Source organism: Nuphar pumila, chromosome 8 (genome assembly GCF_984573655.1).
Source record: "Nuphar pumila chromosome 8, dmNupPumi1.hap1.1, whole genome shotgun sequence".
NCBI lineage: Eukaryota > Viridiplantae > Streptophyta > Magnoliopsida > Nymphaeales > Nymphaeaceae > Nuphar > Nuphar pumila.
The window spans coordinates 112,601,884-112,665,337 of NC_143256.1; the positions used below are offsets into that span (position 1 = coordinate 112,601,884).

Here is a 63,454-nt window from a genome sequence, read left to right on the forward strand (position 1 = left end):
TCACAGAGATGAGAGGTCTAAACATGATAGAGAGAGAGAAGAAGAAGAAAAAAGGGAAGAAAGAGGGAAAAAAACAAAGGTTTGAGAAAACTTCAATATTATTTCATTGTATAAAAGGAAAACTCAGACCTCCATTTATAGATGAGAGGCTTAGGATAGAGTCTCTACTTAATCACATAAGTCATAAAGAGTCATATTGTGAAACAAGAACTACACTAGAGAAAGGATTCTCGAGTCCTACCTCTGTCATAACTCCTACACTGATTAAGGTCCTAATTAAAACTAACTTGAGAACTGATTCAACTCTCCCTAATTACCTTTCTAAAAGGTGAAAGAATCCTCTAGAGAGGTGGGGACATTTGTTCCTGGACTTCTTAATTAATGCCCTCTCTTGTGGGCCCCTTCGACTACCTCTCCCTGGTTTTGACATGAACAAGTGTCATGCTCTTTTTTTTTTGGTATGAACATGTGTTCATTGACTTTTTCATATGTGAAGAGGTTGTCACATAACCCTTATGAGTCTCACATAGGCCTAGACCACCCTCACTACTTGTAGGGAAATGCATGTGGATCATGGAGCTTGAATATGTGCCATCATATAAAATTTAGGTAACAGATCACCACTATTCGCACCACTTTGCCCCCAAAGCAGAGACCACGACCCTCTAAATTGTTGTGCCTTTGATATCAAACACGAGGTTTTTATCGTCCCCATGCATTGAGACGATTTGAAAGTTACTTGATCACGACTTCCTACTTATTGTTGATCTTCCAATCAAAATTGAGTCTCAATGAAGGAGTTGAGAACATGGCTCGTGAGTGCATATGCTAGTGAGGAGCATGCAGCTGGGCTCATAACGATGACAGGGTTACATGTTATGGACCCTTTCCTGCTATGTGTTTGACCAACCAGATCTGCCCCAACCTAGACCTACCCAGTTGGGATTATGCAGAGGAAGTTTTCCTTTATCCCAGGACATTCAAAGAAACCCGCCCCCAGAGTCCTCTCTAGGATAGAAATTGTGTGTGTCCCTTTTGTCCTCTTGTAAATGTATAAATAGATGTACATAGCTCATTTATTTTTAATAAAGTTTATTTAGAGATTGCTCTAAGATTCGTTTTTAGTTATTGTTCTTGTTCTTGTTCTTGTTCTTTGAGGGAACATATTTCTCGCTCGCATCTCTTTTATGCCATCATCGACTTAGAGGAAACACCTTTTCTCCCTTTCTTGTCATCGACCCCCCATCTACCTCACGCTTCCATGTGTATCCGACCAGGAGAGATGACTCTCTTTTGCTCAACGTTGTATGCCCTTCTTGCTTGTTGTGTGTGCCTCTCTATGGAGTCGTGTCTTACATTCAACTCGTCAAAATCTGGAGAATCATTCTTTGTGGGAGTTTGGGTCCTAACAATGGTATCAGAGCATTATTCCTAGGAGTCACGTTGTTCAGTCGATTGCCTTGAACAATGCAACAAGGGCCTACTTCCTTCATTGTTTTCATTCAGGTTTGATGCGATGCCCGTATTTATTTTTCAAAACATATTCTATTTAGTTGCATTGGATTTTTATTGTGAGTGGAGTTAGATCAGACCCAACACTAATCTACCTCGAATTCAGAGGACTCGACTTGATTCACGTCTGTCAGGACATTTTTGTCTATCACTAAGAGGCGGAGGATAGTCTCGGTGGCTTGGTAGTTGTTTGGTTGAATTTTTTTTCTTAAGTCTGCATTCGAGTTCAGTTTAAAAAAAAAATCATTGCTGTAGTTTGACAACCCTAAAAATCACAAAAAAATCACTATAGTTTCAAACTCAATTTTTAGATCGAAAAAATCAGATCTTGATCTGTAGATATTGTCATTTTATCGAAACCTATCAGATCCAGCATTAGGATGTTAGGATTCTGATCTTTAGGCTTGTTCCTAGATTCATAAATCCTAAAAATTTTATTCTACGAATGTACATTTGTTATCTTTCAAACCCAATTTATAGATCCCAAAAATTCATCTCGATCATTGAGATCTGGTCTGATCTTTGAAACCTATCAAAACCCAAAAAACGGAATTGAACTTATAATACATTGGTTTATCTCAAAAACAAATTAGGTCTAACCTTTTAAAAACCATGAAAAATCCAAAAAAAAATTATATACCTAATACCTCAGACCAGATAACCAAACTTAGATTCAACCTTAAACCCTAGCCTGCCCCTCTGCACCATCTGAACCTCCTACGGTATTGTAGCATGGCTCTGTAGTCCAACACCTAGTCTAGCACAACAGAATTGTGATTCCCACCAATCCGTATAGAATTTTGAGGTTTGAATTCTTGCATTGGATTCAAAATTAAATTTTCTAGTCAACCACGTGAGCATCGGCCTTAAATTTGGCATGTATTGAGTGCAAAATGAAAAATACTTAAAACTTAACCTCTGAGCATAGATGCCAAAAGGCTCCAACTCATTAATTACATAAAGGAGTATTGTGAATGCTTCAAGAAGGAACATGAATGGTGCAAGATAAACAATGCCTTGTGGCAGTGTGAATTCGTTGAATGAATGAAAATAATGAATATGGACTGGATCAATTATTTTGCAAATCTTCCATCATTCTTTAAGGGACCATGTGAAGATTGTCAGAAAATGGATTTAGTTTTCTATGATACGAATCTTGCATCATTCTTCAAAGAAGGCATGGCTAAAGTACAACCCCCAATGCCCATTGTAGGTACACCTAAAAGCAAGAGCTTGATCAGTTATGGGCAGAATGAGTGTTGATCTAACATTACCAATTGTTGCCTCTATCGAGCATCCAGATCAGTTAGTGAAGGGCATCACCCGTTCAACGTGTGACTCACAAATCTCATCTTTGTTCTTATTCATATGTATCAGTGCTTGTAAGAAGGTTGTGACGATCGTGTCTAGATTTTCATAGAGCAAGCACACAGCCAACACAACCCCGTGTTGTAGTATCATCTTGCACTCATGCACTCCTACATTGCCATAATTCTCTATGGCATGCACATCCTTGCATTGTCACTATACCCTATGCTCATGCATTCTTGTTACCAATTCTCACCCTACTGTAGCGGTGGGTCATCACTGCAGTATGTCGCTGATGAGGCTACAACAACTCGATGCACACGATGTGTTCAAGGTGATGTTTGGTACAATTGACTGGCAATTACTTAAGAACCATATGAGTTACTACTTAGATGGTTGGCTCACGACGAAGGAGGAATATCCTACCTTGGTGTTTGATTCAAGAGGAGAGGTTGATTATGAAGATGCTTAGGAGGAAGAGAAAGAACAACTAGCAGCTCGGTATCAAGAGATCTCAATTTGAGGGCAAGGCGAGTTTGAGAGGGGTGGTTTGTTATGAACCCTTTACTGCTCCAAGTCCGACCAACCAGATCTGACCCAACCAAGACCTGACAAGCTAGAGTCTCACCCAGTTGGGACTGTGCAGAGGGAGTTTTTTTTATCCCAGTACTTCCAAAGAAACCTGCCCAGCTTGAAGTCCTATTTAGGCTGGGACTTTGGTGGTATGCCCCCCTAGAGTCCTCTCTAGGGTAGGAACTGTGTATATTTTTACCCTTTTGCCACCTTAAAATTCTATAAATAGATCTACCTAGCTTAGTTTATTTTCAATAAAGTTTATTCAGAGATTTCTCTAAGCTTCAATCTTGATTCTTGTTCTTATTCTCTGATAGAACGTATTTCTCTCTCGCATCTCTTCAATGCCCGTTATAGACTTGGAGGGAATGTGTTTTCTCCCTCTTTTGTCATCGACCCCCATCCACCTCACGCTTCCCTTTGCAAACGATCAAGAGAGACGATTCTCTCTCTCTCCAAATGCTGCATGCCCCTCTTGCTCATGGTGCACACCTCTCTCTAGAGTCGTGCCTCACATCCAGCCCAGCAGAATTCGTAAAACTGTCCTTCATGGATCTTTGGGTTTTAAGATTGCACTTTCAGGAAATTATGAAAATCTTGCGACTACATGAGAACGACCACAACCAATTGACAACAATCGCATCCTTCATGTGACCCTATTGGTTTGTCACCTCAATTGAGAACTCTTCTACCTATTCGGTTGTGTTGTTCACCAACTGCAGTTCATTGTCAACTGTAGATGCAAGTCGTATCTTGTTTTTGCTTGTCTCATTGGGTTATTGATGAGCATAGACAAGGAGAAGCTCGACTTGTGCCTTAGGATCTACACTGCCCTTTACAGGGCGCTTGTGGTTCCATGTTGTGCATAGGGTCATATACTTGCCACATTTAGGGATGTACTCGATTAGTAGAGAGCTCAGTTCCTCAACTTCGCAGAATGGCACTTCCTCACTATACACATGGATATTCTACTCTGCAGGCACGATATTGTAAGAATCTTGGTTGTTGTCCTCAGGTTAGCATCCATGTGATGCGCGATGGTTAAGCTGCCAGCCTGGTTAAACTGCCAGCCTGGTTAAACCTGCACCTAATCTATGGTGCATTGTTGGTGCATTAGTGATGACGATGCCAAAAAAGGAATCACCTCTGGTAGTTGTTTTGCTGGTAAGATAGTAAACTCCCGAACACAATGATATAAGGACCAAGGCCTCCAAAGGTCGCTTCCGTATGTGGCCTGCAGTAAAGTTGTATGTGCAGGGACTATAAACACACACAGTATTGAGTATGCATTGCTCATGCGTATATACCCTGTTGGTGCATTGGTCGATTCCTGCAAAGGTATTACACCATATAAAGGAGTGCAAAGATCTACGATTACTCACCTCCATTCAGACATGTACCATTTGAACACACACAGTTGTGATTCAAAACTCATCCAAGGGATTTCTTCTCATAATATTAACTGCAAGCATTCTAAGGACTGACACATGTTATATATGCATTGTTCATCGACAGTGTTAGTTGCTACTGCATCACATTATTCTACACATCGCAAGAATCTTGCAACAAGTGCTTCTAACTCCAAGCACATCTTTAAATTCGAACTACAACTTGCCATGTATATTTGGTCTATAGTTGCAATTAGGTTCATGCATAGTTTTAACATGCCAATCGCTATATTCGGGGTTGCAATGTACTTTGGTGATTCCTTGCTCTGATACCACTTATTACAGTCACTACCCACAACTATATCTTAGCAGTTTGAGAGGTATAAAAAAATATGGTCAAACGACTAAATCAAATAAGTTAAAATTGAGCATGGTATATGAATCAGAAAGGAATTCATATCTAGAACTGAAACGACCTGGTCCAGTGCTTCTAAAGAGACTTAGGGACATGTGTTGAGGTCTAATATAAGCGCTAGAGGTCAGAGAGGACAGACTGGATTGTTGGAGAGACTAATGAAGTCAAACGAGCAAAACTACATAGTTGAATCAACAGTATGCAGTTTTGGTATTTCGGATCCCAAACATAAGTAGGGTCTTAGCTAAGAGTGAGATCAATTTTAAGAGTTGTATAGAAGGTCTATGGAGGTCCTAAAAGATTCTATACCTTCATATGTGCATGAGATTAGAAAAAGAAAAACAACCTGCAGAACAAGACTGCAATGATCTTTTGGATGTGGTCACAATCATATGATATCACTAGATGCTTAAGTTCACTTTTGTGAAAACAAGACCTTATTAAAAGTGAAACTTGGACATCAATCTATTTGCAACCAGAAAGAAATTAGATATAGACCAAAGCGCTGATGGGAAATGAGTTTGTAAGATATTGTTGAACGCTTCACACTTTGGCAAGATCATTAACTCTATAAACTGAAACAAACTAATTAAGTTTATAGTGTAACCAATCATTCAACTATTGTACCTTATGATGACTGCAATGGGGGGGAAGAGAGCAGATTAAAGTGTAGTCATTCCTAGACTAATACTAGGTATTGATCACGTTGATAGCATTAACACAATAGACTAATATATTTGTCATAGCATACATACATGTATAGTATCTAGGATTGGTAAACATACCAAACAAACTAAACAATGGGCTTTCAAGATCGCCTCAAACATGATCAGCACAAGCTATACGAGCTGAGCTCGAGGTAGCTCATTAAAATAAAAAATTTTATTTTCTGAAGTGGATCTCTCTGAAACTTAATGGACTCACCATTACCAACCATCCACATAATCTTGGGGGTTAATTACAAAACACCATCCCCATACAGTACCTTTCCAGGACCATGATCCACTCTCTACTTGACTAAGGGACCAAAGACTATCAATCAGCAAATATTTGTCCTTCATGAAATTAGCCCAAAGAAACTACTTTATCATAATAAAGGAACCAAGAAAAGAAATATTAACCTTGTTGATATCCTGTAGAAGACGTAGACCTACTCTCCCCTCTAGTTTAGACAAACAAAGTAATTGCCACCGTATGATATAAAGATGATGTCTCATATTACTGTCATGAAAGCTACACAATATCCTCTCTATATCATAAAGAACTAAAGTAAAAATTTTGAAGGCCAACAACCAATGAAGAGTTAAACTGGCAAGAACATGTTTAATGAGACATATGTGACTTGCATAAGACAATACTTGAGATTTCAACCGGCAAGTTTCTGATCAACCTTTTAATAAATTGTTGATAGCGGTCCTTGGAACAACGGTAAACCTAAATAGAAGACAGGGAAATTACCTCTACTCCAACCCAGCAAATCATTCAAATGATCAACCTGTCCTTGGGAGATGTCTATAGGAATGAACTGAGACTTCAAATAATTAACTTTCCTTCCTGCAACCTTCTCAAACTCAGAGAATGGCTCAGAGAGTCAGTATAGACTTAACATGTGCTTTACATGCAAATAAGGCATCATCAGCAAAAAAGAACGCTATATGAATAAAAAAATATGGAATAATAATATCACCCATATCAACTGCAATGAGGATACACCTCTGTAGAGTTTCATCACCACCACAAAGGGATATGGTGAAAGGGGATCACCTTGCCGGAAACCACGGGAAGAATGGAACTAGTCACCAAGGGAACCATTTAACATAACAAAAAATAAAGTCGAGGTAATATTCAACATAATTAGGTCCACCCAGAAAAGATGAAATTCCAGTAAAAGCAAGCTTTTTTTTTTAAATCTCAGTCCACAAAGTCATAAGCTTTTGAGATATCTAATTTCAAACACACTGAGGGGATATGATGAGAGACCAAAGAATTCATGTGCTAAGAGCATACTCTCTTGAATGGTTCTCCCACTTAGAAAGGCCCTTTGGTTATGAGAAATAATGTGAGATAAAATGTCTCCCATATAAAGAACCATAATTTTGGAGATGATTTTATATAAAAAATTACACAAGAAAATGGGCCTAAAATCAGAGAAAGATGATGCACTTAGGGATTTTGGAATAAGAACCAAGTGTGTGCCATTAGCACCATGAATAATTTTGTATTTCTTTAAAAAATCTTGAAGGGCATGGGTAATGTTTAATTGTAACGCCCCCAAAATTTTAACCTTATTTATTTTTTCAATATTAAAATTTTGAAACCAATTTTTTTTATAAGTAAATTAGATCTTACAATGCAGAAACACTTTTTATAAAAGCAACCAAGAGAACCATCTGGCCCAGGAGCTTTATCCCCATTAGATGAGAAACAACAAATTTAACCTCTTCGGTTGTTATCGGTTTTAAAAGGAGCTCATTTTCTTCATGTGAGACCACCATGCCTGGAGCAAGCAAACTAAACATACCATCACCCTAATTCTCCTTCAACAAGCTACAAGCTAGAAAGTTAAGTTTTGTTGCAGCTTGTATAGTAGAGAAATTTGACAACACAATACCCTCATAGCCAATAGTGGAAATATTGTTCCCATGTTTGTGTTCTTTCACCAATGCATGGAAGAAAGAAGTATTCAAATCACCAACGGGGGCTTCGCTTGTGTGGCAGGAGCAGTTAGTGAATGTCACTAACTGTAACGCCCTGAAATTTTAACCCAAATTTTGAGAATTTTTTTTTGTAACAGCGAAAACAACTGATACTATGAGGTTAAGCAGTCTGAAACATTACAGTAGAGAGCAAGCAACACCATTTCTTTTATTTCAAATATCAAGTAGAGAATGACATCAGAGTTTCAATGACATGAACTAATAAATCAAGAGGAAATCAAACTATCTCAGGAATAGTAAATAAAATCTTGATCGAAGCCTTATCTCGCAGCCACTCATAAACTCTAATCTTCACCTGAAAATGGTAAATTTATAGGAATTAGACTACAACTGTCTAAGTAGGAAATACTGTAATTTTCTTGCAGGTACATTATGTGCCAAGTATGTGATGTGGGTGCCGTGTGTGATTTTCAATATATATAAGAAAAAAGTAAAGATCTACGCCATGACAATCAACAATTTATAAGAAGCTAAGTAGCAAGTAACATCATTAACAGAATTTAAATATCTCATAGACACAAATTTCATTGCATGCTGAAATTAAATGTTCACATGTCACAAGTAATTGTATATGTATAAAATTGTAAATCTATCACTACCTACTCAGATGTGATACCTAAGATGATCTAATTCAAATATTTATCTTTAATTATCTCATGGGTACACGCGGGCCAAGGCAACCATTTCAGAAGAAAACATTCAGGGGTTTATTATTCATTGGTGTTTTATTAACCCGAATATTCTAGCTGAAACTGTAAATCCTAAGGGAGTGGTCATTGGCCGAGAGAACCTCTCAAAGGCCCAAAACCAAAACAGGATGCATCCCTAACTTCTGCAGAACAACAAAGAGCTACCACCTAAAACACATTGGTAGTCTGGGTCCCCCAACTCTGAGAATTGGGGACTAACGAGCCATTGTCGTTCGAAACAATGAAAACATGTTCTCAGAGTTTTGTATCACCTACTCTCTCCAAGGTAAGTCTGAAAACTGAGTGAGTTGATCTTTTCATTTATTTAAATTTTCCAACGTACAGGGGCATTTTCCCAAAATTTTACTACAATATTAGTAGATCCCTACCCTTTGTGATCTCACAAGGGTATACAAACCAATTTTGTTCTATTTGATTACACAGACCCACTCAGAGTGCTCTGGTACGTTTAAACCATCAAGCACACAAGCCCCAGTACCTTTAAACCAGTCAGGCAAAAATATTAAGTTTAAGTTTCATATTTGTATGAGGTCTACAAATTCAAGAGATCCACTCGAGATTCTCAAGCACCGAACTTGGTATTTTCATGCCAATGTTAACCCAAAACTTTAACCATTCAATTATGCAGACCCACCCATGGTGCTCTGGTACCTTTAAACCATCAAGCACGGATGCCCCAGTGCCTTTAAATCAGTCGGGCAAATTTATATATATATATATATACGTTTCAAATTTTCACATGTATTCCTCTTATGATCTCAAGGCTAGTGTGTGACCCAACACATGGTGTTGTGCACTATCAACTTTTACCAAGGCAAGTAGAGTCCCAAATTTGTTCATTTAGAGGGCACACAATGCAGGCTCAAAGATTCAGAATTGCAACAATATATACACCTTTTTTCAACACATTAGCAATTAACATCTCGAAAAGTATGCAACTTAATCAACCTTGGAATGTTAGCTGAATAGGTAGAAAACCTCACATGCTCGGTTAATGTTTCATAGTCAAAGGTTGATCAAGCTCAAGTAAGTATGAAGATGTAAAAAATGTAAGCATACTGACGTGGGCAAATATATGTTTTGAACCCAGCTATACATATATCAACAACTATAGTTATCGACACATATTAACATGTGATAACATGAACATTCCAAATACGAGAAATCCATTATAGTTTAAAAAAGAAAAATTATTCAGGACATACTTAATGCTTTATATTTAGTCAATCTGAGTGTCAAAATTCTGGAAGATGCGAATGGGTTATAGGACAACTGTTCACACATATTTTTTTCTAAATTAAACATGCTAAATGTCCATATTTTAAAACAAAGGAAAACACTGAGTCACTAAGTATATATATATATATACATATACATGGGTAGTTACATTTCCCAAACTGAATTTACGTTGTCCTACAATATTGTGTTAGCATATACATTGCTCAAATTGTACACATATACTTAAACCATTCAATCACGTAACCAAAATTGCACCTGGGTGTGGCTATAAAATAACACATTCATGTGGCTCAAAGCAACACAGTTATGTGGGTAAAAACAACACAGTGGCGTCTCAAGGACAATATGGATATGTGGTTTAAAAACGTGGTTCAAAATAACATAGCGACGGGGTTCAAAAACAACACAGTTGACAATTATGTGCCTAATGAAACATGGAATCCTTCAGATGCATACTCGTACAAATATTGGAATACCATTAGGCATGTTCCTGGCACAATACACACTCAGTGATGCATGTAAACAATGAACCTTATGCTTGTACAGGTTCAGTGAAGTACAAATCTATGAGAACGGTGAAAATATATATTCGGTACAACATAAAAGCATGGATCATGACAAAAAAATAAGTTGTAATCCCATATAACAAAAACAATCCATGCTCATCATGACTTTAGTTTTTGTTCATTGCTCACAGAATTCAGAAATATAAGTTTAGACAAAAAAAATAGACATGCTTCCATCCACAACATTCCATGGACCTACACCTCCAATTCATATTAACAACATTCACAAGTATCATCAATGCATCTACATGTATGTAATCACCTACTGCGTATTCAACTATATGCAATATTGAATATATGCATGCCAACACTGCTTCATCAGGCGAAATTAAAAATTTTACACGATAACATAAGCAGGTACTACCACTGCTACCAACAATATCTCACTTTGCAATATAGTAAAATGTCGGACCAAGCAAATGCCTCCTGTATTGATATGCAAGAAACAATCATTTCTAAGTATATAAAAATTTGCAAAACACAACCCCTGAAGTTGTTGTATTCTTATGCCGAAAATAAAAATTCCAAATATATGTCAAATTTTCTGGGTGACTCACCCATACACACCGGCCGGACAATTTCCAAGTAGGTAACTTTCAATGTTTGAAACTTTGATGTCCATTAACAGGGTTGATCAAAACAAGATTTTCCAAAACCTCACAAAAAGGAACTTTGAAGATCAGAATAACACAATTCCTCTCTAGCTGTCACATAACACTGTAGCTAAAATGAACATTTTCACAAATTAGTAATATGAAAAAATTTACATTTCATGACACCCTACTCTCGCAGGCATTACTTAAATCAAAGTACCAACAAAACCGACTGAACAAAGGCATCATGTATCAATTTTTATCAGAAACAAATACCCACCAAATAGGGGTTTCCACATAAAAATCAAGGCCAAACCCTCATCTAAATATTTAACCTGCTACAAATTCTTTTTCAAGATTGCCCCTCCATATTTGATAATATTTCAAGTATTGCTGACATATTCTATAAACAATGAAAACCACACTATAGGAGTCTCAACCTATTATTCAACATATAAACATACATTGACTTTTGAACTTGCAACATCCCACTACAAAAGACGTGCGCTGGCAACTACTATGAGCAATCTTTATATATATATATTTTTTCTAACAAGAACTACAAAGAAGTAATTACAAATTTTTCTTTGTTGTATTTAAGTTAACATGGCATCATGATATTGAGGGGATTGTGCAACCCCTTTCTAGACACAAACAACAATAGACGTTGATTATGAATCTTACATGAACAGTAAAAGAATGAAACATCACTTTTGTACTAACATTAAACCCTTTTTTTTTATTTGGGCCTCACGGCAAGCCCACACACCACGCTCGACCCACAATACACTCTAAAGAATAAAAAACAGAAAAACCTTCCTTATTCGCAGCTTTTCCCCCTATTGTCGAGTTCCCTTGCCGTTGTGCGCTCTTCCTCAAGTCGTGTGACAGAGAGAGGAGGAAGGTAATGAGTGTGAGAGGAGGAATGAGAGAGTGGAGGATTTAAAGACGTGAAGGAGTGAGAGTTGGAGGAGAAGAGGGAAACCGAGGAAATCATGGGGGGGAGAGAGAAGGGGTCTGTTCTCCAGCAGCTGCGTGAAAATACGCAGTCCCTTTCTTATTTAACTCATGAGCAAACTTTTTTTTAGGGTTTGCATAATCCTCTCTTTTAACCTTACATTTTTTTAACTAAACTTATTGTTTTTAACACACGTTATTATCCCTTCCTCATTGCATTTTTAACGCACATACGTGTGCATGTTTGGGTTGACCAAACTCGTGACCCGACCCACCAACAGTTGCATCCACCTTTGGCTTATCCGGATCCATCTGCGGATTCGGTTCTTTTTAGTTTTTTAAGGTAAAAATGTTTTTCTTAAATACAAACTCAACTAAATTACTTTTGGATTCAAATTCATTATCATGGATTTGAATCTAAGATCCGAATGGAAAATTAAAGTTCTGAACAGGGTATTAAGGATTCAACATTGAAGATCCAAATAGAATATCTGAGATCCAATTACGAATAAACAATTAAATAATAAAAATAACCTTGTACCAGCTTAACGACCCAAATTTTAAGTTTATTTATCTGATAAAAAATCATGAGTATTACATCTTTTTTCCCTAAAAAAAAAATTGTCCTCGAAATTTATATATAAGGAATAGTCGAAAAGACTAGGGTACTTTTCTCTCATACTGGCCTCCAGTTCTTATATAGTTCCGTCGGTACCATAATATTAGCATCTAACCTTGACGGTATATAACATTGGTGTGATATTCAAATAACTCGTCCATATCTAATATGTCCTCCTACTTAGTCATATCTAGTAGGATCGGGTCAACAGTAATTTCTTCACATCCAATAATATTTGTGTCTAGTATATAGTTTACCCATATAGAATTATATCTGTTAGGGTTATATACGTCTAATACATGCTTCATTGGTTCAAAGTTCACACCTAGTAAAAATCCACGGATAAAAGAATATGGCACCATAATACAAAGAACATGCAAGTAACATAACCAATTAAAATGAAATATACTCACAGAGCGCTTGCAGGGTGTGGCACAACCGTGATCTTTGATTTATTGTTCCCAGACTCTGATACCATAACTGTAACACCTCAAAATTGTAATCCAAATTTTGAGGATTTTTTTTTGTAACAGCAGAAACAACTAATACTATGAGGTTAAGCATTCCAGAACATTACATTAGAGACCAAGCAACACCATTTCTTTTATTTCAAATATCATATAGATAATGACATCAGAGTTTCAATGACATAAACTAATAAATCAAGAGAAAATCAAACTATCTCGAGAACAATAAATCAAATCTTGATTGAAGCCTCATCTCGTAGTCGCTCATAAACTCTAATCTTCACCTGAAAAATAGTAAATTTATAGGAATTAGACTATAACTGTCTAAGTAGGAAATATTTTAATTTTTCTTACAGGTACATCATGTGTCAAGTATGTGATGTGGACTGTGTGTGATTTTCAACATATACAAGGAAAAAGTAAAGATCTACGTCATGACAGTCAACAATTTAGAAGAAGTTAACTAGCAGGTAACATCATTAGCAAAATTTAAATATCCCATGGACACAACTTTCATTGCATGCTGAAATTAATTAATGTTCACATGTCACAAGTAACTGTATATGTATAAAATTGTAAATCTATCACTACCTACTCATATGTGATACATAAGATAATCTAATTCAAATGTTTATCTTTAATTATCTTGTAGGTACACGCGGGTCAAGGCAACCATTTCAGAAGAGAATATTCGAGGATTTATTATTCATTGGTGTTTTATTAACCTGAATATTTTTACTGAAACAGTAAATCTTAAAGGAACGGCCAGTGACCGATAGAACCTCTCAAAGGCCCAAAACCAAAATAGGATGCATCCTTAACTTCTACAGAAGAACAAAGAGCTACCACCTAAAACACATTGGTAGTCCGAATGCCAAAACTCTGAGCACTAGGTACTAACGAGCCATTGTTGATCGAAGTAATAAACACATATCCCCGAAGTTTTGTATCACCTACCATCTCCAAGGTAAGCCTGAAAACTAAGTGGGTTGATCTTTTCTTTTATTTAAATTTCCCAATGTACAAAGGCATTTCTCCAAAATTTTACTACCATAGTAGTAGATCCCTACCCTTTGTGATCTCACAAGGGTATACAAACCAATTTTGTTCTATTTGATTGCACAAACCCACTCAAAGTGCTCTGGTACCTTTAAATCGTTAAGCACACAAGCCTCGATACCTTTAAACCAGTCAGGTAAAAATATTAAGTTTATGTTTCATATTTGTATGAGGTCTGCAAATTCAAAAGTTCCATTCGAGATTCTCAAGCACCGAACTTGGTATTTTCATGCCAATGCTAACCCAAAACTTTAACCATTCAATTATGCAAACCCACCCATGGTGCTCCGGTACCTTTAAACTATCAAGCACGGATGCCCGGTGCCTTTAAACCAGTCAAGTAATTTATATATATATATATATATATATATATATATATATATATATATATACGTTTCAAATTTTCACATGTATTCCTCTTATGATCTCAAGGCTAGTGTGTGACCCAACACATGGTGTCGTGCACTATCAACTTCTACCAAGGCAAGTAGAGTCCCAATCTATTCATTTAGCGAGTACACAATGCAGGCTCAGAGATTCAGAATTGCAACAATATATACACCTTTTTCCAACACATTAGCAACTAACATCTCAAAAAGCATGCAACTTAATCAACCTTGGAATGTTAGTTGAATAGGTAGAAAACCTCACAGGCTCTGTTAATGTTTCATAGTCAAAGGCAGATCAAGCTCAAGTAAGTATAAAGATGTAGAAAATGTAAGCATACTGACGTGGGCAAATATATGTTCTGAACCCAGCTATACATATATCAACAACTAGATTTTTTTTGGGCCTCACGGCAATCCCACACACCACGCTCGACCCACAATACACCCTAAAGAAAAAAAAAACAATAAAACCTACCTTATTCATAGCTTTTTCCCCTATTGTCGAGTTCCCCTATCACTGTGCGCTCTTCCTCAAGTCGTGCGACGGAGAGAGGAGGAAGGTAATGAGTGAGAGAGGAGGAACGAGAGAGTGGGGGATTTATAGAGGTGAAGGAGCAAGAGTTGGAAGAGAAGGAGGAAACTGAGGAAATCTTGGGGGAGAGAGAGAAGGGGTCAGTTACCCATTTTCTCCAGCGGCTGCGTGAAAACACGCAGCCCCTTTCTTATTTAACTCATGAGCAAACCCCTTTTAGGGTTTGCATAATCCTCTCTTTTAACCTTACATTTTTTTAACTTATTATTTTTAACACACATTATTATCCCTTCCTCATTGCATTTTTAACGCACATACGTGTGCGGGTTTGGGTTGACCAAACTCGTGACCCGCAACCCACCAACAGTTGGGTCCACCTTTGGCCTATCCGGATCCATCCGCGGATCCGATTCTTTTTAGATTTTTAAGGTAAAAATGTTTTTCTGAAATATAAACCCAACTAAATTGCTTTTGGATTCAAATTCATTATCATCGATTTCCACTAAACTACTATAGCTCCAGGATTCGTTGTTTCCATACAACTCTTAAAAAAAATCGGATCTAACGATCCAAAGTTTTCTTCATATTAGGATTTGGACCCATGGATCCACGTAAATTATTCATGGATCCAAACTACACTATCGTAGATTCTAAGTGACTTATAATGGATCCAAGTAAATTTTAATTGGATCCCTACCCTTTTTATCTCTCAGATCTTCAGGATCCAAATGCAGTAATGTGGATCCACCCATCACATATGCTATTACGGACCCCTCTAAAGTGTTATAGGTACAAAAATACAATTTTTTTCATTAACATTTAATTTAAACTTCGTGGATCTCCTGAATTCTTCCTGGATCCAGTGTCCAATATGACCCTGATATTGAGGTTCCAATATTAGAGATCTGATCCATTTGCCTAAAATCCCTTATTTGTTATTAAATTAAAATGTTTGTGATCCGCTATCTAAGATCCGAATGGAAAATTGAAGTTCTGAATAGGGTATTAAGGATCCAACATTGAAGATCCGAATAGGATATCCGAGATCCAATTATGAATAAACAATTAAAACAATAAAAATAAACTTGTACCAGCTTAACGACCTAAATTTCAAGTTTATTTATCTGATAAAAAATCATGGGTATTACATCTTTTTCCCCTAAAAAGAATTTTGTCCTCGAAATTCACATATAAGGAATAGTCGAAAAGACTGGGGTACTTTTCTCTCATACTAGCCTCCAGTTCTTATGTAGTTTCGTTGGTACTATAATATTAGCATCTAACATTGACGGTATATAACATTGGTGTGATATTCAAATAACCCATCCATATCTAATATGTCCTCCTACTTAGTCATATCTAGTAGGATCAGGTCAACAGTAATTTCTTCACATCCAATAATATTTGTGTCTAGTATATAGTTTACCCATATAGAACTATATTTGTTAGGGTTATATACGTTTAATACATGCTTCATTAGTTCAAAGTTCACACCTAGTAAAAATCTCTAGATAAAAGAATATGGCATCATAATACAAAGAACATGCAAGTAACATAACCAAATAAAATGAAATATACTCATAGAGCGCTTGCAGGGTGTGGCACAACCATGATCTTTGATTTATTATTCTCATACTCTAATGCCATAACTATAATGCCTTAAAATTTTAACCCAAATTTTTGAGATTTTTTTTTTGTAATAACAGAAACAACTAATACTATGAGGTTAAGCATTCTGGAACACTACAGTAGAGAGCAAGCAACACCATTTCTTTTATTTCAAATATCAAGTAGATAATGACATCAGAGTTTCAATGACATAGACTAATAAATCAAGAGGAAATCAATCTATCCCGGGAACAATAAATCAAATCTCGGTCGAAATCTCATCCTGCAGTCGCTCATAAACTTTAATCTTCACCTAAAAAATTATAAATTTATAGGAATTAGACTACAACTGTCTAAGTAGGAAATGCTGTAATTTTTCTTGCAGATACATCATGTGTCAAGTATGTGATGTGAGTGTCGTGTGTGATTTTCAACATATAAAAGAAAAAAGTAAAGATCTATGCCATGACAGTCAACAATTTATAAGAAGCTAACTAGCAGGTAACATCATTAGCAGAATTTAAATATCTCATAGACAAAAAATTTATTGCATGCTGAAATTAAATGTTCACATGTCACAAGTAACTGTATATGTATAAAATTGTAAATCTATCACTACCTACTTAGATGTGATACCTAAGATGATCTAATTCAAATGTTTATCTTTAATTATCCCGCAGGTACACGCGGGTCAAGGCAACTATTTCAGAAGACAACATTCAAGGATTTATTATTCATTGGTGTTTTATTAATCCGAATATTCTAACTAAAATTGTAAATCCTAAGGGAGCGGCCATTGACCGATAGATACTTCCAAAAGCCCAAAACCAAAACAGGATGCATCCCTAACTTCTATAGAAGAACAAAGGGCTACCACCTAAAACGCATTGGTGGTCTGGGTCCCCCAACTCCGAGCACTGGGGACTAACAAGCCATTGTCGCTCGAAGCAATAAACACATGTTCTCAGAGTTTTGTACCACCTACCCTCTCTAAGGTAAGCCCAAAAATTGAGTGGGTTGATCTTTTTATTTATTTAAATTTCTCAATGTACAAGGGCATTTCCCCAAAATTTTACTATCATAGTAGTAAATCCCCACCCTTTGTGATCTCACAAGGGTATACAAGTCAATTTTGTTCTATTTGATTGCATAGACCCACTCAGAGTGCTCCAGTACCTTTAAACTGTCAAGCACACAAGCCTCGGTACCTTTAAACCAGTCAGGCAGGAATATTAAGTTTAAGTTTCATATTTGTATGAGGTCTATAAATTCAAGAGATTCACTCAAGATTCTCAAGCACCAAACTTGGTATTTTCATGCCAATGTTAACCCAAAACTTTAACTATTCAATTATGCAGACCCACCCAGGGTGCTTCGGTACCTTTAAACCGTCAAGCACGGATGCCCCGGTGCCTTTAAACCAGCCAGGCAAAATTTCTTTTATATATATACGTTTCAAATTTTCACATGTATTCCTCTTATGATCTCAAGGCTAGTGTGTGACCCAACACATGGTGCCGTGCACTATCAACTTCTACCAAGGCAAGTAGAGTCTCAATCTGCTCATTTAGAGGGTACACAATGTCGGCTCAAAGATTCAGAATTGCAACAATATATACATCTTTTTCCAACACGTTAGCAATTAACATCTTGAAAAGTATGCAGCTTAATCAATCTTGGAATGTTAGCTGAATAGGTAGAAAACCTCACAGGCTCGGTTAATGTTTCATAGTCAAATGCAGATCAAGCTCAAGTAAGTATGAAGATGTAGAAAATGTAAGCATACTGACGTGGGCAAATATATGTTCTGAACCCAGCTATACATATATCAACAACTAGAGTTATTGACACATATTAACATGTCATAACATGAACATTCCAAATACGAGAAATCCATTATAGTTTCACAAAGAAAAAATATTCAGGACATACATAATGCTTTATATTTAGTCAATCTGAGTATCAAAATTCTGGAACATGCGAATGGGTTATAGGACAACTGTTCACACTTTTTTTTTAAAAATTTAACATGCTAAATGTCCATATTTTAAAACAAAGGAAAACACTGAGTCACTAAGTATATATATATATATATATATATATATATATATATATATATATATATATATATATATATATATATATATACATGGGTAGTCACATTTCCCAAACTGAATGTACGTTGTCCTACAATATTGTGTAAGCATATACATTGCTCGAATTGCACACATATACCTAAACCATTCAATCACGTAACCAAAATTGCACTTGGGTGTGGCTACAAAATAGCACATTCATGTGGCTCAAAGCAGCACGGTTATGTGGGTAAAAACAACACAATGGTGTCTCAAGGACAATATGGATATGTGGTTCAAAAATGTGGTTCGAAATAACATAGCGACGGGGTTCAAAAACAACACAGTTGACAATTATGTGCCTAATAAAACATGGAATCCTTTAGATGCATACTGGTACAAATATTGGAATACCATTAGGCATGATCCTGGCACAAATCACACTCAGTGATGCATTTAAACGGTGAACCTTATGCTTGTACTAGTTCAGTGAAGTACAGATCTATGAGAACGGTGAAAATATATATTCGGTACAACATAAATGCATGGATCATGACAAAAAAACAAGTTGTAATCACATATAACCAAAAAAATCCATGCTCATCATGACTTTAGTTTTTGTTCAATGCTCACAGAATTCAGAAATATAAGTTTAGACAAAAAAAATAGGCATGCTTCGATCCACAACATTCCATGGACCTAGACTTCCAATTCATATTAACAACATTCACAAGTATCCTCAATGCATCTACATGTATGTAATCACCTACTGCGTATTCAACTATATGCAACATTCAATATATGCATGCCAACATTGCTTTATCAGGCGAAATAAAAAATTTTACACGCTAACATAAGCAGGTTGTTATCATCGCAAATTTTTTCCCCTCCCTCTAGGAGAAAGAGAAAACGATTCTGCGAGTCAAACTCAAACGAAGTTTTGAAAATGGTTTTGAAAATTACTCGCCTCTGTTTTAAAAATTTGCGGGAAAATTCCATGGAATGGGATCCACCTGTCGGTACGAGGTTGAACTGTTCTAATGCCTTTACCAAGGGTAATTGAACAAAGGATCAAATGTGAGGTTTGACTAAGTTCAACTTTCTAAATTATGCTCTATCTTTCGAAAATGCACAAAGAATCAGGCATGTGCTATAGAATTTTGAAAAGATGCAAGTTTGAGAAATATGATGTTTGCCTTGTAAAATTGAGATGTACTTGGAGAATGCTTGAGAAATGCTTGGGAAAATCATTGAATTTCATTGAAAATTAGGAATTGCATTGGAAAATGAATCTTGAATGAAAAATGGATTCTCAGGAAAACTTGAACTTTGAGAAAATCGATTTTGAGATTTGGATTGCTTTTCTGAGGAAATCGATTTCTAAAATGGATTTGAGAATTCTGGAAAAAATCAATTTCATAAGTAATTCAGGGACTTTAGAAAAATCGATTTTGGGATTTGAAAATGAAATTGAGAATGTGAAAACCTTGTGAAATCATGATTTGAACTTGGGAAATACTTTGAAATACCATTTGAAAACTCAGAGTTTTTGATAAAATCAAATCCTGAGAAAGACTTAAAAAGTTCTGAGAAAATCGATTTCTCTGAATTGAAATTGGAAAATGAGTTTGAAAACAATGCAAATTAAATAAATGAATATGAATTTGAAAGATATTTCTTTAAGGAATTGGGAAAATCCTTTTGAAATTTTGAGAAATGTAGTGCAATTTTGAAGTTAGCCTAAGAGTGTAGGCTGAATGTGGCTAATATGAAGATCACAAATCTGGGTTTCCTTCGTATTCTCACTATGACCAAAAATACGAATTCCACCGATTTTGTCAACTTTTTAAGAGCTTGTGCACGTGCCATTCATGTCAACCGTAATGATTTTGGAAAATGTGCATATGCATCATATATCAGATATTGAAATTTGCAGAATTAAACTATATGCAATGCAGTCCTATTCTACGCAGAAAATGTAAATCTTATTCCAAATTATTACATCTGATATTACATTGAATTGAATAAAGGAAAAAGAATAAAATAACTAAATCTTTTTCTTGAATATTTTTGCAAAACTAGAAAACATGTTAGCACAGAAATGTAGGTTTATCTAGATTTATCAAAAAATATTGAAAATTATCAGATATTATTCAGATATAAACCCAAATTCATACCCTCTTTGATATAAACATGAAAAATAAGTAATCAAATTCATAAATAAACTTGAAAATTCAAAATTGGGGTAAAAATAACCAAAATACCCCCAATAACAAGACTATGGTCTTGAAATTAGGGTTTTTCAGAAAAATATCTTGTAGAATGAGATTTTGGAATTCAAATGAAAAAAAATCAAACATAATATGAGATGATATGATTGAAAATGTGAAAATCAAAGTTTGGAAATTCGAAATTAAGATAAAATAACCAAAATGCCCCGGATGACCTTGAAATTAGGGTTTTCTAAAAGAATTTTTATAAAATTTAAAAATTTGAAAATCAAATGAAATAAAATAAAATACAATATGATGCAATATAATGATATGCATGAAAATTTAGAGAATTAAAGATTGGAATTTCGAAATTGAGGTCAAAATGACCAAAATACCCCTAATAACAAGACTATGGCCTTGAAATCAGGGTTTTCTGAAATTAATTTAGCAATAATTTGAATATGAAATGCAAATGATATTGAAATTAATCCTAATATGATACTATATGCTTATTCACATGATAAAAACCCTAAAATGGCAAAAATATCACAAAATATTGAATTTAACTTGATTTTCGCCTAAGTTACGCCTTTGATTTTAAAAATGATCTAACACAAAAGGCAAATGAACTTGAAATTGAGCCAAATTTATCATGAACACCTAGACTAATTCTAAAACCAAAAATAAAACTCAAAAAATTATTTTTTTGATATTTTTTTAATATTTTTTTAATATAGAAAATAACTAAAATTCCTAAAAATTAAGATTTTGCCTAAAACTCTCAATCTAAACTGAATTTAGGGTACTAACCTACCATAAAAATTTCTTAAATTTATGGGGTAATAGAGGACAATTAGACAAAGATTTTTGCCTTTTACAGATTCTGGTTTTGACCTATGGTCGAAGCTTGACATCTCTGGCAAGTCGGATCGGAATCCGGCGACTCTAGAACTTAAGGCAGACTGACAGGTTTCGGGAAAAATTATGAGAAAAATAGCAAACAGTGGAGAAAATGACTAAAATTTTGGGAGAATGGCTCTAACAAACAGAATAGAAGTTCCTACTTTGACTATTTTGGGATTAGATGAACGGTTTGGATGGACATAGAGGTTTATCAGACCTCTAATTCTGATAAAATCTATCTAACAGGGATTTGGCTACTGAATTTGTAAAATCTAGAAAACTAAGAATCTGAACTCTAAAAATTCTGAAAATCTAAAAAATGACAGATGAGTTCACTAAGAACAACTCCACTGTTGGATGTTTTGACATCTGACCTACGGATTGAAATGTCACAACCGATTAGGGTCGGTCTAGACCCTAACAAGCAGAAATCGAGATTTTCATAGGGGTCTGGAAAATCTAATTTTTGAAGGGTAGTAGATCTTTTTAGAAAAATCCAGGAAAATACATGAAAATAGTAGATCTTGCTCTGAATCTACTGTATGTTTTTTGGAATGAATTGGATCTCCCATGGGAGAGATCTTGAGTCCACAAGTCTGCTATAAGTGTGTCCAAAATTTTCACAGGGTTTAAAACCCAGTTCAGTATTTGATTTTTAAAGAGGGGCTCTAGAACCCAAATCCATCCGGATTTTTTGCAGGGAATTATGAACAAAAAATGGTGCCTAAGATAAAATTCCCAGAATTTATTAACAAAAATTGATACATGCAATAATGGCTGGACCACACGTCTAACATAAAGATCAATAAAATAATCATGAAACCCTAATATGGCTAACCTAAACACATGAATTAAATGTGGAACTATAAACATCATGGAAATAAGATTCTTGAAAACGTAAACTTAATCATTAAAACGACAATAAACAAAAAATAAAGAACAAGAAAAAAAAAAGAAATATTAGGAAGGCATGATCTATATTTGATGTTGCTGTGCGGAAGGAATGATCTGATCCACCTATCAGATGGATCTTTTCGCTTCCACAACATTAAACCTTAGAGATCAATATCATAAACTCCTTGATGAGGCTCTCTAACCATGTGAATTCAGTTTTGAGACTGGATTCATGCTGGATTCATAAGGAAAAACATCTAAAAAGGATTTACCTTGAAGGAAGCTCACACCGACTAGGAGTTTGTAGTAGTAGTTGGAGATTTTGAGAGGAGGTAGGCACTGACTGTAGTGACTGCTATGCAAGATGGAGGTTGTGGCCACTTTGAAGATGTTGTAGAGACTTTGGGGATGCTGGAGGGAGGCTGCAGATGGTCATTGGAGCTGCTATCACCGAATGGAGGTGCTTCAAGGTGGACCTCGCTGGGGCTGGTTGTAGCCAAAGGGGTTGAAGCAAAACTTTTTGATGTACCGTTGATGTGATGGAGGAAGGTTGCAGCCTGATGGGGGTGCTTCAAGGTGGACCTTGTTGGGCGTAAATGAAAGGGCTGCAAAGGGGAATCCGGAGAGAGGGTTAGAGAGAGGCTAAAAAGTTGTTGGGTGTGTCATCTCTCCTTTCATTAAAACCCAAAACTTAGGTTTTAATGAAAGAGATAGGATGTTTAGCAAAAAAAAGGTTCAGTCGTATGGCCCTTAGGAGAAAGAAGGAAAGAGAGAAAGAAGGAAAGAAGGGAAAGGAAGGAAGGGAAAGAAGGAAAGGAAAGAAGGGAAAGAAGGAAAGGAAAGAAGGGAAGCAGAAAGGAAAGAAGGAAAAGAAGAAAGGAAGGGAAAAGGAAATCTGGAATTTTTGTTTTATTTTCTTTTTATTATTTTGTTTTACATGTGGCGCCACCTTGGAGTAGGCCCACATGGTTTTTTAAAAAGGGTTTCAAAGTGGGCGCCACATTGGCATGGGCCCACACGATTTCTAAAAAAGGAAATGTTGAAATAAAAGCTAAAAGCCACCACTTAGAATGGGTCCCACTTGTGACAAAAGCAAGATGACTTTATAAAATTCCTCAGAAAAACTTTTGGCTATTTTTGGCAGTTTTTGAAATAAGCTTAGAATTTGAAGTTTTATACCCTATTGCGAAGCAAATCCAGTTTAGAATTTGAAAAATCAACTTTTAAAAGAATCTAGATTATTTTCTCAGAAAAAAATATTTTCAAATTTAGAATCCTGAGGGTAAAAATGTCAATTTTGGAAACCCAGGGTGTAAAATTGATTTTGAAAAGCTTTAAAACTCAAATCTGGATTGAAATTTTCAAAACTAGAGTTTTGGATCTCGAAAATGAAATGAAATGAAATGTTATGAAATGATGAAAAATGATGAGCAATGATATGAAATGCCATGCGAAATGCTAACCCTGGATGAAGAATTTTGGATATTAGACCCCGATTGATAGTTGTACCAGTTCAAAAAGTGGTAAAATTGATAAAATGGACAAAATGGTTTAAGAAATGGTTTTTGGTCTCTACCGGGCTAGAGTGATACTGAAAATTAGGGTTTGAGCTGGATTGAATTTAAATGAACTGAATTGAGTTGGGTTTTAGAGTTTCAGAACTCGAATGGATTGACAAGATACTGACTCAACTGAACTCTCAGATTGAATTGTCAAGAAAATCTGACATTTTTAGAGAAATGGCGAGAAATGGTCACTGGAGTGAAGTGAATTACAGACTAGGGCTGGGTTTCAATTGAAACAGAGATCAGTAATACTAAGATGAACTAAAATTGAAGCTTAAACACTAGCTCAATTGACTGGACTCAACTCAACTTCAGCTAAATGAGCTGAAATAGGCTAAAATAGGCTCTCGGACACTTGAAAATGGTTTTAAACTGAAACTGGAGCACTTGAACTTCTGGTGAGCTCAAGATAGACTCAGAGGGATAGGACAAACTGGAAATGACTGACTCGAAGACAATTAGCTTGGATTTGAGTGAGAAATGAGCTCATTTCTTTGAGCTCATTTCTAAAGAAATGATCCCATTTTGACAGGAATGGTTAGAAATAGAAATGATCGGCTCATCGTGAGCTCATGTGAGCTAGAAATGACAGACATTCTAATTGTTTTGAGCTTGAGAATGAGCATGGTTGACTTCGACTAACTGAGGTTTGGGATGACCTAGGGGTAAAATGATAATTTTTCTAATGAAAGTGGGTAAAATGGCAATTTCCTAAAACAGACTCAGGGTTGGACTCTTGTACTGACCTACCAGGGTTGGCATCCACACGAGGGGGGGTGTTTGAGAATGGATGAGGAAAATTTGGGGTGTTTACACAGGTACTACCACTGCTACTAGCAATATAGCACTTTGCAGTATAGTAAAATGCCGGACCAAGCAAATGCCGCTTGTATTGATATGCAAGAAACAATCATTTCTAAGTATATAAAAATTTGCAGAACACAGCCCCTGAAGTTGTTGTATTCTTATGCCAAAAATAAAAATTCCAAATATATGTCAAATTTTCTGGGTGACCCACCCATACACACCGGCTGGATAGTTTCCAAGAAACCAGTTTTTTTTTTCGTTTAACAGGGAACAACAGTAGGTAACATTTCAGTGTTTAAAACTTTGATGTCCATTGACAGGATTGATCAAAACAAGATTTTCCAAAACCTCACAAAAAGGAACTTTGAAGATCAGAATAACACAATCCCTCTCTAGCTGTCACATAACACTGTAGCTAAAATGAACATTTTCAAAAATTAGTAATATGAGAAAATTTACATTTCATGACACCCTACTCTCGCACGCATTACTTAAATCAAAGTACCAACATAACCGACTGAACAAAAGCATCATGTATCAATTTTTATCATAAACAAAAACCCAACAAATAGGGATTTCCATGTATGAATCATGGCCAAATCCTCATCTGAATATTTAACCTGTTACAAATTGTTTTCAAGATTGGCCCTCCATATTTGATAGTATTTCAAGTATTGCTGACAGATTCTATCAACAATGAAAACCACACTATAGGAGTCTCAACCTATTATTCAACATACAAACATACATTGAGTTTTGAACCTGCAACATCCCACTACAAAAAACGTGCACTGGCAACTACTACCAGCATTCTTTACATATTTTTTTTTCTAACGAGAACTACAAATAAGTAATGGTAGCTTTTTCTTTGTTGTATTTAAGTTAACATGACATCATGATATTGAGGGAATTGTGCAACCCCTTTCCAAACATGAACAACAATAGATGTTGATTATGAATCTTACATGAACAGTAAAAGAATGAAACAACACTTCTGTACTAACAATAAACCTTTTTTTTATATTTGGGCCTCACGGCAAGCCCACACACCACGCTCGACCCACAGTACACCCTAAAGAAAAAAAATAGTAAAACCTACCTTATTCGCAGCTTTTTCCCCTATTGTCGCTGTGCGCTCTTCCTCAAGTCGTGCGACAGAGAGAGGAAAAAGGTAATGAGTGAGAGAGGAGGAACGAGAGAGTGGGGGATTTAAAGAGGTGAAGGATAGAGTTGGAGGAGAAGGGGGAAACCGAGGAAATCGTGGGGGAGAGAGAGAAGGGGTTGGTTACCCATTTTCTTCAGTGGCTGCGTGAAAACACGCAGCCCCTTATTTAACTCATGAGCAAACCCTTTTTAGGGTTTGCATAATCCTCTCTTTTAACCTTACATTTTTTTTAACTTAACTTATTGTTTTTAACACACATTATTATCCCTTCCTCTTTGCATTTTTAACGCACATACATGTGCATGTTTGGGTCAACCAAACTCGTGACCCGCGACCCACCAACAGTTGGGTCCACCTTTGGCCTATCCGGATCCATCCGCGAATCTGGTTCTTTTTCGATTTTTAAGGTAAAAATGTTTTTTCTGAAATATAAATCCAACTATATTACTTTTGGATTCAAATTCATTATCAGGGATTTCCACTAAACTACTATAGCTCCAGGATCCGTTGTTTTCATAGCACTCTTAAAAAAAATTCGGATCTAAGGATCCAAAGTTTTCTTCACATTAGGATTTGGACCCATGGATCTACAGAAATTATTCCTGGATCCAAACTACACTATCGTGGATTTCAAGTGACTTATAATGGATCCAAGTAAATTTTAATTGGATCCCTACCCTTTTTTACCTCTTAGTTGTTCAGGATCCAAATGCAGTAATGTGGATCCACCCATCACGTTTGCTACTACAGACCCCTATAAAGTGTTATAGGTACAAAAATAGAAATTTTTTCATTAACATTTAATTTGAACTTCGCGAATCCCCTAAATTCTTTCTGGATCCAGTGTCCAATATGACCATGATATTGAGGTTTCAATATTAGAGATCTGATCCATTTGCCTAAAATCCCTTATTTGTTATTAAATTAAAATGTTCGTGATTCGCTATCTGAGATCCGAATGAAAAATCAAAGTTGTGAATAGGGTATTAAGGATCCAACATTGAAGATCCAAATAGGATATCTGAGATCCAATTATGAATAAACAATTAAAACAATAAAAATAACCTTGTACCAGCTTAACGACCTAAATTTCAAGTTTATTTATCTGATAAAAAATCATGGGTATTACATCCTTTTCCCCTAAAAAGAATTTTGTCCTCGAAATTCACATATAAGGAATACTCTTGAGTTCTTTTAGTCCTTGAGTCGACCCCGAGGTAAGGCAAGTCGACTCCTTTGAGTTTTTTCTTTTGACTGAAAGTTCTCCTAAAGGTCGACTTTTGATGAGTTATGGATCATTTTTTTTTGTTTGGGAAAAAGGTTTTTAAGCATAGTGACCTTAATGGACTTGGTCTCGTGCTACTACCTCGTAATGTTTCTGTGAGTAATTGGTTCACACTGGGACTATAGTTTGTCTCACCCTATAATTATTACTAATTTTTTAAATAATCAACAATAGGTAGAGGTGGCAACGGAGGACACGTGAGCAGCTAATAAACATTAGTGAACGTGGACTTGAAACTGCTTTTGTGGTTTTTGGGAACTTTGTATGTTTTGTAAATGTTGATAAATATTTTGTACAAGTTACATTTTGTGCAATAGAATGACCTTTATATTTTACAAAAGTGTGCAATTGTCTTGTGAAATTCGGATCCTGGTTTGGAAGTTGTATTTGAAAAGAAATTGTAAATTAAGAACAATATTTTGCAAGCATTTTATTAAAAATGTTTTATGTAAAAAAAACGATAAAATTTGGGGCGTTACAAAAATCCAACACAAAGGGAACATTATCAAAAGGCATAAATCTACAACCATGCACTCATTTTTTTCTTTGAATTCAAATATGAAAGAATAAATCATGTATGATCTAATGCATAAACATGGGATTCTAATTCATGGTAGAAACAACGTAGATGTAACATAATATATAGTATCCAATTCCCAAGTGAATTTGAATCCAATTCAATTTGAATCAGACACCTATCTGCATCTAATTCCCAAGTGAATTTTGGACCTATCTGAGATCGAATTAAATTTAATTAGATCCAAATCCAATTTGAAATTAGTTCTAAATTATCTTCGAATTCCAATTTCTCATGAAATTCAATTTCAAGTTAAATTCATTAAAACCTTTAAATTCATTTGAATTTATGTTTTGGATTTTCATTCACTTCTAATTCTATTTAATAAAAATTTAATCTAAAAATTAAAACAAAATCTATCTTTATTGATTTAAATAAACATAAAAAATTTACAATAATTAATAAATTAACTCTCTTAACTCATCTTGGGTTAGTGATAACCTAGGTTAAATGGATGGAAGATTGTTAATGACACAAAAATTTAAGTGCATTTTTAAAATTTCCAAAACTTAGCTGTGTTTTTTATTATTGCCCAAACTTGTGGTGTGTTTTTTTAAATTTTTAAAAATTATAAAATTTATAAAAATCTACCTAGCTTTCGACCTATAAACACATGCAAATTTTTTGAAATATTACAACTTAATTCCTAACAATTGCTTTGTTAACTTGGGCGTGTATTCATAATATCTCAAAAGTTTAGCACGTATTTGCAAATAGACCAAAAGCTAGGCATGGTTTTGAAAACTTTAGAAATTATAAATAAATTAATATTTTCATTCAAAAAATACATAACAAAGATATTATTTAAAAAGAAAACTAGTAAAGAAATAATATCTTTCGGCCTTCACTGCCCATAATTATGCATAAATGTTAGGGCTGTCAACGGGTGGGGTCAAGGTTGACTAATAACCGGGTTTGGGTTTTGTCCGGTCACTTAAATAGAATCCCAAACCTGAACCCGGATAATTATATGTAAATAAAATAATTGAGTCGGATATCCAAGAAAAAGCCGGGTTGGGTTCAGTACTTGGCAAAAATCATGACCCGAACCCGCATATTGTTATGGTCAGCTTTGGGTAGACCCAAACATTATAAGGGTTGACACTTTCCATACCCATACCCGGGAATTTAGGTTTGGGTCAGATGGGTTAGAGTATCCTATACAAACCAGACCAGTTGGCAACCCTAAATGCATGGTTTCCGATTTGTATATCTTCGGTCCTAATTTTTAGATCCGATTAAAATAATAGTCCATTTAAGACTCAATCTGTTTATATCCAAATCACGGGTCCATAAAGTTCAATTAATACCGAGACCCGAACACGAATCAAATTAAGTCAGTTTCGGTTCGGACCTAATTTTTTTGATCCGATATAATAAGGGTTGGATAAGACTCAACCCGAACCAGACCCGGTTACACCCTACCAAGGAAGGCAGTACGACCTGTGTGCGATTAAATCACTTTTAGAAAAGTGATTTGGCATCCTCACTGTCCACAAATTGCATAAAGACCGTAGGTTCCTTCGGATGAAACAATGGACGGTAAAGATATCAAATCACTTTCTTAAAGTGATTTAACGGATCAAAACCACACAAACTCTACTCTCTCAGTCTCGTCTCCTCCTCCAGAGAGAGAGAGAGAGAGAGAGAGTTCTTGTTTCGCCTGGTATGCGCCTCGCTTGCTCGCCTCCTTTCCTTGTTTTTTTTTTGTATGGTATAATTTTTGTGTGGTTCATTCTATTGTTCTTCTTCGTCCCTTGTTGGTTCGATTCTGAGAACCGTCAGATTAGATGAACCTTCCTAATCCTCTCCGTTCTTTTCACTATTTCGAGCCCTACATTCATTGGTTTTCTTATTTTTACGCAATTTTTTTTTGTTTCTGATGACTCATTTCTCTTTTACTCCTTTGATGAACCATTCCGTTTAGAATCTTGTGTTTGTTTCGCTCATTTTCCGCTCCCCTTTTCTTTCTGTTCTTCATCTTCCGGGAAATAAACTCGTCGGGAAGAAACACCACGTTTTGGAAGCTTTCCGTGGACGAATTAAGGTTTTTCTGACTGGGTTTAGGGTTTGGCGGGGAGAAGTTAGGGTTTTCTGGTAGGCTTTGTTGTTATTGGGGATAATAATGGCGCATTTAGGTGGTGGTGCCGAAGCCCACGCCAGGTTCAAGCAGTATGAGTACCGAGCGAACTCCAGCTTGGTCTTGACCACCGATTCGCGCCCGCGTGACACCCATGAGCCCACCGGAGAGCCGGAGTCGCTCTGGGGGAAGATCGATCCTAAGAAGTTCGGGGACAGAGTTCATCATGGCAAGCCCCCTGAGCTAGAGGAGAAGCTTAAGAAGTCGAAGAGGAAGAAGGAGAGGGAGCCTGCTTCTGTGCCGTTGAAGCGGGACAGCAAGCGGCGAAGGCTTCAGGAAGAAAGTGTGCTCTCTCTAGCTGATGAGGGGGTGTATCAGCCAAAGACAAAGGAGACTAGGGCGGCATATGAGGCTCTGCTCGGAATGATACAGCAGCAGTTTGGTGGCCAGCCCCAGGACATACTCAGCGGTGCTGCGGACGAGGTCCTGAAGGTTCTGAAGAACGACAAAACCAAGAATCCTGATAAGAAGAAGGAGATCGAGAATCTTCTGAACCCCGTCTCACAGCAGTTCTTTGACCAGTTGGTTTCCATTGGCAAACTGATCACCGATTACGAGGATGGGGGTGACGCAGGGATCACTGGGGTGGGTGGGGAGTCTATGGATGATGACATTGGTGTTGCGGTGGAGTTTGAGGATGAAGAGGAGGATGAGGAGAGCGACTTGGATCAGGTGCAGGAGCCCTCAGAGGGGGAAGAGGATGATGACGTGAAGGATGCTAATGGGATGGGAGCTATGCAGATGAGCCATGGCATCGATGATGATGAAATGGTGGACGCAGATGAAGGGTTGAATGTTCAGGATATTGACGCCTACTGGCTTCAGAGGAAGATATCACAGGCTTATGAGAATATCGACCCTCAGCAGAGCCAAAAGCTTGCGGAAGAGGTGCTGAAGATATTGGCTGAAGGAGGGAAGGACAAAGATGTGGGTAACAGTGCGGACAGAGATGTGGAGAACAAACTGGTGATGCTTCTCAACTACGAGCATTTTAAGCTTATTAAGTTGATCACACACAATAGGTTGAAGATTGTGTGGTGTACTCGTCTGGCAAGAGCCGAGGATCAAGAGCAGAAGAAACTTATTGAGGAGGAAATGATGAGTGGTGGGCCTGGTTTGGCTGCAATCCTTGAGCAGCTTCATGCTACGAGAGCCACTGCAAAAGAGCGGCAGAAGAATTTGGAGAAGAGTATCAGAGAAGAGGCCAGGCGGTTGAAAGATGAGACTGGAGATGGTGATAGATATCGAAGGGTAGACAGAGAAGGTGCCAATGTGGATAACAGCTGGTTGAAAGGACAGCGCCAGCTTTTGGATTTGGAGAACATCGCATTTCACCAAGGTGGTCTCTTGATGGCAAACAAGAAATGTGACCTTCCTCCTGGTTCTTTTAGAACTCCTCGGAAGGGGTATGAAGAGGTTCACGTACCAGCACTGAAGCCAAAACCTTTAGCAGCAGGTGAAGAACTTGTAAAAGTGTCGGCCATGCCAGATTGGGCACAACCTGCTTTTTCTGAGATGAAGCAGCTCAACAGGGTCCAGAGCAAGGTTTATGAAACGGCTCTTTTTACACCAGAAAATATCCTTCTGTGCGCACCTACTGGTGCTGGTAAGACGAACGTTGCTATGTTGACAATTCTTCAGCAGATTGCCCTTCATAGGAATCCAGATGGTTCTTTTAATGCAAGCAATTTCAAGATTGTATATGTAGCTCCCATGAAGGCTCTGGTTGCTGAAATGGTTGGGAACCTGTCTAAGCGCTTGCAGTCATACGGTATCACTGTCCAAGAGCTCACTGGGGATCAAACGCTCTCTCGCCAACAGATAGAAGAGACCCAGATAATAGTAACCACTCCTGAGAAATGGGACATTATTACAAGGAAATCTGGTGACCGCACTTATACCCAGCTCGTGAGACTACTGATTATTGATGAGATCCATCTTCTTCATGACAACAGAGGGCCTGTGCTAGAAAGTATTGTTGCCAGAACAGTAAGGCAGATAGAAACATCAAAAGAACATATCAGACTGGTTGGGCTCTCTGCTACACTTCCCAACTATGAGGATGTTGCACTATTTTTGCGTGTTGACCTTTCAAAGGGTTTGTTTTATTTCGACAACAGTTACAGGCCCTGCCCACTTGCTCAACAGTACATTGGGATCATGGTGAAGAAGCCTTTACAGAGATTCCAGCTGATGAATGAAATATGTTACGAGAAAGTTATGGGTGTTGCAGGAAAGCAGCAGGTGCTGATCTTTGTTCACTCGAGGAAAGAAACTGCAAAAACAGCTCGTGCAATAAGGGACACTGCTCTTGCGAATGATGCCCTTGGACGGTTCATGAATGAAGATAGTGCTAGCCGTGAAATTCTCCAGAGTGAATCTGAAAAGGTGAAGAATAATGATCTTAAAGACCTGCTTCCTTATGGGTTTGCAATTCATCATGCGGGGATGGCGAGAGTGGACCGAACACTTGTTGAGGAGCTTTTTGCTGATGGGCATGTGCGGGTTTTGGTGTCGACAGCTACTCTTGCATGGGGTGTTAATTTGCCTGCACACACTGTAATTATCAAAGGAACACAAATTTATAACCCAGAGAAAGGTGCTTGGACTGAACTGAGTCCACTAGATGTTATGCAGATGCTTGGGCGTGCAGGAAGGCCACAGTTTGACTCATATGGAGAAGGAATAATACTGACAGGCCATAGCGAGCTGCAGTATTATCTCTCGCTTATGAATCATCAGCTTCCCATAGAGAGTCAGTTTGTCTCTAAGCTGGCAGACCAGTTGAATGCAGAAATTGTTCTTGGAACTGTTCAGAATGCTAGGGAGGCATGCACATGGATTGGGTACACGTATCTGTACATCCGAATGCTACGAAATCCTGTTCTGTATGGATTGGCGGCTGATGTGTTGGAGAGAGACCAAACATTGGAAGAACGGAGGGCAGACCTGGTAAGCTAATAGCCTCTTAATGAAATTTTGAACTTTTTATCTTAATATTTCTCCTGTTCTTTTTTTCTCATGTATCAGTATGCTCGTTATAGTAGATTTATTTGTTCTCAAGTTTTCTATGTTCTTTTAAATAAGGATTTAATGATTATAGGGTGATTATCCTTTTAACTCTCGGATGTCGTCTAACCATCTTTGGTGGTTTGTGTTGGATTTTTTCTGCTTTTGTATCTAAATGCATAATATATACTCTGGCAGCTTGTTGGGCATCCATTTTTAGGATGGAATCTTTCTTTCTGGGCATTGTTTTAGAGTAAACAGTAGTCATTATTATCATCAGGCTTTGGTCCATCTTGGCTGCTTTACAAGTGTCTTCTTTTTTTTCCTTCGTTTATTTGTCACAGAGAAAGAATAGCTACACAACATAGAGTCTTAATTTTAGATCTTAGAATTAGAAAATGCCGCAAAAGAGATAGACATAGGATAGATCCTAGAATTAAGTGGTGGGCACTGAAAGGAGCTAAACAAGGAATGTTTGTAGAGCAGGTAGTTAAGGAAGCTGATTGGTGTCTCGAGGAGGATTCAGAATCAATGTGGAATAAGATAGTGGGTGGCATGAAAAATGTGGCTAATGAGGTATTGGGTGAGTCTAAAGGTGGTGCACCGCTAGGTAAGGATACATCATGGTAGAACGAGGATGTCAAATTAGCTATTAAGGTTAAAAGAGAGTGTTATAGAAATCTAAGAGTCGTGATAATGAGAATTTGGAGAAGTACATGATAGCAAAGAAGGAAGCTAAAAAAATAGTTCGAAACGCGAGGGATAAGGTATATAAGGAGGTTTATGGCAAGTTGGATACCAAAGAGGGCGAGAAGGATATTTATAGGCTCTCAAAGATGAGAGATAGGAAATCGAGGGATCTGGGTATGGTTAGATGTATCAAAGATGAAACGTAAAGGGTTTTAGTCAAAGATGAGGAGATTAAGGAGAGATGGAAATATTATTTTGATAAGCTATTTAATGAAAGTCATGCTCAGGATCTTGGAGACTTCTCCATTCCTTTTCATGAGATGAATCGTGACTTCATGCGCAAGATTCAAAAGAAAGAAATTGCAGAGGCTTTAAAGAAAATGAAATCAATAAGGGCAGTTGGCCCAGATGGTATACCTATCGAGGCTTGGAAATGCTTGGGTGAGAAAGGTTTAGAATTGTTGACAAATCTTTTTAACAAGATTTGACGGACAAATAAGATGCCTAATGAGTGGAGGAAGAGTACTTTGATGCCTCTATATAAGAATAAGGGTGATATACAAGATTGCACAAACTATCGTGGTATAAAACTCATGAGTCATACTATGAAACTTTGGGAGAGGGTGATTGAGTATAGGTTGAGAAAGGTTGTCATGATATCGGAGAATCAATTTGGTTTTATGCCTGGAAGATCAACTATGGAAGCTATACATCTTCTTAGACAATTTATTGAGAGATATAGAGAGAGGAACAAAGATTTGCATATGGTTTTTATTGATTTGGAGAAGGCATACGATAGAGTACCTAGGGATGTTCTCTGGTGGACAATGATGAAGAAAGGTGTTTCTCTCAAGTACATTAGTATAATTAAAGATATGTACGAAGGAGTAGTAACCAATGTCCACACTTGTGGAGGGGTGACAACCAATTTTCTTATAACGGTTGGGTTACATCAAGGATCTGCATTAAGCCCTTTCCTATTTGCTATAGTGATGGATGAGCTTACGAGATCAATTCAAGAAAATGTGCTGTGGTGTATGTTGTTTGTTGATGATATTGTTTTGATTGATGAGTCTAGAGCTGGGGTTAATGCTAAGTTAGAATTATGGAGATAGACATTGGAAACAAGAGGTTTTAAGTTGAGTAAAAGTAAGACAAAATATATGGAATGTCGGTTTAGTAAGCAATGAAGCAGTGATGGGACTGTAGTGAAGCTTGGTGAGCAAGAAATACCGGTGGATGTCTCTTTCAAATATTTGGGATCTATCATTCAAAAGTATGGAGAAATTGATGGAGATGTAAATCATAGGATAAAGGTTGGGTGGATGAAATGGAAAAGTGCAATTGGAGTGTTGTGCGATCGTAGAATGCCATTGCGGTTGAAGGAAAAGTTTTATAGGACAACAATTAGGCCCGCTTTACTATATGGTACGGAATGTTGGGCTGCCAAGAGACATCATATTCAAAAAATGAGTGTAGCTGAGATGCGTATGCTTAGATGGATGTGTGGAAATAAAATAAAAGATAAGATTCGAAACGAGGAGATACGTAAGAAGGTAGGCGTTGCATCCATTGAAAATAAGATGAGAGAGAATCGTTTACGGTGGTTTGGACATATTCGGTGAAGGCCTAATGATGCTCCAGTTAGAAGGATGGAGAAATGGGAAAATATATTAGTTAAAAGAGGTCGGGGTAGGCCTAAGAAGACTTGGATGGAGATGACAGGAAAGGATATGAATGCTTTGAACCTCACCGAGGACATGACATTGGATATAAATGATTGGAGGAGAAGGATTCATGTGGAAGACCCATAATGATTTTCTCTTTTGGTTCATATCACTGATCCCAATTGTTTTGGGATGAAGGCGTAGTAGTTGTTGTTGTTATTTGACACGGAGAAGCATCTTTGATGAACATGAATGATTCATTTTACAGTTTTTTATCTTTATTTCTTGTGGGGGAAAGAGATTCATTTTATTGTGTTGAACACCCATTTTCTTTTGGGCCATTGTCTTGTGCAATACACACGCATGCACAAGCATGCAAAACAATCATAATATACTATTGTATGTTAAGATATTGGTTCACATTCCTTAAGGGTGGATGAGGTCTTACATGAATTTGCAGATGTCATACAATCGTAGCGTTGGTACATGCTTATTTGCTTCCACTAAATTCATTAGAATCATGGTTATATAACTATTTCTGTTGCTCTTACAAAAACAAAAAATACATTGTCATGACTCGTTCTTGGTGAAATATTGGTGAGAGAATCTCGTGATAACAAATTATTTCTGTTGCTTTTACTGAATAAAAGGCAGTCATGACTCGTTCTTGGGAAAATATTGGCGACAGAATCTCGTGATATTTTGTAAAAGCGAGTTTTTCTAGGGAAAATTTTGTATATAAACATATACATACATAAAAATGAAATAAAACTAGGCAAAAAGTGTGTTTCTATTGCCTTAATATCAGGTCAAAGTATGGTATTTTCAAAATGGGTAATATTTTGAAAATATTGTTTTTTTTTTGTATTACATTGTATAAGGAAGTGAGTTCCTCCAAAGATGCTCACCAAATCACCAAAATGGACACTCAAAAGAGTTCCATCAAAGTACCAAAATGAACACACAAAAGCCACAAACGGGCTCACACATAAAACCCACAAGGATGGCCAACACAAGTATAAAAAAATAATATATTTATTAAAGTGAAAAACATGCAATAAGCATAACATTTTAGAGGGGTTTCAACCCCAGTATATACACAATAAAGAGAGGCTCCAAGAGAGCTGGACCTCCCAACAACTCTAAATAGAGCCGTTGGACCTCCAACAGATCTCTTATTGACTATATATATATTTACATTTTTAACACTCCCCCTCAAACTTACGGTTGGATAACCGAAAGTTTGCCTAAGAAAAAATGAAATCTAGGAGCAGCGACAGACTTGGTAAAGAAATCTGCAAACTGGTATTCTGAAGTAATATAGGGAAGATTAATAGTGCCATGTAGATATTCCTAACGCAGATAGTGACAGTCATCTCAATATGTTTGTTTCGTTCGTGAAAGGTCTGGTTGCTGGCGATGTAGATGAAACTTTTGTTGTCACAACACATTCGTGATGCTTCTTTAGTCTGAACGCCCATATCTGCTAGCAATCTTCTTATCCAGACCACCTCCTTAGCGGTAGTAGCCATGACTTGATATTCTGCTTCAATCAAGGACCTTCTGTTGTTTTTTGCATCGCCATGAGATCAACAAGTCAGTTAAGAAAACACAAAAACCCATGATTGAGTATCGGTTATTGGGATCACCTCCCCAATCAACATCAGTATAAGCAATCAAATCTAAATATGAAAAACAAATAAGAAAATGTCTCAAAAAATGGAAGTCTTAATATATCTAATAATACGTAAGACTACTTCCATATGAACAGAAGCGAGAGCATGCTCAAATTGGTTGGCTATGTGAAATGCATGAGTTATGTTAGGTCTTGTAATTGAGAGATAAGACAATGCCTCGATAAGTTGCATGTACGGTGTTGGATTCTCCATAATCAATTCTTATTTTGGCATTGACCACTTCAAGGGTATCAACCTTCTTATTATCTAAGCTTCCTGATTTGGCAACAATATATAGAGCAAATTTAGATTGAGTCGATAAATAACCTCTAGAAGAATAAGCAACTTCAATACCAAGAAAATATTTTTAAAAACCCAAATCAGTTATTTCAAAATGCGTTTGAGAAATTTTTTAATGTGTTTAACTTCCTGCTTGTCTCCTCCAGTGATGATCATGTCGTCCACTTAGAGGAGAATAATAATAATACATGCATAAGAAGTCTTAATAAACAAAGCTATGTCAATTAAACAAGATTGAAATCCAACAATCATAAATTGACTAAATCGGTCATACCAAGCCTTTTGTGCTTGTTTAAGATCATATCGGGCTTTATCTAAACGAAGAGCCTTTCCTTTATGAATAATTATTCCACGCTGGATTCTTCACGTTAATCCAAGGGCAAAAAAAAGTATTCAATGTCATAAAAATCACTTGCTTCTGTAGACTGATCTTTTCTATCTATTTTATTATCATTTCGTGCTAACAAGTAATCACAGTGCTCCCAACGTGACCAACATTCTTTTTCCTCATACCCATTGCTCTTTCATGATACAAAGGCGTCTTAAAATGACTAAAAACACCTCATAACCATTTCTTCTTATTATTTTTTTGATAATCCAAAGAACCACCCACAATCATCATTGGCTGGCCTCCGGTTGGTAAAACCAATGGTGTCAAGTATCAGTATTGGTCTTGAATCGTTGGGCGGATGGACGATTTAATTGTATCGGCTGATACCGATACTCAGCTGAATCATTCTGTATCGGTCTAAAAATAATAAAAAATTATTACGCTATTCATGTTAAAACCATTACAATAATTTAAAAATAATGTTAGAAAATATTTTTGATATTTTTTTATATTTATTAAATATTAGCTGTATCGGCCTTGCAATGTATCAAAATTCTGCCAATACGATGCGTGATGCACACCGATACTGATAACATTGGGTAAAACCCTTAAAGTCCCTTCTGCCCACCGGAGAGTACACCCCGCTTCGACCTTACGGCAAGTGACACCACTTGTGGGTTTTAACTTGTGGCGTCCCATCCATTTGGTGACATTCACAAGTCGCCCCTACCGGATGAGCGAAGCCTTTGTGGGCTATCTCCTTGTTTATTGCTTGAATATATATATATATATATATATATATATATATATATTATAGGTAGACATGTTGTGATCATCGCAAAATTTTTCCTCTCATAATATTCTCTCTCTTCCTTCCCTTTTCTAACCTCTATTTTCCTCCTTTTTGAAGGGAGAAAAATAAAAGAGAGAAAAAGAAGAGAGAAGAGAAAAGAAAGGAGAGAAGAGAAGAGAATTCTTTTGCGAATCTCACTTGACCTTAATTTTGAAAATATTTGAAATAACTCGCCTCCGTTTTTGAAATATTTGCGGGAAAACGGGGAGACGGGATCCGCTCGTCGGTACGAGGTTCGACCGTTCCTGGCACCTTTACCAGGGGTAATCGAACCAAGGGTCGAATTTATGCCTTTTTGTTTTGCTAAGAAATTATCTAAGAAATTATTCTAAGTCTAAATGCACAAAGAATCATGCTTGTGCAAATGCAAAGATGTATGCTCTTTTTGAAAGTGTTTTTGAAGAATTCTCAAGTGTTTCTGAGATGAATCTGATAAAGTGAAGAAATGATTTCTAACTTAGAACTTAAGATTAAAGTTCTAAGTTTTTAGAATAATCAAGAGCTTGGGAAAATAAATCTGGATTTTGGAAAATGATTTTGAAGTTTTGAGATAAAAGAAGAATAAAGGAATTTTCAAAGTCATAAATGGACTTTGAATCAGAATAGAAATGAAAGTGGAATTTAATCAAAAGGAAAGATAGAATTGGGAAATCTGAATATAATTGGGAAATGGAATTGATTTGGAATCTAAGATGAAGTTTGGATCTGGAATCTAAGATCCAAGATAGAATTGGATTTTGGACCCTAAAATGGAGTTGGATCTGAAATCTGAGATCCAAAGTAGAATGGGATACTGGATCCTAAAATAGATTTGGATCTGAAGTTTGAGATCCAAAGTAGAATTGGGTTCTGGATCCTAAAATGGATTTGGATCTTAAATGGAATTAGATATGAAGTCTGAGATCCAAAGTAGAATGAGGTTCTGGATCCTATATGGAATTTGGATCTGTAATCTGAGATCCAAGGTAGAATTGGATTCTGGACCCTAAAATAGAATTTGGATCTGAAGTCTAAGATCCAATGTAGAATTGGATTCTGGATCCTAGAATAGATTTTGGATCTGAAGTCTGAGATCCAAAGTGGAATTGGATTCTGGATCCTAGAATTGGAATTTGGATCTGTAATCTGAGATCCAATGTAGAATGAGGATCTAGATCCTAAGTGGAATTTGGATCTGTAATCTGAGATCCAAAGTGAAATTGGATTATAAATTCTAAAGTGAAATTGGATCTGAAGTCTGAGATCCAAAAGTAGAATTGGATTCTGGATCCTAAAATGGAATTGGATCTGAAGTCTGAGATCCGATATGAGTGTTGAATCCTGGATCCTAAAATGGATTTGGAGTTTGTTAAATTCAGAAGATGAATCAAGAATTTCTAAGTTTGAATTGAACTTGAAAAATGAGATTTTTAAATTTGAATATACAAATGAATTTCAAAGTCAAATTGGACTTTGAATTTGGGGCTTTCTAGAAAATGAATCAAGAATCTCAAAGTTAAATTGAACTTTAAGTTGGATTGGAGTTTTGAATGAATTTGGAATTTCAAAGTCAAATTTGAACTTTGAAACCTGTTTGGAATTTTTAAATATAAAATGAATTTTTAAATCTCAAAGTTAAATTGGACTTTGAGATTAAAAATGAAGTAGAATTGAAAATGAAAAGATGAATTGGATTATACAAGAATTTAAGATTGATTGAAGAAGATGTTTACATCACTTGGAGTTTTGGAAAAGAAATTTTTGAAAATATGATGCTGCTCTATCCCAAATGATGAATGAATTTAAAGAATTTTGAAATTGGACTTTGAAAAGCTATTTCATTCTTTAAGTGAATTAAAAATGAGATTGAAGACATAATACATCCCTGACTATGGTCATTGAATGTATTATATAATAACCACATTTAAATTCAAGAGAAGAATGAAATACATCTTGGTGCTTTTATAGAATTTAAAATGAAATGAACCCTCAATATACCTTGACTATGGCCATTGGTATATATTTTGAGTTAATTTTAAGTTAAATTCTAATAAAAGAGGAAAATATTTAAGAAGAATATGATGAATTTTGAAAATGGATCCAGTGTGAATCCAGTGTTATCTTGTAAAAGATAAAAATGCTAAGTTTTGTCCACACCCTGACTATGGCCATTGATGTGGATAATCAACTTAGTATCAATTACCTCTTACGAAATGGTGCACGTGCCATTCGTGTTTCACCATTGTGAAAATTTGAGAAATAAAAGCAAAAATGCGTGACAAACAAGTAATTCATGATATTCACAATGCTCATTCATTCTAGCTAAAACAGGAAATATAGGTTCTCATTAAAGCCTAACTATTACAACACATAAAATTTTGAATTTACAACTCCAAATAATGACCTTTTCTATGCATCTCCTGCAAAACAACTAGGTTAACATGGAAAATAGAAAAAAATGGTATACATCACATGGATATCAGAGGTGCAGGTGGTGGGATGTTCATATGCCATAATGTTCATGATTTAGAATGTGCGATGATGAGGGATAATGTATACTTACATACATATATATATACATACCAATAGATATATATATATATATATATATACACGTATATATGTGTATATCCATATATATATATACATATATATATAGGTATATATCATGTATATGGCAACTACAAAAGGATAAGTGCATACAGATAGTAACGAAATGAAAAGATGAATGTGCACATGTAGGTGAAATAGAGTGTAAATATATAGGGAAATGAATACATCAGGGTGTATGCAAACGCAAATAAATCAAAACATACTGATTCACCAATGAATGTATGCAACAATTGAATAGTGTTATACGGGAAATAACAGGAAAACACAAGGGTGCTATGTACAAGGTGCCGTGCAAGAATGCAAGTGAGGCAATTGACAATAAATGAAGAGATTGGGTTGAATAGCCGAATCCACCAGGCAACTAGCTGTCCAACTCTTGCTTATTGAATGGGAGGATATTTCCATCTGATGATGGACAAATGCTAGAAATGCACATTACTCCAGATATTCTCTGGAATCATTCATTGGATTTGATCCTCCAAATATTATTGCAGCAACCGTTGGATGAAACCACTGTATAGCAGACAAGTGTATATTGAATGAAGTAATGGATATTCTGTACAAATGACAGCATGCAATAGAGAGGAGATTGCAATTTTAAGATGTTCTTAATACACAGAAAATCAACCAGGATAATTATAATATGCAGCATCCAGAAAATTACATGTCAGAAATTCCGAGAAGAGAAGTTGCCTATCTTAAATACCCATATAACTTCAAAGATGATACTTAGTCTATCCGCCAAACAAACTGCCGGTATGGAAGTGCGCTGGGTGATTGGATTAGAAGCACAACAGTGCTAGTGGGAAACACAGTAGAAGTGCAGTGAGCCATGGTGTTTGGCAGTGAAAGTGGATATAACACAAATGTTCATATGAAATCTGGTATTTCCATCTTTACCCCAGATTAAGGAGTATAAACAGACTCGTTTTAGCATTTTCTCCTTTGCCGAGGAGCTCCCATATTGCCCCCTACGAGCTGGGGACCCAAAAGCTTGCATCTAGGTGGTTTTGCTGAACACCTTGCTAGCAGCTGCTTCTTCTAATTTCGGTTTACTTCTCCAGAAATTTCAAAACGAGAATTTGTGTTCGTCAGCTGGGGAGAAATGTGCTTACATTGATTGTGTACACTATTTTTCTGGAATGTATGTTGTAGATAATCTAAAAAAATGACAGGGCATCTTAGATCTAAAACTTTGATGAAAGAGTCAGGCATACCTGTATAAACACCATTGTTGGGAGATGATGATACTGATTGTCAGAATCATTTGAGCCATACATTGCATAAATCATGCCAATTAGGAATCTGGTTTTAAAGCATGCAAAGGAATGAGCCATACATTGCATAAATCAAAAAGCAAGAAAAATACCCCAGATATGGTAATTTACTGACAGTAAGTGACGCCTCTAGCTAAAATATCATAGAATAGTCGAGAAAATGAAATAATGAGATGCTTATGTATGCTTTGAATTCCTTTGACAACATGGAAGAAGGAATGCTAAAGAAAGCAGAAGAGTTCTGTTTCCTGAGCTTTAACTATAGCAGAACATGATTACAGTTATCAAAAGATACAATGCAGAAATTATTATTAGACCCATAATCAATAGGGGAGTAATACAAAGATCTGACCTGGTTCGACATGCAATTGTATGTAATCGATTTTCAGTGATAAATCAAATCTCCATCATAACACAATGCCTGTGATGGTAAGACTTCTACCGCTAGGAAGAAAGAACAAACAAAGCATGGAAGTGCTACATCGTTAATAGCTTAAATCATTCATGTCCAGTTACCATAAATGTTATTCACGCCCAATACCACCCTGATCGATCAACCCATTTTTTGATATATTTTGTCAGCAGATGAGCGAGTTATGCAATAGACCGACAGGTCATTCATGACCCTTGCGCAAAAGAAACATTAAAAATCACAGGAAACACAATACCGTTGTAGCATGATGAACTTATGCTACAGAAAAATATGAATGCCATGGGTCGTACAGATCTGGGCACAAGGGAGAAAACCAAAAGTGGATGTAAAGGTTGGACAGTTAAGAAAAAGAAAGAAGAAAAAAAAAAAACTGAAGTCTTCACAATATTTGAAACAGAAGCCTCACACCTTCTGATTCACGGGGCTTTCAAACAGAGCCCTCTGCCAAGCATTTGGGAACATGGTTTGAGCTTTAACAGATTCGAACATTTTCAGATAGGGATTCGGTGCATGATGTTATGCGAAAATACACAAATGAACGGAAGAGCCACAGAACGCAGGAACTCTTGAGAAAAATCCGGAGAATTGGATGAAATCAAACCGGAATGTAGTAGATAGCGTAGTGCCATCGCCATTAGCTTGAATGGAATATCGTGAAGGAAGGTATATGAGATACTATCCGATACCATTAAAGCAAGGAATCAAACATAAGCAGATATTCAGAATAAAACGGAAGAAAAAAAAGAGAAACAAAGAAAAAAAAATGGGTAAGTCTATTGGAATACGAATGTTCCTTTGCTATAGCATCAGGTAGATCGACGTTGCGATATACAAGTCGATCTTACCAATTATGCAGAAGAATGGGATCTAATAACAAAAGAAATCTTACGGAAAATCCCAAAGGGGAAAGGAAAACTTAAAAAAAAAGAAAAATCAGAAAAGCATGTAGTGAAGACATAGGACAGATAAATAGTACAGAAGGAAAGGGGAGAGGGGACCTACCGTGATCATACAGGGGTCTTGAAGAAGAGAATCGAGGCCTCTTCAGTCACTCCTGGCTTATTTATATTGCTGGAATTGAAGATCTTTCAATCGATTAGAGGAGAAGCTTCAGGGTAGAGGGCGATGATCTTCTGAAGGAGAGAGAAGGGTGTTGGGTTGAATCACGGTGATCGATCGGCCTCCTTCTGATCATCAAGAAGGGGACCAGAGAGGAGAAGGAGAATATTAAGAAGAAGAGATTAGAAGGAAGAAGGGAAAAGAGAAGCAGTGAAGAATGCAAATGGCGGGGTGAGAACAGATGGGATCTTAGGGTTCTTCTGAGTGCCCTTTTAAGGAGGATGAAGAAGGTTCGTGAAAGGGGTCGTTGGAGATCGAAGGTGGAGGAAGGGTTCGTGCGATCGACCATGGAGGAGAGAGAAAGAGAAGGGCGATGAAGAAGGGTGAGGCCGGGTGTTTCCCTTTTTCCTTTCTTACGAAGGATTTTACAAAACCCTAAAAGAAAAATTTATCGAGGAGCCCCTTTGATTTTCAAGATTTTATAAAGAGGGGGGGGGGGCTCCCGAAGTTTTTAGCAAAAATTGTTTTTTCAAAAAGGCTCCAAATCATTTGTTTTTCTCATAAATTTTCCAATTTTTTTTTTGAATTTTATGTTATTTTTCAATTTTTTTGTATTTTTAAGTAAAAATCCTAAGATTTGTGAGAAAACAAAAACCAATTTTCTTGTGTTTTTGCAAAAATATTTACAAAAGAGAAATTTTCTGAGAATTAAAAACTATTTTGAGAAAATTTCTTCAGAAATGGGTTTTGATCCGGATTTTTGGAGGAAATACGGTTTTAAAATGTTGGATTCGGATCCAGAATTAATTTTGAATATAGCTTTATGGAATTTAATTCAGAGAATCTGAAGAAATGACTTGATTTTCTCAGAAAACGGGGTTAGGGGCAAAAGGGTCATTTTTATAAATCTTTGAAAAATTTGGGGTGTTCACACATGTGAAATGCTGGTGCCCACATGAGCTAAGGACGCCAACCACAGCTAGCTCAATTCTTTTTTTTTATGCTGAAGACAGAAAGCACGCAACAACAATAAAATACTTGTTGGTTCTTGTGTTCTGTGTATTTTTTCTAGCTTTTGGTTAGGTGCCTGAGACATGTTTAACCTTCAAATTAGGTTTACGTGCTTTGCCACAAAAGTTCGTGAGAGAGGTCTTTAATCCTGTCAACACTCTATGCGTTTAGATGGTGGGAGGAGGATGGGGAGGGTTTTGTGGTTCCTTAAATCAAAAGCCACCGATATTCTAAATGATCTTTTAATTTGTGTTTCTATTTGGTTTTCGTTATCAGTATATCTTTCTGGTGCACATGGGGGTTCATGATCACTATGTTTAGAATATTATATACAACTTTGATCCCTATGTGATTGCTCTTCTCTAATCTCATTATCGTTAGATTGTTATTTACTTACTGTATCATTTTCAAATTCTTGATCAAGATCAACATTACAATTGTCATACTTTGGAATTAGATCCAATAGAAAACGATACTCGGTTATTTTCTTAGATTTTTCAATTTCAAAAAACTTTCATTTTCTAAGAACAACACATTCCTTGAAACATATAGCTTTTTATTTTTAAAATCAAAACATATATAGCCTTTTTGGTTATTTGCATACCCCCAAAAAGATACAAGGAATAGTACGAGGAGAAAGTTTATCATTTTTACCGGTAAAAACAAAACATTTACACTAAAAAACTCTCAATCTAGTGTAATATGAGATTAGTTTGAAAAGTTTTTCAATAGGTGATACATTTCTTAAAGAAGAGGATGACCTGTTAATGAGATAAACAAAAGTTAGTGTGATTTCAATCCAAAATTTTTTAGGTACTTAGTTTGTAATAAGCAAAATTCTTTATATTTTCATTCAGCTAAACCATTTTGTTGTGGGGGTGTAAGGACAAGATTTTTAATGTATAATACCATTTAAATCTAGGTAGTTTTTAAATTCTTTTGATAAAAACTCTCTCCCCGAATCAATGTAAAAGATGAAAATGTCATTTTTGAAATTTTTTGACCAAATTGTGAAATATCTGAAAATGTAAGAAAACTTTAAACTTGTATTTAAGAAAATAGATCCAAGTATGTCTCATAAAATCATCTACAAAAATTAGATAATACACAAAACCATCTTTAGATATAACAGGTGTTGGGCCCCAAATGTCCGAATGTATTAACTCAAGTGGTCAGGAAGAAACAAATGTTCTTTCTTGAAATGGTAATATCTTCATTTTGCCAAGAATAAAGTTTTTACTTGTAAAATTTTCAAAATTACAAAAAAAAATCATCTTTGAAAAATACCGAATGTTGGATATATTAGGTTGTCGAAGTCTTTTATGTCATAAATTCAAATCTAATTTTTGAACATTACAATAAAATGTATTCTTGGGTATTTCTAAAAAATCTATGTAGTACAAGTCTCATTCTCTATGGTATTCCCCAATCAGCTTCCCCGACTGACGATTCTGCATTCGACAATAACGATAGAAGGAAATATTACATCCATGGTCAGATAAGTGAGAAACAGACAAAAAATTTAAATTTAATTTAAGAATATATCTAATTTTTGAAATAAAAAACCTTTTTGAATTTTGAGAAATGTTTTTAAAATTTCATATTCCTTTTATCTCAAGAGATGTTCCATCGATATTGAACACATTTGATTCACTTGAGTTATAACATTCGGATAACATATCACAGTTTGGTGTCATATGAAAGGAGGCACCTGAGTCAAGAAGCCAAAGAGATTTATCGGGATCAGAGAAGCCAAAGAGAACCAATATGAGAATTTCGTTGGGGCGTTCCCTACTGAGCGACGCGCTGTACTCTCTAGGCTCGGAGGCAGTGATAAATGTGCAAGGGTTGCTAGGTCGTCGCCCAGAAGCGACGCGTCACACCGGCGCCCGGGTGTGGTGTCAAATAGGCAAGGGTTCCCTCACTTTGTTGGACGGGTGGGGGTAAAGAAGTTAGTCCAAGACCATAAAATTAGGTTAGCCACTTGGAACATAGGGTCTTTAACTGGTAAGTTGGTAGAGTTAGTAGATGTTATGTGTAGGAGAAAGATTGATATTTTATGTCTTCAAGAGACCAAATGGGTAGGTGAGAAAGCTAAAGTGATAGAACCTTGGGGATATAAGATTTGGTATACAGGAATAAATAGGAATAGGAATGGAGTAGGGATTGTTATGAGTCGTCAGTTTATAGATAATGTAGTTGAGGTTCGTAGGAAGGGTGATAGAATTTTACTTATTAAATTAGTATTAGGTACGGATATTATTAATATTATTAGTGTTTATGCACCTCAAGTAGGTTTAGATGATTCCATTAAGCATCAATTTTGGGAAGATTTAGATGGAGTAGTACAAGAGACATCTTATGGAGAAAAGCTTTTCATCGGCGGTGACCTTAATGGACATGTAGGCATTAGTAGGGATGGATTTGAGAATATCCATGGAGGCTATGGTATAGGAGAAAGAAATGAAAGTGGAGAAAGGATTTTAGATTTTTGTTTGTCCTATGATATGATCTTAGCAAACACTTGGTTTAGGAAGAGGGAGTCTCACCTAGTAACATTTAAAAGTGGGGTTAATACGAGTCAGATAGATTTTTTCCTACTTAGAAAGAGAGATAGGGGTTGTTGCATCGATTGTAAGGTTATACCAGGAGAAAGTGTAGCTACACAACATAGAGTCTTAATTTTAGATCTTAGAATTAGACAATGCCGCAAAAGGGATAGACATAGGATAGATCCTAGAATTAAGTGGTGGGCACTGAAAGGAGCTAAACAAGGAATGTTTGTAGAGCAGGTAGTTAAGGAAGTTGATTGGTGTCTCGAGGAGGATTCAGAATCAATGTGGAATAAGATAGCGGGTGGTATGAGAAAAGTAGCTAAGGAGGTATTGGGTGAGTCTAAAGGCGGTGCACCACTAGGTAAGGATACATCATGGTGGAACGAGGATGTCAAATTAGCTATTAAGGTTAAAAGAGAGTGTTATAGAAATCTAAGTAAGAGTCGTGATAATGAGAATTTGGAGAAGTATATGATAGCAAAGAAGGAAGCTAAAAAAGTTGTTCGAAACGCGAGGGCTAAGGTATATAAGGAGGTTTATGACAAGTTGGATACCAAAGAAGGCGAGAAGGATATTTATAGGCTTGCAAAGATGAGAGATAGGAAATCGAAGGATTTGGGTATGGTTAGATGTATCAAAGATGAAACGCAAAGGGTTTTAGTCAAAGATGAGGAGATTAAGGAGAGATGGAAAGATTATTTTGATAAGCTATTTAATGAAAGTCATGCTCAGGATCTTGGAGACTTCTCCATTCCTTTTCATGAGATGAATCGTGACTTCATGCGCAAGATTCAAAAGAAAGAAATTGCAGAGGCTTTAAAGAAAATGAAATCAATAAGGGCAGTTGGCCCAGATGGTATACCTATCGAGGCTTGGAAATGCTTGGGTGAGAAAGGTTTAGAATTGTTGACAAATCTTTTTAACTTGATTTGGCGAACAAATAAGATGCCTAATTAGTGGAGGAAGAGTACTTTGGTGCCTTTATATAAGAATAAGGGTGATATACAAGATTGCACAAACTATCGTGGTATAAAACTCATGAGTCATACTATGAAACTTTGGGAGAGGGTGATTGAGTCTAGGTTGAGGAAGGTTGTCATGATATCGGAGAATCAATTTGGTTTTATGCCTGGAAGATCAACTATGGAAGCTATACATCTTCTTAGACAACTTATTGAAAGATATAGAGAGAGGAACAAAGATTTGCATATGGTTTTTATTGATTTAGAGAAGGCATACGATAGAGTACCTAGGGACGTTCTTTGGTGGACAATGATGAAGAAAGGTGTTTCTCTCAAGTACATTAGTATAATTAAAGATATGTATGAAGGAGTAGTAACCAATGTCCGCACTTGTGGAGGGGTGACAACCAATTTCCCGATAACGGTTGGGTTACATCAAGGATCTGCTTTAAGCTCTTTCCTATTTGCGATAGTGATGGATGAGCTTACGAGATCAATTCAAGAAAATGTACCGTGGTGTATGTTGTTTGCTGATGATATTGTTTTGATTGATGAGTCTAGAGCTGGGGTTAATGCTAAGTTAGAATTATGGAGACAGACATTGGAAGCTAGAGGTTTTAAGTTGAGTAAGAGTAAGACTGAATATATGGAATGTCGGTTTAGTAAGCAACGAAGTAGTGATGGGAGTGTAGTGAAGCTTGGTGAGCAAGATATACCGGTGAATGATTATTTCAAATATTTGGGATCCATCATTCAAAAGTATGGAGAAATTGATGGAGATGTAAATCATAGGATAAAGGTTGGGTGGATGAAATGGAAAAGTGCTACTGGAGTGCTGTGCGATCGTAGAATGCCATTGCGGTTGAAGGGAAAGTTTTATAGGACGACTATTAGACCCGCTTTACTATATGGTACGGAATGTTGGGCTGCCAAGAGACATCATATTCAAAAAATGAGTGTAGCTGAGATGCGGATGCTTAGATGGATGTGTGGAAATACAATAAAAGATAAGATTCGGAACGAAGAGATACGTAAGAAGGTAGGTGTTGCACCCATTGAAAATAAGATGCGAGAGAATCGTTTACGGTGGTTTGGACATATTCGGCGAAGGCCTAATGATGCTCCAGTTAGAAGGTTGGAGAAATGGGAAAATATATTAGTTAAAAGAGGTCGGGGTAGGCCTAGGAAGACTTGGATGGAGATGATAGGAAAGGATATGAATGCTTTGAACCTCACCGAGGACATGGCGTTGGATAGAAATGATTGGAGGAAAAGGATTCATGTGGAAGACCCAAAATGAATTTCTTTTTTGGTTCATATCGCTGACCCCAATTGTTTTGGGATGAAGGCGTAGTTGTTGTTGTTTGTTGTTGTTGTAGAGAAGCTGAACGAGGAAATCACGACTCCAGTTGATGAGGATGCTCATTTGAGTAGAGGTTGAAGAGCCTCCACTAGCTATGTCAATGACATATTTCCAATGGATGAATCTTGTGTGATTTTTACATCACTTGACTTTTGTGGAGGTCCAATAGAGGCAACATTCTTCTCATAAGGTTTCTTCAACTTAGGCCAATATGTTTTTATATGTCTTGGTTCACGACAATAGTAACAAATAACTTTCTTTCTCTCATATTCATTGTCTTGCTTTTTATAATGTTCATCGTTTGGCCTTTCATAGTATGGTGGTTTGTAGGTACGAACATAATTTTTTGGTTTAGATACAACTAGAAACGAGTCATCCTCACTCTTATAAATTCTCTTTTTAAGTCTATTTTCTTTCATACTTAATTCCTTTATAGTGTTTTTTATTGAGAGAATTTATCCTCAATACAACAACAACTACGCCTTCATCCCAAAACAATTGGGGTCGGCGATATGAACCAAAAAAGAAAATCATTCTGGGTCTTCCACATGAATCCTTCTCCTCCAATCATTTCTATCCAATGCCATGTCCCCGGTGAGGTTCAAAGCATTCATATCCTTTCCTATCATCTCCATCCAAGTCTTCCTAGGCCTACCCCGACCTCTTTTAACTAATATATTTTCCCATTTCTCCATCCTTCTAACTGGAGCATCATTAGGCCTTCGCCGAATATGTCCAAACCACCGTAAACGATTCTCTCTCATCTTATTTTCAATGGGTGCAACACCTATCTTCTTACGTATCTCCTCGTTCTGAATCTTATCTTTTATTCAAAATCCGATCTCAAACCATTAGTGAATTTTTTAAAATGTTCACTGTTTATTTGATTTTTTCGAAGTTTTGTATCTTCGAGACAATGCCATTTTGGTACAGGAAGAGCCAACTCTTCCCCATAGTTCAGACAAACCATTATAGTATTCTATAATACTCTTGTCCTCTTAAGTCATATTTCGTATCTTGTCTTGCAAATTGCACACAAGTACAATATCTTTAAGAGAATATTATCTTGAACTGCTAGAATACTTAATATCAACACTATTAATAAGCCAAGACATAATCTTAGCATACCCCATTCTACATTCCTTCCATTTCTTCTCATAGATAGCCATTGTCTTATTTTTTTCATTCTCCATAAGAGGTATGTCTTTCTCACCTTCTATTTTAAGGATTAGCTTGGATTCTGAATTGGTCCCAACCCTTTTCCTCATATGAGGCGCTTCATAATTGAAGCCGATGTTACATAATTTGAGTCATGGGTTTTATGGTGACATTTTCATTGTTGTCCATTTTTATGAAGGTAAAGAAAAAAAGAACAGAGAGAGAGAGTCAAAAACAAAAATGGAGATCATGAACGGTCTACCATCAAGCAAGCATTACCAATCAAGAGCAAAAAACACTCCTTCACCAAGCAAGCACCTTCAATCTATCACTTGAAACCAGTGTTATTAAAAGCGTGCCTCAAGGCGAGGGCTTTTGTGCCTTGAGGCACATGGATAAAGCGTAAAGGCTCCGAGGCGTACGCCTCATACGCCTTGTGGCGTATGCCTCAGGGCGAGGCGCGCCTTGAGGTGAAGCGTATGTGCCTCATTTTTTTGGTCAAATGGGGGTCAAAGCCCCCATTTGACCACTCTCTCGTCTCTCATTCGTTTGTTCTCTCTCGTCTGCTCTCTCTCGTCTCTCCCTGGACTCTCTGCTCTCTCCCACCTCTCTCAATCTCGTCGTCAACCTCACCCGAGCTTTCGAAAGTTGGTATTTCAGGGTTGGTCTCGCTGTTGCATTAGAGTTGTACTGAATTGTAGCCCTAAAAAGAACATTTTGTTACCTCATTTCAATTTATCCTCATATATTTGGGGTTATGCCTATTTTCTCCCTTGATCTATGATGTATCTACATGAGTCTGGAACCACTCCACTCATTCTTTCTGTTTTGTCATCTAATCCGCTTGAACATTTATGAGTAGTTTTTTGTCCGAGTTTATGAAACTTTTCAGCTTCAGGTTGACAAGTTTTTTTATAGCCTTAAAGGTGATTGGTATGTTGAATGCTCATGTGTATGGTTTCAGATTTTCTACAATGTCGAACTTCTACTGGCTGTAAGCATTCGTCATAACCTATGTCACACGGACTCAGATAGGGAGGTGCCGCACCCAAGTCGACACGCCCCGACACGGGTGCGGACACGGGTGCGGCTTCGGACTCGGCCTGGACTCGGTCAACGCCGAGTCGGACTCGGTCAACGCCGAGTCGGACTCGGTCAACGCCGAGTCGGACTCGGTCAACGCCGAGTCGGACTCGGACTCGGTCAACGAGTCGAGGCCGAGTCTGTCCACATTTTGGACTCGGTCAACTTTGACCGAGTCCAAAAATGTCTATTGAAAAAACTAAAAAAACGATTTTTTTATATAAAAATAAACAGTGCATAGTGCCTGTGCCTGTGCACAGTGCACACAGTGCTGTGACTGTGCACTTTTTAAATAAAATATATATATATATATATATATATATATATATATATATATATATATATATATAGCCGAGTCCCCGTGTCCAAAAATTTTAAAATTGCGCCGCACTCGTGTCGCACCCGCACCCGCACCCATGTGACATAGGTCATAACCATGAGTCATTTTGATCATATTTTTCTTGAAATTAGTTATAAGGCACCTGTTCTGCAGTTCATGAAGGATCATGTAGCTTTCCACTATGACTTGTACATGTTCTATTGGAAGCTGGATACCTGAACTTGTATTGCTCATAGAATTGCTTTTGGTTTCTGTCCCGAAGAGGAGCTTGAGGCTTAAGTTTCTTTGGTTTGCTTTTCATTGAGGCAACGAGAGGGAAACTTTAGGTGATCAATGCAAATAACTAATATTATGTAATTAGCAAACTCTACATATGTCAACATAACATGGTTATTGAATAGGAAAAAAAAATTCTTATTTTTTCATTCAATGGAAAGACGATAGACTTGAACCAACACTACACACCAACAACATGTAAGGATGGTTCCCTCAAGAAACCATCTTCCTAAATGTCTTATGTCCTTCCAAGAAGAAGACAAGTCACTAGCTCGGTCCCTTGGTAAATGAGCCAAGCCCAAACATACTGTGTTTATTATTTTTTGGCTATTCTTGTATAGTTATAAAGCGTAATTCCTTCATCAATAAAGCATTATTTATTTATTTATAATTTTAGATATTTTTTATAGTTTTTTTATAGTTTTCAAAAAAAAATATGAGGCTTACGCCTCGCCTCATATTTTGGTGGAGCGCCTCGCTACGCCTCAACGCTTTTCACAACACTGCTTTAAACACAATCACGATCTCATTAGCACTCGAATAGAGATTGCAAGAGTTTCAACACTTTCAAATTTGGAGTGACACACTTCCTAATATACCGAAAACAATTTCATCTTGGTCACCAAGCTTTGATATCATGTAAAGAAATGAGTTCCTCCTAAGATGCTCACCCAATCACCAAAGTGGACACTCAAAAGAGTTTTACCAAAATGAACACACAAAAGCCACAAGCGGGCTCACACATGAAACCCATAAGGGTGGCCAACACAAGAATAAAAACTAATATTTTTTTTGAAGTAAAAAATATGCAAGAAGCATAACATTTTGGAGGGGTTTCAAGTTTCAACCCCTATATATACACAATAAAGAGAGGCTCCAAGTTGGACCTCCCAACAGCTCTCTTGTTGACTAGTCAACAAGTGTTGACTAGTCCAAACAAGACCAAAAAATTAACCTAAAACTGTCCTAACTTAGTTACTAACCTAGTTACACACACACACACAGATATATATATATAATGTGTATTTATACAATATTTATTTACATTTTTAACACATTGCCCTTGGAAAATATTGCAATAGAATCCAAATATTTTGAGTACCAGCGATATTTGCGACTATGATTAGAAGTATTGATTGCTCTTGTTTTTCCCTGCTTTGTTTCAGATCCATTCTGCTGCAACCATCTTGGACAAGAATAACTTGGTCAAGTATGATAGGAAGAGTGGGTACTTTCAGGTTACTGATCTTGGTCGGATTGCTAGTTATTATTATATTACCCATGGGACAATAGCTACATACAATGAGCATTTGAAGCCAACAATGGGCGACATTGAACTTTACCGCCTATTCTCACTTAGTGAAGAGTTCAAGTACGTGACTGTTAGGCAAGATGAGAAAATGGAACTTGCAAAGCTATTAGATCGTGTGCCCATCCCTGTCAAGGAAAGCCTGGAAGAGCCTAGTGCAAAAATAAATGTTCTGCTTCAGGCATACATTTCACGGCTCAAGTTGGAAGGGCTTTCCCTATCATCAGATATGGTGTATATCACACAGGTAGTCAATGTTGCAATATTTTCTTTTCCTTGTTTCCCTGTTTGTTGCTATTAAGTATACTAAATGTTTATTGTTTGTATGTGCAGAGTGCAGGGCGTCTTGTGCGTGCTCTTTTTGAAATTGTTTTGAAGAGGGGATGGGCCTTGCTAGCTGAAAAGGCTTTAAATTTGTGCAAGATGGTCACTAAGCGCATGTGGAGTGTTCAGACCCCTCTACGTCAATTCAAGGGTATCCCAAATGAATTGTTAATGAAACTTGAGAAAAAGGATTTGGCCTGGGAAAGGTATTATGACCTTTCATCTCAGGAGATTGGAGAGCTCATTAGGTTTCCTCAAATGGGAAAAAAACTTCACAAATTTGTGCATCAGTTCCCGAAGCTAAATCTTGCTGCACATGTCCAGCCTATAACACGTACTGTCCTAAAAGTGGAACTGACAATAACTCCCGATTTTCAGTGGGATGAGGCAATTCACGGATATGTGGAGCCTTTCTGGGTTATTGTTGAGGACAATGATGGAGAATATATTCTTCACCATGAGTATTTCATGCTGAAGATGCAGTACATTGATGAGGATCACACTTTGAATTTTACCGTGCCCATTTATGAGCCATTGCCTCCACAGTACTTTGTCCGGGTTGTCTCTGATAAGTGGCTGGGTTCTCAATCTGTATTGCCTGTTTCTTTTAGGCATTTAATTTTGCCGGAGAAATATCCTCCTCCCACTGAACTGTTGGACTTGCAGCCCTTGCCTGTGACTGCGCTGAGGAATCCCTCATATGAAGCCTTGTATCAAGAATTTAAGCATTTTAATCCCATCCAGACTCAGGTGTTTACAGTCCTATATAACAGTGATGACAATGTTTTGGTAGCAGCACCAACAGGCAGTGGGAAGACTATCTGTGCCGAGTTTGCTTTGTTGAGGAATCATCAGAAAGGTCCAGAGAGCACTATGCGAGCTGTGTATATTGCTCCTATCGAAGCTCTTGCCAAGGAAAGATACCATGACTGGGAAAAGAAGTTTGGCAAGGGTCTGGGAATGCGGGTAGTAGAATTGACTGGTGAGACAACAACTGATCTCAAGCTGCTTGAGAAAGGGCAAGTCATTATCAGCACTCCTGAGAAGTGGGATGCTCTTTCACGCCGTTGGAAGCAACGTAAGCATGTTCAGCAGGTCAGCCTTTTCATCGTAGATGAGCTTCATCTGATTGGTGGGCAAGGAGGTCCAATTTTGGAGGTTATAGTCTCTAGAATGAGGTATATTTCAAGTCAAGTTGAAAATAAGATACGGATTGTGGCTCTTTCAACTTCTCTTGCCAATGCTAAAGATCTTGGGGAGTGGATTGGCACTTCTTCTCATGGTCTTTTCAATTTTCCACCTGGTGTGCGTCCTGTGCCTTTAGAAATTCACATCCAAGGAGTGGATATAGCAAATTTTGAAGCCAGGATGCAAGCAATGACAAAGCCAACATATACTGCTATCATCCAGCATGCGAAGAATGGTAAACCTGCTCTTGTCTTTGTTCCTACAAGGAAGCATGCTCGGCTTACTGCACTTGACTTGGTGACATGTGTGAATGCTGATAGTGGAGAAAGGCCCTCTTTTCTCCTGCACTCTGAAGAAGAATTAACTCCATTTCTCTCTAGGATCAGGGAGCCTACTCTTAGTGCTACTCTTCAGTATGGTGTTGGCTATATACATGAAGGGCTATCTAGGATTGAAATGGAAGTCGTATCACAACTGTTTGCTGCTGGTTGGATTCAGGTCTGTGTTGCGAGCAGCTCTATGTGCTGGGGAATGTCTTTGTCTGCTCATCTGGTGGTGGTAATGGGAACACAATACTATGATGGCAGAGAAAATGCTCACACAGATTATCCAATAGCAGATCTCCTGCAGATGATGGGTCGTGCAAGTAGGCCTTTACTAGACAATGCAGGGAAATGTGTAGTCTTGTGTCACGCCCCTCGGAAAGAGTATTACAAGAAGTTCGTATATGAGGCATTTCCTGTGGAAAGTCATCTACACCACTTCATTCATGACAACTTAAATGCGGAAGTTGTTGTTGGGACCATTGAGAGCAAACAAGATGCTGTAGACTATCTCACCTGGACTTTCATGTATCGTAGGCTCACTCAGAATCCAAACTACTACAATCTCCAGGGTGTCAGTCACAGGCATCTTTCTGATCACCTTTCTGAGCTTGTGGAGAACACTTTAAGCGATTTGGAGGCAAGTAAATGTGTAGCCATAGAGGATGACATGTACCTTTCTCCTCTCAATCTTGGGATGATTGCGTCCTATTACTACATCAGCTACACAACTATAGAGCGTTTCAGCTCATCATTGACTCCAAAGACTAAGATGAAAGGCCTTCTCGAAATTTTGTCTTCAGCTTCAGAGTATTCGCAACTTCCAATCAGGCCAGGCGAAGAAGAGTTGATCAGAAAATTAATCAACCACCAGAAGTTGCCCATGGAGAAACCAAAATATACAGATCCACACGTTAAGGCAAACACATTGTTACAGGCTCACTTCTCCAGGCATACAGTCATCGGAAATCTCGCTGCTGATCAACTAGAAGTGCTTCTTTCAGCGAACAGGTTACTTCAGGCAATGGTTGATGTTATTTCTAGCAATGGATGGTTTAGACTTGCAATATCTGCAATGGAGCTGAGTCAAATGGTGACACAGGGTATGTGGGCAGATGATCCTGTGCTCTTACAGCTTCCGCACTCCACCAAGGAGCTTGCTCATAAATGTGAGGATAATCCTGGAAGGAATATTGACTCTGTCTTTGCTCTTGTGGAAATGGAGGATGATGAAAGACGTGAGCTTCTACAGATGACTGATTCGCAGTTGTTGGACATTGCTCGATTCTGCAACCGGTACCCAAATATTGATATAAATTTGGAGGTGCTAGATAGCGATGATGTGAGGGCAGGAGAAAATATAACGCTGCAAGTCACTCTTGAAAGGGACCTTGAGGGGCGTACAGAAGTTGGTCCAGTCGATGCCCCTAGGTATCCCAAAGCCAAAGAGGAAGGGTGGTGGCTTGTTGTTGGTGATCCTAAGAGCAACCAACTGCTCGCTATTAAACGGGTGTCGCTGCAGCGGAAATTAAAGGTGAAGTTGGACTTCACTGCACCATCAGAGGTAGGAAAGAAGGAATATTGGTTATATTTCATGTGCGACTCTTATATGGGTTGTGATCAGGAATATGCTTTTGAAATTGACGTCAATGAAACTTTGGAAGGAGACAGGGAAGGTAAATGATGGGCCATCTTATGACAGGCCCTGGTTTCAGATGCTTTTAAGATGAAACAGGTCTTCTCTGTTTTTTTCTTCTTCTGTTGTAGCTCTAATAGCTGTTGCACCTTCATCTAAAAGCTCTATGACTCTTCCGTCTTGTTTTTACTAGTTATGAATGTTTTTGGGTCTTCATGAAGCGTGGTGCACTTTGGTTGTTATAGCAGTAGCAATGCAACTTGAGAACATAATATGCGTAATGCTTATTGTGGTTATTTTGTGTTTGGAGGCTGATGGGATGGACTGTGCAATTTGTATACTTTGTGATTGCAGTTTCCAAAGACCAAGGGTCCATGATCTTGGCAATAGCTAGTTGATGGGGTCATAATGTCTGTTGCCCACATCTTATGTTTTTCTTTCTTTGCATGTAAACCCACTTTCCAACTGTCCTTTAAGTACCCAATTCAAGCTCAATCAATTTTACAGATATAGATAAGATGTTGAGCTGCTTCAGATATTTTTTTTTTCAGGAAAAGTGCATTGGTCTGTTGCATTATGGGTTAGACTAAAACTTTGGGTGGACCCTTAATCAATCTGAATTCAATCCATTCCTCTCTAGTCTTGAGTCTCATCCCAGTGTTAAGGTGATATTGAACAGCCGCACAGGGGAAACTTTTGGATGGTTTTGCATCCAGTGTTCCTTGGACCTTATTTGCCCACTTAGTGGACAGAACCAGCATGGTTTGTTATGCCTTGGTTGTGGTCAAAGGCTTCCCTTTGCAATACATCCAGTTTACCATCTTTCATGAGCTCCATGATTGCTTCTCGAATCTGAACGTAAAGTTTCTCGTCAAAAGTGAGGTAGTTTCTACCATATTTCATGAACTACATAGTTTCTAGATCTTACTTTTTTTTTGTTTTCATGAGGAATAAGGAAACCATTCCAGAAATAGAGACCTAATCGTTTCTAGATCTTACTTTTTTTTGTTTTCATGAGGAATAAGGAAACCATTCCCGAAATAGAGACCTAATCGCCCTGGCTATGCTTGCTGTACTTGCAGCCAAGGAGTCGCCTTGTTTCGGCATAATGCAAGGGGAGATGCCAGTGGGAATGGAACCTTGACAGACCGCCCAGTGGCCAAGGCTCCCTCCCACTGCGACAAACCCCTTGGGGCAGCAAAGCTCCTACATATGCTATTTGCATCACCACGATTCACTTGTAGTCAAAACCTATTTCCCCTGCCTCTTTGAATTCTCTTCTTACCCATCCCATGCCGTTTTCAGCAAAGTTTTCATGCTCCAAGCTGCCATTTCTTCTGGTCTTGTTCTCTTCCCATTCTCATTCATTTTTAGTAATGAAAAAGTTTAAAAAACGATTCTGAAACCAAACTGCAGATCCCAAAAGAAAAGTTTAAAAAACGATTCTGAAACGAAACTGCAGATCCCAAAAGAGTGAGAGTATAAATGAAAATTGGATGCGAGGTAGAGCAGTTGGTGAACATAATTAAAAAGAGAACTACAGGGGGTACAGTACAGACGATATATTCATTCTTTCAATACAGTCCACCACATGAGAAACCATTACTTTTCGACCTGTACAGACCCAAAACTTATTACAATTAGCTCCCTCCCCCTGCATATTGACACAGGAAGGGGAAAGTGGATGGATGGGATGAATCAATCGTCGTAGATCCTGCATTCGTCGGCCTCGGGATTCTGGGTGCAGTAGGCCTCGAGGGGGTCCTGCTTCTCCATCTTGCGGCGGAGGTCGGCCTTGGCCTGGCTCACCTCCTCCACCTCGTCCCACGCCACCTTGCACTCGTCCGACTCCGCGTTCCCCTCGCACACCTCCGTCGCCTCCACCACCTTCTCCTCTATCATCTCCGTCAGCTTCTTCTCCCTCATCTGCGTCCCCTTGTACTTCATCACCGCCTTCACCCGCAGCCCCTCCCTTCCCCGCACGACCAAGGATCCGCCCACGAAGAGAGGTTTTCCGGCGAGCGACGGACGCCGGAAGAGCTTCCTGTTGCTCATCATCGGAAGGGTTAAGGAGACTACCGACGCCATCGAGACAGAAAGAGTGAGAAAGAGAGGAAGAAGAAGCAGGGAGATCAACGAAACCCTATGTCGGACAGATAAATCAGATTATGTTACACCAATCCAGCCCCAACCCGGACAGTTTGCACCCCTAGTTTGCCTACTCGCCCACGTTAATGGCACATGGTTCACAAGTGAGACTCCACGGTATGGTCTGTCACTCTGTTGGGACATGGGCTTGATCCCGTCAGGGTCGCCACATCCAGTGGACACATCACTCACGTTCATCACCGTGATAGACGGCTACCGTTAAGGTCAAGTTTGCGTCCCATATGATTTTCTAAATGAGTTCTACAATAAAAAGTTAAAAACTACACGAGATATTTGTTACCCTAACTTTTTCTACAATCAATGCTCAGTTTGGTTTTAGACTTACCAACCTAACATCCCATGGATTAGGGGTGCAAATGGATCTGATATCGTCAAACATCAAATCCAAGTCTGGCATATTATTTTCATATTTGAATAATTCAAGTAAGATCCAAACATGTATTCAAATTGGACTCCGACTCACTTAGTTGGTTCATGTTTGGATTCAGATAGGATTTAGACCAGTATTTTAGGTCAGAACTAATTTGGATCGAATCTGATCAAATCCGAATCCAATTATAATTGAACATGGTTTTGGTTTACGGAATTTGACCAAATGGAGTTGAATTCGGAGGGATGTTGGATAAAACCCGATCCATCAACATCCGTATTTGAATGGTAATATCACGACTTGTTGAAAGTATCATGATATTTTGATTGTTTAAACAACATTAAAATGTTGTGTTTTTCTCGTGATATTTTCAAAGTGTCGTGGATACTTGCCACACTTTTGACTGCATCGGGTTATGCATATGAGTTCATTTTTTATGCAGTGGTGCTGCATGCTTAGCATATAGCTCCACTGCTAATGACCATCCATCTCAACGTATGTCAGAAAGACATGTCATCGAAACTAGGATGCATGAGCAAGTTTGACTCGCAAGTTTTAAAAATGTTTTGAAAAATAAGATATGAGGACACAATTTTTAAAGTTTTTAATTAATAAAAAATTATTTTTTGTTATTTTAATGTTAAAAAATTCATTTTTATTAAAATAAACCTTTAAAATAATAGTAAAAATATATTTTAATGTTTTGAAAATGCATATTTTGTTATTTTTTGTCATTTATGCCTCAGACATGTGCCTTAAAACACAAAGGGTGTCTCCTCATAGCGAGGTGCGCTTTTTGCACCTTGAGGCACGATTTTTAACATTTATAGCAACAGTGAGAATAGTTCAAATACTTTGTAGCTTAATAACAAGAAAGAAAATTTCATAAAAATCAATCAATTTAACTTGAGTAAAACCATGTGTGACAAGACAAGCTATCAACATCTCCATCAGGTTTTAGTTTAACTTGGTACACCTATTTGGATCCCACTATGTGTCCTTATAACCAAAACCCATGTAGTATTTTGATTTAGGGCCAACATTCCTTCATCCATATATAGTTGCCATCCAAGGGGGATGAGCAAGGGCAGCTTTGAGAGATTTTGGTTCCTTAGGGATGTTGGTTGAATGTTCTTCATGTGACTTGAGTAGAATTTTTGGTCTCGTGTATATGATTAGATCAGCACTAGTAGAAATATCCTCGTGTGTTCCTGGTATTCTCATTCTGATCATGAGACTGATTAGGATCATCATCCAATGACTAAAAATTTTTGTTTTGAGGATAATCAACTGCATCAGTATTTTGAAAATTCTGATTAAAATTTTCATCACCACATCTGTTTTGAAAAGTCTATCCCCTTGAAAAACTTGTTCGGTGTTGGGTTCATCGAAAAAAAATACTAGTGTAACATTGCTATGAAGCATAGTTTTGTTGTTCCTGTCATCTTTGGCCTGATTGATAGAAACATATTTTTCACCAAATGAACAAGAACAATGGAAAAAGCCCATTGATTAGAAAAAATATGGAAGCTAGAATATTCAGGTTGTTTCTTGAATAAATTAAAAAAGGGAGAATCCATTTTCAAAGATGAGGAAGGCAGCCTATTGATTAGAAAAAAAACAATGGAAAAAGCCTCAATCCAGATTTTTGTTTTGGAATGTTAGCATGAAACATCATCGTAAGCCATGCTTTAATGCTTTCTCTCATAAACTCCATTTTGTTGGGATTTCCAGGACAAAAAATTGGTTTTAATGCCAAGATTGTCAAGATATTGTAGAAATTCAGTATGAACAAACTCTCCTCCTCCATCGAATTGAAATATCCTAATTTCTTGCCAAATTGACATTCAACATACTTGTAAAAATGTTTAAAACTCTCCATGAAATCCAACTTTCTCCTTAGAGGATAAAAACCAAGAGAAACGAGTATGATCATCGACTAAAACAACAAAAAAAAACTGAAATTCTCTCTTGACGTCAAGGAGCCGGTCCCCACATGTCAGAGTGAATTTTATCAAAAAGGTTCCTCACATTGATCATGAAAAATAATAAATAGAAGCCTAAATGATTTTCCCATTTGACAACTCGGGCAAATGGGAAACTTATTTTCATGACTATCAACATCAATAAGGTTTTTGTTTTTCAGAAATATAACAATACTAAATTGAGGGTGGCCAATCCTAGCGTGCCACTTTTTTTCTGAAGTTCTTCTAAAACGATTTGAAAACGTCAGCTGGATCCAACGTGTAGAGACCTCTCTTTCTATTTCCGACTGTGACTACTCTCCCTGTTGCCCTGCTCTTTCACCACACATTTATAAGATGAAAACTAAGTATTATACGCAAAATTCTAAGTCAACTTCCGAAATAAGATCTTTCTTGATGCTGGAAACGTAGAGATTATTTTTTAAAACAATAGGGAGACGGGTTGAGAGTGAATTTTAGCATCCCCATATGTGAAATGATCAATTTCTCATTGTTTTTAAAACGAACCAGCACTCACACGATAACCTTAGATACACCAAAATAAACTTGCACAAGAACACAACCTATTTAACGTGGTTGGGTATATACCTACGTCCACAATAATACCTCTCTATTCAGAACTCACAAATAGAGGTTCTTTGTTATTGTCTTTATATGTGTTACATTGAGAGTCCAAAATAGCAAGAGTAGTGTGAGGATAAAGAGTTTTAATCTTAGCCAAAGTTTTTAACAGCCTGATCACAAGCTTTTAAATAGTTTAGGTAAAACCGACTGAGCATTGGACGGTTTCTGTACTCTTTATCTCAACAACCTTATCGTGATCTTCTGTGAGGGAATTTGCCTTATCTTGATCTTCATCAAAAGTTTTAGAGATTTTTTTTTTCATTCCCTTTATAACTTTTCAAATTAGAAAGCTTACCCATGTTACCTATAACATGTGCCGTGGCTCCAGAATCCAGGAACCACTCTGAGTCTTGGCTATCTGAAATGATTACTGCAGCTAAGACCCAAGGGATGTCCTTAGATTGGAAAGCGTGATTGAAACTATTAAAACAGTCAATGGCAGAATAATTTCTCTTGTTATAGATCTGACATACCACTCCATTTTTATTCTCCTTCTGGGGTTAATAGTTTTGCTCGAGTTTCCTTGAACTAAGAATCTTTTCTTTGCTTATTAATATTTTCCTGAGGCTTCTTTGAGTTTGTTGTTCCTTGAACAAATCCATGGCCACAGGAGTT

At 37.1% G+C, this 63,454-nt stretch overlaps 2 protein-coding genes across 2 annotated transcripts; one reads left to right on the top strand and one right to left on the bottom strand.

Moving 5' to 3' along the window:
- Nucleotides 1–30,132: 30,132 nt before the first annotated feature.
- Nucleotides 30,133–57,911, top strand: LOC149830252 (DExH-box ATP-dependent RNA helicase DExH12-like). Its single transcript, XM_090016403.1, has 3 exons — nt 30,133–33,228; nt 54,078–54,467; nt 54,554–57,911. The coding sequence occupies exons 1-3, from the start codon at nt 30,262–30,264 to the stop codon at nt 57,737–57,739; spliced, it is 6,543 nt and encodes a 2,180-aa protein (XP_089872529.1). The 5' UTR covers nt 30,133–30,261; the 3' UTR covers nt 57,740–57,911.
- Nucleotides 57,912–59,195: 1,284 nt separating this feature from the next.
- LOC149830253 (calvin cycle protein CP12-3, chloroplastic-like) lies at nt 59,196–59,892 on the bottom strand. Its single transcript, XM_090016400.1, has one exon. It carries the CDS (start codon nt 59,777–59,779, stop codon nt 59,390–59,392), a length of 390 nt encoding a protein of 129 aa, XP_089872526.1. The 5' UTR covers nt 59,780–59,892; the 3' UTR covers nt 59,196–59,389.
- Nucleotides 59,893–63,454: the final 3,562 nt, after the last annotated feature.

Bases quoted from the DNA above. Each gene is read 5' to 3' on its own strand.
- LOC149830252 (XM_090016403.1), top strand. From the start codon at position 30,262: ATGGCGCATTTAGGTGGTGGTGCCGAAGCCCACGCCAGGTTCAAGCAG. The intron at 33,229-54,077 runs GTAAGCTAATAG...GCTTTGTTTCAG, and splicing joins AAGAACGGAGGGCAGACCTG to ATCCATTCTGCTGCAACCAT. The intron at 54,468-54,553 runs GTAGTCAATGTT...TTGTATGTGCAG, and splicing joins ATATGGTGTATATCACACAG to AGTGCAGGGCGTCTTGTGCG.
- LOC149830253 (XM_090016400.1), bottom strand. From the start codon at position 59,779: ATGGCGTCGGTAGTCTCCTTAACCCTTCCGATGATGAGCAACAGGAAG.